This window comes from Littorina saxatilis, unplaced genomic scaffold, assembly GCF_037325665.1.
Source record: "Littorina saxatilis isolate snail1 unplaced genomic scaffold, US_GU_Lsax_2.0 scaffold_779, whole genome shotgun sequence".
Lineage (NCBI taxonomy): Eukaryota > Metazoa > Mollusca > Gastropoda > Littorinimorpha > Littorinidae > Littorina > Littorina saxatilis.
This window is the reverse complement of record NW_027127380.1, coordinates 1-64,833: the sequence shown is the minus strand read 5'-3', so window position 1 is coordinate 64,833 and position 64,833 is coordinate 1. Positions and strand designations below refer to the sequence as shown.

General features: G+C 43.4%; 3 protein-coding genes and 2 long non-coding RNA genes across 5 annotated transcripts; 2 read left to right on the top strand and 3 right to left on the bottom strand.

Moving 5' to 3' along the window:
• Window positions 1-262: 262 nt before the first annotated feature.
• On the bottom strand, window positions 263-6,846 carry LOC138955830 (uncharacterized; the record flags this gene model as incomplete). The annotated part of the gene is made up of 5 exons (XM_070327351.1): window positions 6,719-6,846; window positions 5,181-5,274; window positions 4,274-4,298; window positions 3,044-3,142; window positions 263-822 (listed from the first exon to the last, which is right to left on the bottom strand). Coding segments are annotated over exons 2-5 (693 nt in total), but the record flags the coding sequence as incomplete, so codon positions are not given.
• Window positions 6,847-28,133: 21,287 nt separating this feature from the next.
• Window positions 28,134-62,902, top strand: LOC138955832 (uncharacterized). Its single transcript, XM_070327353.1, has 6 exons — window positions 28,134-28,244; window positions 30,545-31,183; window positions 53,709-53,893; window positions 54,377-54,898; window positions 55,624-55,985; window positions 61,711-62,902. Exons 1-6 carry the CDS (start codon window positions 28,191-28,193, stop codon window positions 62,133-62,135), a joined length of 2,187 nt encoding a protein of 728 aa, XP_070183454.1. The 5' UTR covers window positions 28,134-28,190; the 3' UTR covers window positions 62,136-62,902.
• On the bottom strand, window positions 28,953-30,252 carry LOC138955831 (uncharacterized). Its single transcript, XM_070327352.1, is given in 3 exon segments — window positions 28,953-29,376; window positions 29,487-29,776; window positions 30,241-30,252. Coding segments are annotated over 3 exon segments (696 nt in total). The 3' UTR covers window positions 28,953-28,982.
• Window positions 56,493-59,156, top strand: LOC138955835 (uncharacterized). Its single transcript, XR_011452389.1, has 3 exons — window positions 56,493-56,705; window positions 57,192-57,459; window positions 58,180-59,156. It is a non-coding gene; the product is annotated as an uncharacterized lncRNA (long non-coding RNA).
• On the bottom strand, window positions 59,267-61,698 carry LOC138955836 (uncharacterized). The gene is made up of 3 exons (XR_011452390.1): window positions 61,015-61,698; window positions 60,501-60,652; window positions 59,267-59,979 (listed from the first exon to the last, which is right to left on the bottom strand). It is a non-coding gene; the product is annotated as an uncharacterized lncRNA (long non-coding RNA).
• Window positions 62,903-64,833: the final 1,931 nt, after the last annotated feature.

Sequence of the window (64,833 nt, the reverse complement as noted above, 5' to 3'; positions counted from 1 at the left end):
TGATAAGAAGACCCTTTAACATACAAGTAATAAACCATGCCAAACTGACCCCCCACATCGCACGCACACACACACATACACACACACACACACACACACACGCACACACACGCACACACACACACCACGTGCGTGCAGAGAAAGAGTGGGAGACAGAGAGACAGCCAGACAGCCAGAAAAAGAATAGAGACAGGGACGGAGACATGAAGAAAAGGGGTTGGGGGAAGGGAGCGTGGGGGTAGCAACATTCCATGCATCCCACCGTCTCTGACTTGTCTTGCAAAACGTAAGGAACCATCGTCCCTGCCGAGACAGCGTCCATTCCATCCTTCAGGCTTGTATAGGCCGCCTCGCTCAGGTCGCCTGGACCTGAGTAATAACTAGCTCTGTCTGTCTCGTCCTTTATCCTCCTCTCTATCTCCTCAGCGGTCAGGTCCTCAGCCTTCATCGTCAGCGGCAAGACGATGAAAGGATGGGGGCAGAAGTCCTTCATCATTCTCGAATGGTGCTGCAGAAGCTCAACGGCGTATCTGCGTACTTTCTCTTTGTCTGGATTACCGAGATCGGGCTTGAAGATGGTGATGAGGAATGCGGGTAACCCTGCTTCCATGAAGAAAACCTGGTGGGTGATGCTTGGTGGACGTGGTGTATTCACTGCCAGATTCAGATGCTCTGATAAGTTCTTGGACATCCAGAGTGTTCCTGACGATGGGCTTGTTTTGTGTCTTTGAATTAACCTCCACTCGCGTAAGACAGAAATGAACGCAGTTTGCTCCTCGGTGGAATTGATGGGTAGCTGATTGCGAAGTTCGTGCTTTTGTTCTGGTAAAATAAACATGCCTTGAATACTTAAAAGAACACACATTGAAAACCTTACCCTTTAAGAAAATATTAGGTTACAAACGACACATTATCATTTCTTGTGGTGATGCTGGCGGCTGTAATGGATGGTCTATATATCGACGTCGTCATGGAATTTTGGCTTAACTCGATTCCTGGCGATGTTGATGTTTTTGTGCCACGTAAAATATTCTCTATTAGAAATATTCGCTCAAATACGATTGAAAATACATCATTTAACATTCTGTCATCTTTATAACCAGCCCACGAACAAATATAAACACTAGTTCACAATAACAATAATCATTTTTAGCTTTCTCCTGAAAAAGTTGTCGAGTTTACATGGCGACGTCTATATCAGGCTTGTCAGAGTCCTGGAGTGTACGTGTCATTGCAATCTAATAATAAGGAGACATTGAGAATACTGCATGGCTTGCTGTGTCGTACCATATTTAGACGAGTTGGATTTTACTTATGGGGGATGCTTAAAACAAGTATCTTGACAGCGCGATGAGGCTGTGTAAACAACCGTTCTTCGCGTGCACAATATGTTTGTATCGATAGTCTCCAAGCGTTTACATGGGATCAGCGCTAGGGCGCATGCCAAACAATCAGCATCTCAACTCATTTATGTGCAGAGTGAGTTTCTCTTGCTGAATTAATGTTACACATTGACATAGAAGTCATGCAGTTATAGAATTAAATCCGCAAAATAATCCCCACATGTCACAGATTGCACCCAGACATGATTTAACATGATGAGTATATATATGGGTCCTGGTGGTCAGGTGTTCTTGAGCTGTGTACAAGCCTTGGTGGATGTGCGGTGACTTACAGGATGGTCTACAGTACAAACATGTCATCTGAAAAGCAAGCACACACAAAAACAAACAAGTCGCGTAAGGCGAAAATACAACATTTAGTCAAGTAGCTGTCGAACTCACAGAATGAAACTGAACACAATGCAACGCAGCAAGACCGCATACTCGTAGCATCGTCAGTCACCCGCTCACGGCAAAGACAGTGAAATTGACAAGAAGAGCTCAGAAGCAGTTGCGCTCAGAAGGATAGCACGCTCTTCTGTACCTCTCTTTGTTTTAACTTTCTCAGCGTGTTTTTAATCCAAACATATCATATCTATATGTTTTTGGAATCAGGAACCGACAAGGAATAAGATGAAAGTGTTTTTAAATTGATTTCGAAAATTTAATTTTCATATTAATTTTTATATATTTAATTTTCAGAGCGTGTTTTTAATCCAAACATAACATATTTATATGTTTTTGGGATCAGAAAATGATGGAAAATACGATGAATGTAAATTTGGATCGTTTTTAAAAAAAAATATTTTTTTTTACAATTTTCAAATTTTTAATGACCAAAGTCATTAATTATTTTTTAAACCACCAAGCTGAAATGCAATACCAAAGTCGGGGCTTCGTCGAACATTACCTGACAAAAATTTCAACCAATTTGGTTGAAAAATGAGGGCGTGACAGTGCCGCCTCAACTTTCACGAAAAGCCGGATATGACGTCATCAAAGACATTTATCAAAAAAATGAAAACACTGTATGAGGATATCATACCCAGGAACTCTCATGTCAAATTTCATAAAGATCGGTCCAGTAGTTTAGTCTGAATCGCTCTACACACACAGACAGACAGACACACACATACACACACACACACACACACACACGCACATACACCACGACCCTCGTCTCGATTCCCCCCTCTACGTTAAAACATTTAGTCAAAACTTGACTAAATGTAAAAGGCACTGTCCTGAACTGGGAAAAAGTGTATTTATTCACAAATCGATGTCGTCGTAGAATTTTGGCGTAACTCGATTCTTGGAGAATGTGATGTTTTTCGTGCTTTAGACAAAGTAAATCATTCTCCATGAGAAATATTGTCTTTAATACGATGGACACTACATGATTTAACATTCCTTTATCTTTATATCCCTACCAGGAACAAACATTAACACTATTTCATAATAAATATGATCATTTTTTTTCCTTCTCTTGAAACACTTTTTAAAACGAGTTACGCCAATACTACACGACGTCAAAATACACCACAAGCCACACCACAAGTTGCATGTCGGAGAGAGGAAGGGTATTATCTTTTTTAGGGGAAAACATGACAAACATCAAACTTCTATACAGTATGTGTAAACTTCGACGTAAAGGTGGTTACCTGGCAAACTTTCTTGGTCTGGAACGTGAAGCACCTTTCTTCTAGTGTATGTACTGCAGCCTCGGAAAAACGTTGCCACCAGTCCAAAGAATGCCATGTCTTGAAATCACACAAACAAGGAACATGTACAGCTCGTTGTTGAAGGTTAACAGATGCCAGGATTAGCAAGTGTAAAACAACTTTTTAAAGCTTCGAACGTCTGTTTAGTTTACAAGACATGACGTTCCAATCTATTATAACTTTTTTTATGTCATTTGTATTCTGATTTTACCACTATGAGCTTATGCCTGCAAAATAATCCATGTGACATTTTGATTTCATAACTGACTTGGATGTTTGAGAAAACTCACAAAAAGGCTGGTTTAAGAAATATTCAAAGTCAAGACTACACACTAGCGCTGAAAGTCCACAAAATGGGGCAATGGCCTTTGGCTAGTACTTCTCATAATGTACTAGCCGGAGAGCAAATTGTACTCGCCAAACCAACCATTTGTTTCAGCAACTTTACTCGCATTTGGCGAGTAGATTTACTCGCATTTGGCGAGTAGATTAACATTTCTACTCGCCATTTACAATTGTTTTACTCGCCACTTTCAGGCCTGCACACATTACCTGGAGGTGCCCCTCCCTCCACAGTGAACCACGTAAATATTTCACATAAATGCAGATATATAAGCAAATAAATATGCACTATATTTTGAACATGTCTGCAGTATAACATCACACACAAGTTAGCACAGCAATGATTCAAACTCTTTGAAATATGACGTTGATAGAAAATGTGTTAATGTAAAAGATTTCTAACAAAACTGAGAACTATGTCAGTTTGTAATACTCAGTAATGTCCTGGCCGTGCAAGGGGGTTGATCGTTCTCAATTCTCAGGTTATCAAAGTCAAGCAAAGTAGTGTACATTTGAATTTACTAGTTGTTTTATTTTGAATCTCTTTTTATTTTCTATTTGTACGCGCTGGTATTGGTATAAGCAATTAACTACAGTGTTTGATATTGCACGTGTTAATATAGTGTAACTTAGAGATTAAAAGCAGTCTCTCGCATAGAAAACTATTTATTTGGATTGTAAAATTCTGGTAAAAGTGTTATTTTAGATCTGTTTTTTTCTTCATATCGGCAAAGTATTTACCATTTTATTTTTGTTCTAGAGGTTCTTAGATAAGACAGTTTATAGTCATGATCAACCAATTATGTTTAAGAACAAAACAATACTTACATCCAACACAAGAATCCGGCCAACTCTGCAACCGCAAAGAGTGTTTTTCAATTAGTCAGTAAAAAAACGAAAACAAGAAAGGCAATCTTATCAAACGTTTAATAACATCACACAACGAAACAGTCACTAGACACTCTATCTATCGATCTGTCGAAGCGGACAAAAAAAGTCCCACAACAAACACAGAATAAAGACACCTAACGGCGGACGTTGATTCTCTTAAAGATGACAGGAAGCAACATGTCTTGTTCTTTTTGTCAACAATAAAACAACCACGCATTTGATAATGAAATCAGTTAATCAATCGTCATCATCATCGACAGCAGCTGCATCATCAAGGATGGATTTTTTTACGGCTACTTCTTCTTGTTCTTCTTTGTACAACGTAGATATGTATTACGAGCCACGGTCTCCATCTGTTTGTTTCTGTACACATAATTATGTCTGTCTGTCTGCCTACCTGACTGCCCACCTGTCTGTCTACCTGTCTGTCCCCCCTCTCTCTCTCTCTCTCTCTCTCTCTCTCTCTCTCTCTCTTCCCCTTCCACCCCTCTCTCTCTCCCCCTCTCTCTCTCTTCCGTTCGCTCTCTCTCTCTCTCCCTCTCTCTCTCCTCTCTCTCTCCCCTCTCTCTCGTTCTCTCTCTCTCTCTCTTTCCCCCTCTCTCTCTCTCCCACTCGCTCTTCTCTCTCTCTCCCTCTCTTTCCCTCTCTCTCTCTTTCTCTCTCTCTCTCTCTCTCCCTATCTCTCTCTCTCTCTCTCCTCCCCTCTCTCTCTCTATCTCTCTCTCTCTCTCTCTCTCTCTCTCTATCTCTCTATCTCTATCTCTCTCTCTCTCATTATCTCTCTCTCTCAAGCCCAAAATCATTTATAACCACAAATGACGAAATAAAAGGGTAAGATCCTCACCTTTGTCATTTTGAACCGAATTTAAAACAGACAGAGACGAAATGATGTGTGCTGTTTCAGTGAAACGGTACTTTTGTCTGCTTCTTGACTGTTGCTAAGGACAAAACAAAACACAATTTTTCAATCAACATGTGATAGCAATGCCAATATCAATGTACGTGTACAGTAATATATAATGCGTAATTTTCAAATCCTGAAGTAGCTTATTTTTCTTGACTAAAAAGATTCGAAACAATTAGACGGTCGATGCTCAAAACTAAAGAAATACAAAAGAATAAAAAGTTTATACAATCATAAAACGAAGACGAACCTCCATAATGATGTCAATCGTTGAGAAGTTCAAAAATACACACAAATATTTGCTTTCTGCAATCGTTGAAGTAGCAACCCCAAACAACCGAAGCTCATTACATTTAGTCAAGTTTTGACTACATGTTTTAACGTAGAGGGGGGAATCGAAACGAGGGTCGTGGTGTATGTGCGTGTGTGTGTGTGTCTGTGTGTCTGTGTGTCTGTGTGTGTGTGTGTGTAGAGCGATTCAGACTAAACTACTGGACCGATCTTTATGAAATTTGACATGAGAGTTCCTGGGTATGAAATCCCCGAACGTTTTTTTCATTTTTTTGATAAATGTCTTTGATGACGTCATATCCGGCTTTTCGTGAAAGTTGAGGCGGCACTGTCACGCCCTCATTTTTCAACCAAATTGGTTGAAATTTTGGTCAAGTACTCTTCGACAAAGCCCGGGGTTCGGTATTGCATTTCAGCTTGGTGGCTTAAAAATTAATTAATGACTTTGGTCATTAAAAATCTGAAAATTGTAAAAAAAAATAAAAATTTATAAAACGATCCAAATTTACGTTTATCTTATTCTCCATCATTTGCTGATTCCAAAAACATATAAATATGTTATATTCGGATTAAAAACAAGCTCTGCAAATTAAATATATAAAAATTATTATCAAATTTTTTTTTTCGAAATCAATTTAAAAACACTTTCATCTTATTCCTTGTCGGTTCCTGATTCCAAAAATATATAGATATGATATGTTTGGATTAAAAACACGCTCAGAAAGTTAAAACGAAGAGAGGTACAGAAAAGCGTGCTATGCAGCATAGCGTAACCACTACCCCGCTCGCGCGCTCTTCTTGTCAATTTCACTGCCTATGCCGTGAGCGGTGGACCACGAGTATACGGTCTTGCTGCGTTGCATTGCGTTCAGTTTCATTCTGTGAGTTCGACAGCTACTTGACTAAATATTGTATTTTCGCCTTACGCGACTTGTTTTTAATGTTTTCATCATCATCATATACATTTACATCTACTTCGTCCACTTTAAAAATCAATAGATCAAGACTGCAGTAGATATTTTGTTTTCTCATTGATCATGTTCCATAGACATGCAATGCCCTTTTTTTTTAAAGTCATACTATAACAACCAAATGTTCTCAATAACAATGTCTTTTAACAAAAAAACGTGGTTAATTGAAGATTAAAGACCACAATAACTTCAAACAAGGCAAAAAGCTGTACAAACCCAAGCTGGCAGAGTGTACGTGCTAGGGAAACATGTTGTTGACAAAAGCTTCCACTGACATACGAAATGTCCAGCCAAATAAAACCACCTTGAATATGTCTGCTGGGTCACAACAATAACCGTATAACTTAAACTGGGAAACAGTAATGCTTATACGTGAGTATATATACATGTATATTATATTTATATGTGTGTTTTGATTGTTCCTAAGCTCCATGCAAAGACTTGAGCAATGTTTGTATACACGTACACCTATTCAAGCAAAACGGTGGGACGGGTACAACCACTGGCAACGCCAGTGATATGAACCGAGTTCAAATAGGAGCCGTTTACATGTATTTATAAATCTGACTGACGGTTTGCATTGAGCGGTGCCCACTTTAACAAGTCCTCGACATAACCGTATAATACATGATAAAAGCGTTGAAGGGCGGTTCAAAGATTAGCACACAAAGCCTACCGAATACAAACAAACGATCGGCGGTTGCAGTGTGTGTGTGTGTGAGTGTGTGTGTGTGTGTGTGTGTGTGTGTGTGTGTGTGTGTGTGTGTGTGCGTGTGTGTGTATGTGTGTGTGTGCGTGTGTGTGCGTGTGTATGTGTGTGTGTGTGTGTGTGTGTGTATGTACGTATGTATGTGTATGTGTGTAAGTGAGTGTGTGTGTGTGTGTGTGTGTGTGTGAGTGTGTGTGTGTGTGTGTGTGTGTGTGTGTGTGTGTGTGTGTGTGTGTGTGTGTGTGTGTGTGTGTGTGTGCCAAACCCGTCTGCGTGAGTGGTTACGTACGTGTGTAAGCGTTGACATTGTATAATATTGTAGTGGTGTGTAATAGTACACCAATCAGGCCAAAAAGCAGACAACTGACTTATCGCTTCAATTGCTTTCAGGCACGTACACATGGTCTTGAACGGTACGAAAGCATTTGTTCTACGCTCAATTATTGTTATAAATACGGTAAGCTACCCCCCAAAAAGGACACAATGACACGTATAACTGACAAGCGGTTTGAAGAGAGCCCCATTTCTTCCTGTAAAGAGTATTACAATTACGGCTTGGCGCAAAGGACTTCGGCTTTCAAAGTTATTCTGTTAATTTGAACTGTTCCCGTTTTCCAAAGCGTACAGATGTCGCTCGTAAATTATTTCAGATTTGTATTCCATGCGTTATCACAAAATCCTTCACAAAACATGGACTTTTATGTTTTAATTTTAATTTTGATCAACAAAAATGTGTGTCTTTCTTTCAGAAACTGACGTTTTATCTTCAGACTCAACGAGACTAACCCAGCGGTAAAATACTGAAGCTACAGTATAATATCATCAAGATTCGCGCGTGCGCGTACAGACCGGCATACAGCCAGAAAACAATACTGGTTTGATCTGCATGGCCGTAATAAGTTGGTTAAGTTTTCCCCAATCTCACACACACACACACACACACATACACACACACACACACACACACACACACATACACACACGCACATGCACACACACACACACACACACACACACATATATACAAACACACACACACACACACACACACACACACACATATATACAAACACACACACACACACACACACACATATATACAATGATACACACACACAAACACACACACACACACACACACACACACACACACACATATATATACAAACACACACACACATACACACACACACACACACATATATATACAAACACACACACACACACACACACACACACACACTCACACACACACATATATACAAAAGCAAACACAAGCAAACACACACACACACACACACACACACACACACACACACACACACACACACACACACACACACACATACACTCACACACACACACACACACACACACACACACACACACATAATATGAAGGGAGAAAAAAACTCCAACAATTTAATACGTGCAGTAATCTGTGAAAATAGGCCAAGGATTCAATAGCCGGACTCTACAGTTTCTTCCTAATGAATCCGTTCTGCTGAATATTTTCCCGCCATGGCTATCCGTTAGCCAATTTTGCCGCGAGCATGCGTGGGTCTACTATGTGAAGCCACACACAGACCCGTTGTAAATACTGTTCCCGGTTGAAACGGAGACGTGTGACAACATGCCAAACCCCACGTCAACCTGTCCTCGCGCTGCCCCTGCTACACCTAAAAAAAAACTCTTGCATAGAACAGGGCCCGTATTCTTGAAAAATCTGCAAAATTGTGTCCGTCAAAGTCAAACTGTCGTGTAACTACCGCCCGGTATTTGTTTATATCACCCGGTAATTATTTATTTTTCCTGTGATTCCGGGAGAAGGACGGCAGCTACCAGTGTTTTATTTTTAGAATAGGAGATTCCCCATGCTTGATCTTCTCTGCGCATGCGTTACCGGCGTTTCCGCCGGCGTGTCAGTTTCAAAGTCAATAGCAACAACCAAACAAACTATATGAAATAAAAACAAGGGGGGAGGGGGGGGGGGGGTTAACCTCAGGTGCATGGTTGCTGCTACCATTATTTTTCTTGCCTTCTCTCTATTTTTTTAATTTTTTTGTTTTTCAAGCCGGGAGCATCCTTCTGTATTGGTCTTTAATTTTTTTCAATCAAATGTTTACATTTTTAATTTAACAAACTTTATCAATTAAGTAATATAATAACCAAAGATTTAAAAAACTAATTCCTGCCTAAAATTAATGTTAAAAATCAATTTTGATATTCCTTACAATGAACTCTCTTGCACATGAAGAAACAAAATCCAAAAACAAAGAGACTGCCAAGGTTGTTGGAACGTTTGTTATTGACAAAACAATACATTCACAAATATATCGACCCAACGGTCTTTTAAGTGCACTGACAAACAATTAATAACAAAAACTTATCTGGCTGATTTTTTCTTCCCCTGCCACGAAGCCGCAAGCGAATGAATCAAAATAGATACATATTTTATATCATTTTTATATCGCCCGGTAATTATTTATTTTTCCCTGGTATTCATGTGATGTAAAAAATGATATAAAATGAATGAAAAGTGCTGTGGTATGCACACCAGTTTGTGTACGAAAATAAACAAATGACAAAGAGTAAACAAAAACAATGGCCAGATGGTGGGTTGAACTCGACTCAATCGCGTATCAGACAAACGCGATAACCGTTCGGCCACGATATCACTTCACAAATTCTCGACACTGTAATGCATTAAAGAAGACGCGTGCACGCTTTCGCCACAAAGCCGGTATGATCGAGCATCGGTTGCAAATTTTCGCAAGCAATATCTGGTATTTGTCCGCAATGCATTGACACCATTGTGTAACCATGAGGGACATAAACCTACACACAAGATTTGAACAAGATGTATTCAGAGTTGACGCTTTGAATAACGTATGAAAAGAGTGACATGGACAGTTTTGGTGAAGTTACCTGACAGGTAGCGACTTTAGAGGAGAGGGAGGGGTCCTCTAACTTTACAGCTCGGTGACACCGGAGCACTATTGTCAGTCTTGCCATTACACGTAAAGGGCTGCACCTTTAACGTTCAGCACACGTCTGCTATTTACCTTTCAGGGCACAGCGTGTGAGTACTCGAACAGTGCTGTGGTATGCACATCAGTTTGTGTAACGAGCGGCATGAACAATCAGCACGTACAGGTAATATGTGTGAGTGTGTGTGTGTGTGTGTGTGTGTGTGTGTGTGTGTGTGTGTGTGTGAGTATGTATGTCTGTCTGTATGTGTGTGTGTGTGTGTGTGTGTGTGTGTGTGTATGTCTGTGTGTTTGTGTGTGTGTGTTTGCGTGTGTGTGTATGTGTGTGTGTATGTGTGTGTGCGTGCGTGCGTGCGTGAGTGCATGTGAGTGTGTGTGGGAGAGAGAGAGAGAGAGAGAGAGAGAGAGAGAGAGAGAGAGAGAGAGAGAGAGAGAGAGAGAGAGTGTATGTGTTGTGTGCGTGCGTGCGTGCGTGCGTGTGCGTGCGTGCGTGCGTGCGTGCGTGCGTGCGTGCGCGTGCGTGCGTGCGTGCGTGCGTGCGAGAGAGAGAGAGAGAGAGAGAGAGAGTGAGTGAGAGAGAGAGAGAGAGAGAGATATTGCACTCGTTCTTTTCTCTGTCACTACATATACACGCATGTTTCGTAAGCGTGCCTGTTTTTCCTAGGTTTACTATCTTTGCCTGCATAAGCAGGTGATATTTCTTCCTCCCTTCACCGTGTGTCTGTTTGACGGTTAATTCAATGATCATGTAATGTACGTGTAGACAGTTGACCTTCAAGGTCCAATGTTGTCTTCAGTGTTGCTATCGGGATCTTCTTCTTCTTATTCTGCGTTCGTGGGCTGACACTCCCACGTACACTCGTGCAAGACTCACGTTTTTAGCACGAATGGAATGTTACGTGTATGACCGTTTTTACCCCGCCATTAAAGCTGTGGTCTATTTATGACTTTCCGGGGCAACGAGGTTGAAAAATAGGGATACAATCATGTACAGAATTGTGTACAGCAAACGCTACCCGAAACCCCACCTATACGGCGTGTATGACCTTGAGAGCTTCAGTCACCGCTGCGAATGCATCTTTTCAACGTAATGTTGTGCTTTTACTTTCGTATACTAGCTGTACTTACGTGGCTATAGGACGAATTAGTTATGTTGTGTTCCGTAAAACGTTTGTCTCCGCCTCTTTTTTAATAGGGGGTGGGGGGGGGGGGGGGGGCGGCGAGGTAGCTGGATAAGCGTTTCGTTGGTAGTGACGGATTTTATTTCACCTTTGTGTAATTGGTTTTGCCCCAGATTTTGCTATTTTCACCAGCAGTATCTCCTTTGTAATGTGAGATTGTATGTGTATGTGCTTGTTTATTTTTATTTTTTTATTTTTTTATTTTGTGTTCTTTTTGCCGTCCTTTAATTAGTATTTGCAGTTCGGAAGAAAATGTAGGAGATTTTAGTTTTGATCAAATTATATTCGATAGAATGCTTTTGTGTGCCTGCTTTGTAATATGTGGCTGCAAACAGCATTTTTACCGTTGAGAGAGAAAAAGCCTTAGTTGCTGTGAAAATAGTTTTGATTTAGTAATGTATGCGGAGGCTGCATGTAAGTAAGAAATACATGAACGGTGTGAGAACTCAGTTAATGGACATTTCTCTCATGGCTTGTTGACAGACCAGCCTTTTTGTTGGTCCAAGGGGACCATATCGTCTTTTGTTTCATCTTTATCGACCAAGGCCGAAGGCCGCAGTTGATAAATATGAGACAAAAGGCGATATGCTCCCCGAGGACCAACAACAAAATGCTGGTCTGACGACAAGCCACCAAACATCGTTTTTGTCATCATTTTGGTTGTGCAACAAAATGCACAATAACCCACAGGGAGACGAATTTTTAGAATCCAACTCTGGGCCACAAAGCATCGTCACAGTAGCTCGAGATAACACGTCAACCTTGTATGTGACGTCAAACGTAGCTTGTTGACGCTTTTCTTCCAGTCTGAAAATGTACAGAGCTGCGATCATACTGTGAGTTCAGTAAGTTTTGAGCATATTTCTTTTCTTTTTAAGTGTTTATGACTTTTCGTTGTGGATTTTGCGATTACAGAGATAAGTTGCAAATTGACCATGAGTCGCCACGGTAATTATCAACATTGATTGGGTCTTTGAGAGTGAATGCTCACAATCGTTTTCATCGGAAACACAAATCCAAAGCCGCGATGGTTCCACACATCAAACAATCAGCCTGATTGGCTTTTACTTTGACAATCCATGTTTCACCTGAAAGCTCAAACCCATTCACCACCTCGATTTATTCCATGGGGAACATGAGATTTATTTCCCAGGTGTTTGTGAATGAAAACTCGTGAAAATGATGACAAAGTTAATTGTAATTCAATCAAGTTTGCGTTTTAATGAAACAGATCCTGTGATTGGTCAGAATGCCCAAACTCATCAAAAATTACCGGTCATTAATTGTCGATAACCACTCGCTAAAAAATCCATTAACAACCTGCTGGCGAGGCGCATTGATACAACCTCAACTAGTCTCGGTTAGCTTTGAGGGTCATTTTGCAAGTAGGAAATATGAAGGCCAACGAAATACCGAGACCATAAGGTATGCGAAGTGATGACGTCGAATACGTGACGTAAGTTGATGCATGAATTCTTCCGGAATACGTCAGTCAATTCCAAAGATCGCTTTTGTGATGAAAAGAATTTGTTTTAGAGTTTGCTGTCCAGAAACCCGTCAAGAAAGAAGGGAAAATGTGTGTGAAAGAAAACAAAACAGGAGCAGAGAGATACGATAGGAATACAGAGACATATTTCTTGGGACTTGACCCTTGCACCGCATGAAAGCAGGAAAGAGATCGTCGTCAGATTGAATTACAATAACATTAACATGCTTCCATTTGAAACTTCTCGGTCTTCATCGTGGATTGACGCCCTCCCAAAGTCTAATTGAAGCCCTCCGTCGCTTCGCTCCGTCGGGCTTCAATTAGCTTTGGTCGGGCGTCAATCCCCGATGAAGACCTCAAAGTTTCAAATGGAAGCATGTTAATGTGTAATTATCCGTATCAGGGCCGGACTACCGGGGGGGTTATGGGGGTTGCGCAACCCCCCCCCCCCCCCCTAGCCTGAACATGTACCTTACTTATTTAAAACATTTTTTATTATTGCTTATTTTATGCCGTTTCATGCAAGGAGCGACCATTTTCTTATCTCAGAAATGACCTACCCATCAGCTTCAGGGGGCTTTGCCCCCTGACCCCCACAAGGGGCTCTGCCCCTTGACCCCGCCCAGGGGCGGACGGGGTTTCTAGGGTTTCCGGACCCACCTTATAAATATAAAAATATAAAAATATAAAAATATTGAATGAGGTATGCATTTCTTTATTTTACATTGAGTTTTAATTTTGGGGTTAAGTAATCAGTGACAAAATCTGCTGCCTGAAACTGGTAATGATCATCCTCAGAATGCACCAGATTGCACCATTTTGCATCCTTTTTTTCAAAATTTTCCGGGGGGGCATGCCCCGGACCCCCCTAGCAAGCTAGGCGCTTTGCGCCGTCGGCTCGGCGCTTCGCGCCTTCACACCCATATCTTCACAATATACTTTTGAACCCCCCCCCCCACCCCATAAAATGAACTGATCCGCCCCTGCCGCCAGGGGGGATATCCCCCTGGACCACCTCTAGCAACCCCCCCCCCCCCCCCCTCCTCTTAGCCTAGTCCGGCCCTGCCATATCATGCATGGAATAGCTTTAGCTAGAAACGTATGTATCGAATGAACATTGGAATGTCCTTCTTTGAGCCATGTGACGTCAGAGTCCGACAACAACTCATTTAGGCGGCTAGCTGAGACTACAAAAGAGTGCATATTTGTGCGCATTAATTACGTCTTCCAAAATAACAGGAATTCTTACTAAAATCGATCGATACTCACACTCTGCTTAATTAAGAACGGAATGTGTTCTTACAAAATGCATGTTTGTATTATGCACAGTATATCAACGTATTTGTTGATTGTAATAGCCTACATGTATAATACATTTGGAACTATGTGTGTGCTTTTGATTTGAAGTCTTGTAATTCACGTGTGAGTTGCTGTCTAAACATGTCCCCGTTTATCTCTATCGTGGTCTGTCTGTTTATGTTTGTCTGTCTGTCTCTGTCTTTCTGTCTGTCTGTCTGTCTCTGTCTTTCTGTCTGTCTGTCTGTCTGTCTCTCTATCTCTGTCTGTCTCTCTGTCTGTCTGTCTCTCTCTCTCTCTCTCTCTCTCTCTCTCTCTCTCTCAATCTCTTGAGCTTTTGTCGCCAAGTACACATGCGGGACTGGCTGCTATGAGGAAGGTGTGTCTATGAGAGAAAACACGAGTCTTTTCCAACCGCGTTTGGAGAAAACAAGTTCCATAATGCAGTTGACAACACCTTTGAGTCGATGTGAACGAGACTACGCCCGGAGGTCGAGTCGACGAATCACTGAAAAGAGCCAACGGATTCGCTTCCTTTATTATACCAAAGCTTTTCTACTTTGCTTCAATGAATGGGCAACTCCAAGACATTCCAATGTATTGATTGCGAAAAAATTTGTAGTGTAGCTGTGTGTGTGTGCGCGTGTGTCGCGAGAGAAGCTCGATTCGACTTGATGTGAGCTACCTTGCCTTACGTTCTCATGGTGCCATTGCGTGGTTCAGTCTTTCTGTGCGACGCTTAGTTTTCGAGATAGGTGTGACTGACGAAGAACAGGACGTCACATTCTGAATAAGCACGACTATGTTGCAGGTGGAAGCCGCTGAGATTGCATTTCTTCGGGAGGTTTCCACAAACATAGATATTACACGATTTGCTCGAAACAGTTGAGAAGCAGACGATCTCTGAGATCACTGTTCGTCTCGTGATAACGTTATTTTGTATGATAACGATTCACTTGCAAACTAAAGTATACAATTTGGTGTGTCAGTGGTTAACGTAAATAGAAATGTGTAATACAGACAAAGCAAACAAATAAACGTGTTTTTCTCGAGAAAATGTTGCGTTGTGCCGGTGTTTGGGTGGCCACGTGATGTACATAAAGCAAAGTGCGGGACGGACTCTGCTCTGTGCTGTAACACTGGCAAATTCAAAACACGAGAAAAACGATTTCGTGTGTAGAGAGCATTGCAAGAAGTATATGAGCTTCAAACAGCCTCAAAAACACGTTGCTTAAGTGGTTTAAGTATTTCTGTCGTTCCTTTCTTGCCTCTCGATACAAATACTATCTAGGACTCGGAGTGTGTAACCTATATTTATAAATCATGTAGTATTCTGTTCATCCCACATGCTGTACTTGCGTGTCTTAGACGATACACCTCACGTCCTCACTTCATTGTAACAGTCTAGAACGGTCCGTTACGAAGAATTCACATCTCCGTCATGCTAGCAAGAGTTATCTCTCTAGGGCTTTCAGAATACTCTGCGAGTGTCTAGGTCTGAAGCTGCTCATACAGCTTGTCATAGACATTTAAAGACGTATGCTACCTACTCACAGTTCATTCTACAAGTCTAGGTCAGAAGCTGCTCATACAGCTTGTCATAGACATTTGAAGACATATTCTACCTACCCACAGTTCATTCTACAAGTCTAGGTCAGAAGCTACTCATTCGGCTTGTCATAGACATTTAAAGACGTGTGCTACCCACTCACAGTATATTCTACAAGTTTCTAGGCCAGAAGCTACTCATACAGCTTGTCATAGACATTTAAAGACGTATGCTACCTACTCACAGTTCATTCTACAAGTCTAGGTCAGAAGCTGCTCATACAGCTTGTCATAGACATTTAAAGACGTATGCTACCTACTCACAGTTCATTCTACAAGTCTAGGTCAGAAGCTACTCATACAGCTTGTCATAGACATTTAAAGACGTGTGCTACCTACTCACAGTTCATTCTAAAAGTCTAGGTCAGAAGCTGCTCATACAGCTTGTCACAGACATTTAAACACATATGCTACCTGGTATAGCCCGGTTTCTGGACAATCATAAATGCCTCTACACCACTCTATAAGTTTAGTATTTGTTTACAGGCTTGAATGTAATCTGAATAGTTGTCCGCTACAGTAGCTTACAAGGCACAAGCGCACACGCACTCGCACACGCAAAAACCTGATGTTAAATGGATCTTGACACTGCCAAGACTAATTATTATTAGTTTACAAAGCTTTTTACATCACAAAATCATTTCCGGGCTTCGACCAGTACTCTAGGCCGACAACACCGCAAGAAACTCTACAGTCCAAGACGCAGACACCTTTTGGCTCAAACAAAGCAGCTTAACAGGTAAGACGAATAGATATTCTACTGTACGTTACCCTACTGCCATCTTTCGGCTTTCAAGATGTTGGTATGGCTGTAAGTCCTTCAGACGACCGACAAGGGTGCACCAGTCCTCACGACATCGCAACTATTGCTTGACGTAGTCCTTGATCCTTCCAGTTCGTCTCGGCGGCTAACTGTAGAACCCTGCCAGCTCTCCATGCCATGGTCATGTACACCAAGCCGCAGTTGACTGGTTCAGTTCAGCCTCCGGCGATGAAACCCTCCAGTTGGAACACTGTAAAGTTTATAGTCCATAAATCAACTTGTCTTTAGTTTCTTTCACTCGCACAATAAAAATACTCACTCGTCCAACATATTAAGCTGCATGAGCCAATATAATTATTTACACGTTAATTCCTGTTTTCTAAAGCCAAGAAAACGTTACGTAAAACCCTCACATGTTTAAGCAGTGTAGCACAATAGCTTAGGCCTACACAATAACGTTAAACACAGAAACAGTCACTCTTCTCACATACGACAACATGACATGAAAATATAACCGGTTTCAAACATACCTCAAAAGAGTGTAAAGCCAACATTTAGTACAGTCGCCGGCCTGGCATGAATATGAAAATGGAAGATATCATGTAAGCTGATAGGGAAAGTTCGTCAGTCTTCATCCTTCTTCAGTCAGATACCTAAAACAGGAGCCCGTCTGCTAACGTGTTACGAAAAACATGAGTCGAGCTTGGCTCCTTGACGGCGACTGATTTTACAAAGTCGTTCTTGCTATGACATTGCCAGTGAGCTGTCGCCTGCATTACTTGCACGTGAAAAACCTTGTCAGTTACACAAAGGTTCAACTGCGGTCAACGCGACGGTATGCAGCCTATAGCCCTTTCCAATGTCTGACCATCGCTATAGTCTATTCTATTTACAACAATACACATTACCACAAATACGAGTAAACCGCTTCGTAACACCTACTCACAGTTCCTTCTACACGTCTAGGTCAGAAGCTACTCATACAGCTTGTCACAGACATTTAACGACATACGCTACAGACATTTAAAGTTCATTCTATATGTCTAGGTCAGAAGCTGCTCATACAGCTTGTCATTGACATTTAAAGACGTATGCTACCTACTCACAGTTCATTCTACAAGTCTAGGTCAGAAGCTGCTCATACAGCTTGTCATAGACATTTAAAGACGTATGCTACCTACTCACGGTATATTCTACACGTTTCTAGGTCTGAAGCTGCTCATACAGCTTGTCATAGACATTTAAAGACGTGTGCTACCTACTCACAGTTCATTCTACAAGTCTAGGTCAGAAGCTGCTCATACAGCTTGTCACAGACATTTAAACACATATGCTACCTACTCACAGTTCATTCTACACGTCTAGGTCAGAAGCTACTCATACAGCTTGTCATAGACATTTAAAGACGTGTGCTACCCACTCACAGTATATTCTACAAGTTTCTAGGTCAGAAGCTACTCATAAAGCTTGTCATAGACATTTAAAGACGTGTGCTACCCACTCACAGTATATTCTACAAGTTTTTAGTTCTGGAGCTGTTCATACATTCACAGTATCAGCATAATTCCATTATATAATTGACTTCTGAGCTGCGTGGCGTCTTTTTTCCTCCTTTTTTCATTGGGATGATCGATCTTCCTGCTCTTTTTGTGTTAAATTGGGACGATATGTGATCGCTGTGACCGCTATATAAACTTCCCCAGCGCGAGATACACGTCACAGGGAAATCTAAAACTTGAGCAGCGTGTGAACTCACCCGTGAAGCAAAGGCACTGCCTGCCACACAGATGGCCATTATGAGATAACGTTTCTCTCTGTACAGAACCTTCAAATCAACCCTAACATTATCCAACTATTTAAGTGATTTGAAACATATTAAAGCTAGAAATCGTCTGATTAGACTTAGATTGGGAGTATCTCCTCTGAAAGTGCATCGATTTCGCTTTAATTTAAATGCAACCTCCGCTGATTTATCTTGTCCATTTTGTTGTGGCAGTGTTGAAGATGAAGTCCACTTTGTTTTATTATGCCCTAAATATGCTGAGTTAAGAGAATATTATATTCCACGAAAATACACTAGAATCCCATCATTGTTTAAATTAACCATGCTGTTTTCAAACACTAGTAAACCGCTATTGCTACGTTTTTCTACATTTGTCATGAAGGCGCTTTCCATTCGTAATCCGTAATCGGTAAACGAAACAGGGCGATACTCCCTTACAAAGCATACACGCGCTCGTAAACATACACTCACAGACACCTACCATTCATATGACCACACGCAAACACAAACACCCATGTACCCGCACGTGTGTGAAAAGCACACCGGAATTATTGGAATAGGATTATATATAATGAGTAGGATGTTCTTGTTTTTGTTTACTATGTGCATTTGTATGCTGGTGCTTGAGATGTGCTCATCTCCATGAAAAGGGCCCAAGGCCTACTCATTAAAACATTCAGACTTCAGACTTCAGACTCCTCTCTTTATCTCTCTCTTTTTCACATTCTCTCTCTCTCTCTCTCTCTCTCTCTCTCTCTCTCTCTCTCTCTCTCTCTCTCTCTCTCTCTCTCTCTCTCTCTTAGTCTCTCTCTCTCTCTCTCTCTTAGTCTCTCTCTCTCTCTCTCTGTTACGAAGGTTTTTTTTACTGAAAGTGTCTGTGTGTAAATAACTATTCTATCAGAAATGCATGTCCTAACTCTGTTTACTAAGTCACTCCATTTCACACACACACAGCACTCAAACTAGGCACAAAGACTTAAACAAGTCATTGCCCTTTGCCCTCGTGCCAATATTCAAGTCATTCATACAAAATACATGTATGGCAATTCACACACAATCAACAGTCACTTAAATTCACTGAAATATAATAATAGGTTGAGTAGTTATGTGGAGGAATATATGTCCCTCGATGACGTCGTCACTTGTTACTCACAGTTTACTTGTTACTCACAGTTCACTTGTTACTCACAGTTCACTTGTTACTCACAGTTCAGCGGGTTCATTTACTTGATACATATCACACCAATGAGAATTACGACCATGGTGATATGGGGTGGGATTCCACCGGATCCAAGAATTCCTGCGCTAAGTTACAACCTTGTGCCGTTGCATCCGACGACCTTCTATGCAGTGGCGACAAGGAGGGGATGTTCATCTTCTTCCTTCTTTCCTGCAGTGGAGTACACCCTCGCTCCCACCGGGGTGCTGTGTATTCACAGCAATGATTCATCCAGGCATGAGTCACATACAGTCGACCTCAATGCTATTTGAGAAACACTCCCCAAATGTGGAGAACTGGGCAGACACACCCGTCTCCAGTGAGAGTTTATGATGTTCTGCTCGATACAACAAACATGGCTACTTACAGTTCCTCCAATTTAGTAATCCCCTCTCCCATTGGTCAATCCTAAAAGAGGTAACCAATGAAAATATAGTTTACAATAATCAGACCATAGCAATTCCATCAGGCCATACTATGCGGATTGAAAGTATGGTAAGCTAATCTGCACACATTTAATAAACTTTAATTTAGATTAAACTATGTACAAATCCATTTGTCACACTCTCTCTCTCTCTGTCTCTCTGTCTCTCTCTGTCTCTCTCTCTCTCTCTCTCTCTCTCTCTCTCTCTCTCTCTCTCTCTCTCTCTCTCTCTCTCTCTCTCTCTCTATCTCTTTCACGCCCCACCTTTTTCCCCATTGCTCTGTTATGTTTATCACCAAAACAAGTATTTGCTAAGTGACATGCACCTGTCCACCCCGCCCTGGCATCCCTTCTCCCCTGAACTGAACGACAGACCTATCTTATAATGGCCATGGTGTGTCTGTCTGCCTGCACGTTGCCTGCTTTCTGGGTGGTGCTAGTGACACTTGGCCTGCTTTCAGGGTGGTGCTAGTGACACTTGGCCTGCTTTCTGGGTGGTGCTAGTGACACTTGGCCTGCTTTCTGGGTGGTGCTAGTGACACTTGGCCTCACACGCTAGAGTTGCCTGCTTTCTGGGTGGTGCTGGTGACACTTGGCCACACACGCTAGAGTTGCCTGCTTTCTGGGTGGTGCTAGTGACACTTGGCCTCCCACGCTAGAGTTGCCTGCTTTCTGGGTGGTGCTTGTGACACTTGGCCTCACACGCTAGAGTTGCCTGCTTTCTGGGTGGTGCTAGTGACACTTGGCCTCACACGCTATAGTTGCCTGCTTTCTGGGCGGTGCTAGTGACACTTGCCCTCACACGCTAGAGTTGCCTGCTTTCTGGGTGGTGCTAGTGACACTTGCCCTCACACGCTAGAGTTGCCTGCTTTCTGGGTGGTGCTTGTGACACTTGGCCTCCCACGCTAGAGTTGCCTGCTTTCTGGGTGGTGCTAGTGACACTTGGCCTCACACGCTAGAGTTGCCTGCTTTCTGGGTGGGGATAGTGACACTTGGCCTCACACGCTAGAGTTGCCTGCTTTCTGGGTGGTGCTAGTGACACTTGGCCTCACACGCTAGAGTTGCCTGCTTTCTGGGCGATGCTAGTGACACTTGGCCTCACACGCTAAAGTTGCCTGCTTTCTGGGTGGTGCTAGTGACACTTGGCCTCACACGCTAGAGTTGCCTGCTTTCTGGGTGGTGCTAGTGACACTTGGCCTCACACGCTAGAGTTGCCTGCTTTCTGGGTGGGGCTGGTGACACTTGGCCTCACACGCTAGAGTTGCCTGCTTTCTGGGTGGTGCTAGTGACACTTGGCCTCACACGCTAGAGTTGCCTGCTTTCTGGGTGGTGCTAGTGTCACTTGGCCTCACACGCTAGAGTTGCCTGCTTTCTGGGTGGTGCTAGTGACACTTGGCCTGATACGCTAGAGTTGCCTGCTTTCTGGGTGGTGCTGGTGACACTTGGCCTCCCACGCTAGAGTTGCCTGCTTTCTGGGCGGTGCTGGTGACACTTGCCCTCACACGCTAGAGTTGCCTGCTTTCTGGGTGGTGCTTGTGACACTTGGCCTCACACGCTAGAGTTGCCTGCTTTCTGGGTGGTGCTTGTGACACTTGGCCTCACACGCTAGAGTTGCCTGCTTTCTGGGTGGTGCTAGTGACACTTGGCCTGACACGCTAGAGTTGCCTGCTTTCTGGGTGGTGCTAGTGACACTTAGCCTCACCCGCTAGAGTTGCCTGCTTTCTGGGTGGTGCTAGTGACACTTGGCCTCACACGCTAGAGTTGCCTGCTTTCTGGGTGGTGCTCGTGACACTTGGCCTCACACGCTAGAGTTGCCTGCTTTCTGGGTGGTGCTTGTGACACTTGGCCTCACACGCTAGAGTTGCCTGCTTTCTGGGTGGTGCTAGTGACACTTGGCCTCACACGCTAGAGTTGCCTGCTTTCTGGGTGGTGCTTGTGACACTTGGCCTCACACGCTAGAGTTGCCTGCTTTCTGGGTGGTGCTAGTGACACTTGGCCTCACACGCTAGAGTTGCCTGCTTTCTGGGTGGTGCTAGTGACACTTGACCTCACACGCTAGAGTTGCCTGCTTTCTGGGTGGTGCTGGTGACACTTGGCCACACACGCTAGAGTTGCCTGCTTTCTGGGTGGTGCTAGTGACACTTGGCCTCACACGCTAGAGTTGCCTGCTTTCTGGGTGGTGCTTGTGACACTTGGCCTCACACGCTAGAGTTGCCTGCTTTCTGGGTGGTGCTAGTGACACTTGGCCTCACACGCTAGAGTTGCCTGCTTTCTGGGTGGTGCTAGTGACACTTGGCCTCACACGCTAGAGTTGCCTGCTTTCTGGGTGGTGCTTGTGACACTTGGCCTCACACGCTAGAGTTGCCTGCTTTCTGGGTGGTGCTAGTGACACTTGGCCTCACACGCTAGAGTTGCCTGCTTTCTGGGTGGTGCTTGTGACACTTGGCCTCACACGCTAGAGTTGCCTGCTTTCTGGGTGGTGCTAGTGACACTTGGCCTCACACGCTAGAGTTGCCTGCTTTCTGGGTGGTGCTAGTGACACTTGGCCTCACACGCTAGAGTTGCCTGCTTTCTGGGTGGTGCTAGTGACACTTGACCTCACACGCTAGAGTTACCTGCTTTCTGGGTGGTGCTTGTGACACTTGGCCTCACACGCTAGAGTTGCCTGCTTTCTGGGTGGTGCTAGTGACACTTGGCCTCACACGCTAGAGTTGCCTGCTTTCTGGGAGGTGCTAGTGACACTTGGCCTCACACGCTAGAGTTGCCTGCTTTCTGGGTGGTGCTAGTGACACTTGGCCTCACACGCTAGAGTTGCCTGCTTTCTGGGTGGTGCTTGTGACACTTGGCCTCACACGCTAGAGTTGCCTGCTTTCTGGGTGGTGCTAGTGACACTTGGCCTCACACGCTAGAGTTGCCTGCTTTCTGGGTGGTGCTTGTGACACTTGGCCTCACACGCTAGAGTTGCCTGCTTTCTGGGTGGTGCTAGTGACACTTGGCCTCACACGCTAGAGTTGCCTGCTTTCTGGGTGGTGCTAGTGACACTTGACCTCACACGCTAGAGTTGCCTGCTTTCTGGGTGGTGCAAGTGACACTTGGCCTCACACGCTAGAGTTGCCTGCTTTCTGGGTGGTGCTAGTGACACTTGGCCTCACACGCTAGAGTTGCCTGCTTTCTGGGTGGTGCAAGTGACACTTGGCCTCACACGCTAGAGTTGCCTGCTTTCTGGGTGGTGCTAGTGACACTTGGCCTCACACGCTAGAGTTGCCTGCTTTCTGGGTGGTGCTAGTGACACTTGGCCTCACACACTAGAGTTGCCTGCTTTCTGGGTGGTTCTAGTGACACTTAGCCTCACCCGCTAGAGTTGCCTGCTTTCTGGGTGGTGCTAGTAACACTTGGCCTCACACGCTAGAGTTGCCTGCTTTCTGGGTGGTGCTAGTGACACTTAGCCTCACCCGCTAGAGTTGCCTGCTTTCTGGGTGGTGCTAGTGACACTTGGCCTCACACGCTAGAGTTGCCTGCTTTCTGGGTGGTGCTAGTGACACTTGGCCTCACACGCTAGAGTTGCCTGCTTTCTGGGTGGTGCTAGTGACACTTGGCCTCACACGCTAGAGTTGCCTGCTTTCTGGGTGGTGCTAGTGACACTTGGCTTCACACGCTAGAGTTGCCTGCTTTCTGGGTGGTGCTAGTGACACTTGGCCTCACACGCTAGCGTGGACAACAGCAGATCAGGTAGAGTTCTCACCCCCCACCCAACCCGTTTTGCAACCTCAAACCCAACCTCCACGACCTGGCATGAGTCGATCGTAACCCGGATGTTCATCAGACTGAGACGCTACCAGGCCCGGGGTGTATGTATCATATTGCACCGCGCTTAATGTAAGGGGTCTTACAGAATTAAAAAAATGTTCAAAACTCCACACAAAAAATTGGAATTGGGTGGGTGGGTTAGCCATCAATTTGGAATTTTATTTTTTTTTGGAAACTCAACAAAATATTATTTTGTAACATTTCCCGCGCCTGTAGTGAGTGACATTCCTTGGTACTCACCACGTGACGTCCATTTACGGTAGTGGCGAGTACAGTTCAATTGCTCTCTGTTATTAAAATAAGAAACCCGAGTTTAATAATGTTCACTACATGGTGTATGTGTGGCCGGTGGATTTGAACAACTTTTCCCGCATAGACGAATATCAAACCACTGAAAATGTCGACTTCAGAATTAGAGTGCATCTTTCAAACACCATCTTCTCGGTATGAATCCTTCGTCAATATGTACTGCCAACTTCACAAAAAGTCGTCGAGACAAGATCGGTTCAAAGCAGCACAGGCCGAGTGGACTGCACAAAGAAATCTGGCTCCAACGCCATTAGCAGATGACAGCCACTTCAAGACATACCTGGAGCTGAACCTGACAGCGGGCCCAGACACTGCCTGCACAACATCACTGGGAGTTGGTGGTGTGACTGGGGGTGTACTAGGTAGTATGCCCAATGGCCCAAAGTAGGAGGTGGGGGTTTACTAGGTAGTATGCCCTATGACCCACAGTAGGGGTGGGGGTTTACTAGGTAGTATGCCAATGGCCCAAAGTAGGGGGAGGGGGTTTACTAGGTAGTATGCCCTAAGGCCCAAATTAGGGGGTGGGGGTTTACTAGGTAGTATGCCCTGAGGCCCAAAGTAGGGGGTGGGGGTTTACTAGGTAGTATGCCCTATGGCCCAAAGTAGGGGGTGGGGGTTTACTAGGTAGTATGCCCTATGGCCCAAAGTAGGGGGTGGGGGTTTACTAGGTAGTATGACCTTTGACCCAAAGTAGAGGGTGGGGGTTTACTAGGTAGTATGCCCTATAACCCAAAGTAGGTGGTTGGGGTTTACTAGGCAGTATGCCCTATGGCCCAAAGTAGGTGATTGGGGTTTACTAGGTAGTATGCCCTATGGCCCAAAGTAGGGGGTGGGGGTTTACTAGGTAGTATGCCCTATGACCCAAAGTAGGGGGTGGGCGTTTACTAGGCAGTATGCCCTATGGCCAAAGTAGGGGGAGGGGGTTTACTAGGTAGTATGCCAATGGCCCAAAGTAGGGGGTGGGGGTTTACTAGGTAGTATGCCCTATGGCCCAAAGTAGGGGGTGGGGGTTTACTAGGTAGTATGCCCAATGGCCCAAAGTAGGGGGTGGGGGTTTACTCGATACTGAGCGTATACAAGGTAGTTTACGGTACATGTGTGCATGTTTATGAAACAGATAAATGATTTGCTTCCAAAAGGAACTTGAAATACCTACACACTCAAGGCGGGGAGATAGATCAGTCCCTAGCAAAGCTGGCTTGACACCAGTTTGTCACTATCGGCATTGGTACCAACCCCAAGTTCAGCAAGGGATGTATTTCCCCTAGTCAACTTCGACTCACATTGGTATCTCTCTCTCTCTCTCTCTCTCTCTCTCTCTCTCTCACTGACTGTCTCTCTCTCTCGCTCTCTCTCTCTCTCTCTCTCTCTCTCTCTCTCTCTCTCTCTCTCTCTCTCTCTCTCTCTCTCTCTCTCTCTCTCTCTCTCTCTCTCTCTCTCTCTCTCTCTCTCTCTCTCTCTCTCTCTCTCTCTCTCTCTCTCTCTCTCTCTCTCTCTCTCTCTCTCTCTCTCTCTCGCTCCCTCTCTTTTCCCCTCTCTCTCTCTCTCTCTCTCTCTCTCTCTCTCTCTCTCTCTCTCTCTCTCTCTCTCTCTCTCTCTCTCTCTCTCTCTCTCTCTCTCTCTCTCTCTCTCTCTCTCTCTCTCTCTCTCTCTCTCTCTCTCTCTCTCTCTCTCTCTCTCTCTCTCTCTCTCTCTCTCTCTCTCTCTCTCTCTCTCTCTCTCTCTCTCTCTCTCTCTCTCTCTCTCTCTCTCTCTCTCTCTCTCTCTCTCTCTCTCTCTCTCTCTCTCTCTCTCTCTCTCTCTCTCTCTCTCTCTCTCTCTCTCTCTCTCTCTCTCTCTCTCTCTCTCTCTCTCTCTCTCTCTCTCTCTCTCTCTCTCTCTCTCTCTCTCTCTCTCTCTCTCTCTCTCTCTCTCTCTCTCTCTCTCTCTCTCTCTCTCTCTCTCTCTCTCTCTCTCTCTCTCTCTCTCCCCCTTTCTCTCTCGGGTAACGCATGTAAAGGCAGTTCTGTGTGAAAATGGATTTTACCAAGTTTGGATGTTTGGATGTGGAAACGAGAGGGTGTTTTTTGCAGAACTGAAGGAGAGGCTCTGCAGTTCCTTCTGCCATGATTGGCGTAATCATTTGGACTCGAGTGAGCGCCTATCACTGTATGGAAATTATAAAGCCTGTTTTGAAAAAGAACGTTATGTGGGCATTTTATGGAAAGATGTGTACAGAAATGTCATCGCTCAATTTAGAATGGGCGTTTCACAGATAAATATCCACAGATATCGCTTCCAAAATTCAACAGAAAACAAGTGTTGTCCCTTTTGTGAAGATAAATTAGAGACCGAAATCCATTTTTTGTTTGAATGCCAAACATATTGTGAGCTAAGAATAAAGTATTTAGCACAGTTTTTAAGTGTTGGTGATCAGTTGGGCAGTATGACTGCAATGTTTAAAAAACAAGACACAGAAACAATTGTAGATTTAGCAAAGTTTTTGTTTTTTGCATTTCAGTTAAGACTGTCAATGTTAAATAGTAATGAGGATTAATTGTCGCTGAAGGTTTTGTTGTTGCTGTATTTATTGTTCGGTTGTATGTATATATTAGGCAGCATTGATGTGCAAGATTATAGATAGAGGAAAGCTTGGAACAAACCACTGTGTATTTTGCATACGTTTCAATATCATGTTTTCTATTTTTTCCTGTGATTCATGTGTACCCCCCCCCCCCCCATTGAAAGGGGCTGTAGGCCCATATTCAATTAAACTGTGTCAGTGTCAGTGTCAGTCAGTGTCAGTGTCTCTCTCTCTCTCTCTCTCTCTCAACTCAGACTTTTCTCTGTGTCTAAAAACCCCCGTGTGCATGATGCATGCGCACGACAACGATCCCCAATTCACAACGACGACTTAGAGCTTGGAAACATTGACATACACATGCAGACAAAAATAAAACAACACTGGGTAGTGCCGTACAATGTCACACACAATGTTACCAAGCCGTGTAACAGTATCACACACAATGTTACCAAGCCGTGTAACAGTATCACACACAATGTTACCAAGCCGTGTAACAGTATCACACACAATGTTACCAAGCCGTGTAACATTATCACACACAATGTTATCAAGCCGAGTAACAGTGTCACACACAATGTTACCAAGCCGAGTAACAGTATCACACACAATGTTACCAAGCCGTGTAACAGTATCACATACAATGTTACCAAGCCGTGTAACAGTATCACACACAATGTTACCAAGCCGTGTAACAGTATCACACACAATGTTACCAAGCCGTGTAACAGTATCACACACAATGTTACCAAGCCGTGTAACAGTATCACACACAATGTTACCAAGCCGTGTAACAGTATCACACACAATGTTACCAAGCCGTGTAACAGTATCACACACAATGTTACCAAGCCGTGTAACAGTATCAGATTACGTGATGTTTCATGTCACAAACAATGTTACCAAGCCGTGTAACAGTATCACACACAATGTTACCAAGCCGTGTAACAGTATCACACACAATGTTACCAAGCCGTGTAACAGTATCAGATTACGTGATGTTTCATGTCACAAACAATGTTACCAAGCCGTGTAACAGTATTACACACAATGTTACCAAGCCGTGTAACAATACAAGATTACGTGATTCTTCATGTTACATACAATGTTACCAAGCCGTGTAACAGTATCAGATTACGTGATGTTTCATGTCACACTCAATGTTACCAAGCCGTTGAACAGTATCAGATTACGTGATGTTTCATGTCACACGCAATGTTACCAAGCAATGTCTCAGTCTAGATGTACGTGGTGCTTCAGGCAACACACAATGTTACCAAGCCATGTCACAGTCTAGATGTACATGATGTTTCAGGTCACACATAATGTTACCAAGCCATGTCTCAGTCTAGAAGTACATGATGTTTCAGGTCACACATAATGTTACCAAGCCATGTCTCAGTCTAGATGTACATGATGTTTCAGGTCACACATAATGTTACCAAGCCATGTCTCAGTCTAGATGTACGTGATGTTTCAGGCAACACACAATGTTACCAAGCCATGTCACAGTCTAGATGTACATGATGTTTCAGGTCAGAGCCAAGCAGCACGATGGCAAGCTCTCAGGAACCAGAGGACCAAGGGTCAGGGTTGTCAAACAGTGAGGTAAGTGAAAAACACTAGGCCACTAAGTACACCGACATTACAAGCTTTAAATTGTTAATTTTCAGGGTAAATCATTATGTAGGCACGTTCAGACTCCGTATCAGGTTTTGTGAGGGTTTGATCATTGTCACATTGTACACGACCCGAACCATCAACAGCCTCGTTGCTTTACACGCTGACTGAAACTTTCCGTCACACCAATCTCTGACATTGTCACATTGTACACGACCCGAACCATCAACAGCCTCGTTGCTTTACACGCTGACTGAAACTTTCCGTCACACCAATCTCTGACACTGATGTCACACCAATCTCTTGTCGCTGATGCAACACCAATTTCTTGGCACTGATGTCACACCAATCTCTTGACACTGATGTCACACCAATCTCTTGACACTGATGTCACACCAATCTCTTGACACTGATGTCACACCAATTTCTTGACACTGATATGTCACACCAATTTCTTGACACTGATGTCACACCAATATATTAACACTGATGTCACACCAACTTCTTGACACTGATGTCACACCAATTTCTTGACACTGATGTCACACCAATCTCTTGACACTGATGCCACACTTACCTCTTGACACTGATGTCACACCAATCTCTTGCCACTGATGTCTCACCAATCTCCTGACACTGCTGTCACACTAATCTCTTGACACTGATGTCACACCAATTTCTTGACACTGATGTCACAACAAGCTCCTGACAGTAATATCAATGATGTCACACTAATCTCTTGACACAGATGTCACACCAATCCCTTGACACTGATGTCACACCAATCTCATGAAACTGATGTCACACCAATTGCATGACACTGATGTCACACCAATCTCTTGACACTGATGTCACACCAATCTCTAGACACTGATTTCACACCAATCTCATGACACTGATGTCACACCAATCTCCTGACACTGATGTCACATCAATCTTATGACACTGATGTCAAACCAATCTCATGACACTGATGTCACACCAATCTCTTGACACTGATGTCACACCAATCTCCTGACACTGGTGTCACAACAATCTCTAGACACTGATGTCACACCAATCTCTAGACACTGATTTCACACCAATCTCATGACACTGATGTCACACTAATCTTATGACACTGATGTCACACCAATATCATGACACTGATGTCACACCAATCTCATGACACTGATGTCACACCAATCTCACGACACTGATGTCACAACGATCTCATGACACTGATGTCACACCAATCGTATGACACTGATGTCACACCAATCGCATGACACTGATGTCACACCAATCTCATGACACTGATGTCACACCAATCTCATGACACTGATGTCACACCAATCTCATGACACTGATGTCACACCAATCTCTTGACACTGATGTCACACCAATCTCTTGACAATGATGGCACACCTATCTCCTGACACTGATGTCACACCAATCTCTTGACACTGATGCCATACCAATCTCTAGACATTGATGTCACACCAATCTCCTGACACTGATGTCACACCAATCTCTTGACACTGATGTCATACCAATCTGTAGACACTGATGTCTCACCAAATAAATAAAAATAAAATAAATAAATTCTCTAGACACTGATGTCTCACCAATATCTAGACACTGATGTCAGGCCAATCCCTTTACACTTGTGTGACGCCAATTGTTCAGTGTATATAGGGTGTGAAAGGTAGAGGCTCTGAGTACACTGTATGTCATCAGGGCTGATGTGTACCTACAGGTTATATATGGTGTGAAAGGTAGAGGCTCTGAGTACACTGTATGTCATCAGGGCTGATGTGTACCTACAGGTTATATATGGTGTGAAAGGTAGAGGCTCTGAGTACACTGTATGTCATCAGGGCTGATGTGTACCTACAGGTTATATAGGGTGTGAAAGGTAGAGGCTCTGAGTACACTGTATGTCATCAGGGCTGATGTGTACCTACAGGTTATATAGGGTGTGAAAGGTAGAGGCTCTGAGTACACTGTATGTCATCATGGCTGATGTGTACTTACAGGTTATATGGGGTGTGAAATGTAGAGGCTCTGAGTACACTGTATGTCATCATGGCTGATGTGTGCCCACAGGTTAAATATGGTGTGAAAAGTAGAGGCTCTGAGTACGATGTATGTCATCAGTAAGCAAAATTCCTGCCCCTGAAAAGGTCTCTGAGTGGCCTATTGTGCAAGTCGGTTATTTCCCCAATCCAACCACGCGGTTTTGTACCGCCCATGTGGGTGGCACCCAGTGTGGCTTCGTGCACTACAGTCCTGTTTTGTGTTTCCAGAGGGAGTTTCTTAACGCCTGGTTCCCCAACCTGCACAGTGACGTCTATATGATCCCCCCGCACCATGTTGACACGGTGCACGTCACAAAAAGATACACGCAAGGAGGTGACATGATCGACGTGCTGAAAACTCAACAACAAATCGACAGTGATAGCACCAAGCTTACAGAGGTCAGTGACGTCGTACACATAGACAGAGCGCTGAAGAAAGTCCACTGCTGCATGGATAAGATCAAGGACAAAGCGGCCAGGCAGAAAGACGTTTTGATAATAATGACTCAAGCCAAATGTGGCCTATACCGAAGCCTCTACACTGGGGCAGCCGCCAGGAGCATGGACAGCGACGAGACAGAACCTTTAGAGGACTTAGTTCTGGAGGAAGACTTTGTTGATCTGCTTGTCATTGATCGTAACCGGGGAGTACTGATGGGGGCAATCATACCTCAGACAGAAGAGGACCCTCATGCAGTTCAAGAAAAATTGCGGAAGGCAGCTGGTTACCTGCAGCAAGCTGGAGACGTTGTGAGGCGTTGTGTTCTGGGTGACTTGGACCTACCCCAGCCTGCCGTTCACCAGGCCATTCTCCTGCCAAACACGACCAGACGCTGTCTGCAGGAGGCGCTGCAAAGCATGGACGACGTAAGTATGCATTTCACAAACACACACACACACACACACACACACACACACACACACACACACACACACACGCACACACACACACGCACGCTCGCACGCACGCACGTACACACGCACGCACGCACGTGCGCGCACACACACACACACACACACACACACACACACACACACACACGCACACACATACAGGTCGTTCTCGGGAAAATGTAGCCATATGCGTGACAGCAATCAAAATTCTACAGAATATCAAAGAACAGCAACTTTGGGATGTGTATCCGTAAAATATAAGATAATGCAAGATTCTGTGTAACCCACCCAATGTTTAATGACGTTACTTGGAAGTGACGGGTTGTCGCATGAATCACCGAATGACCACTACCGTAGACTACCTTGTATACGCCCAGTATCGAGTAAACGCCCACCCCCTACTTTGGGCCGAAAGCTGTGCAAAGGGCATACTACCTCGTAAACGCCCACCCCCTACTTTGGGCCGAAAGCTGTGCAAAGGGCATACTACCTCGTAAACGCCCACCCCCTACTTTGGGCCGAAAGCTGTGCAAAGGGCATACTACCTCGTAAACGCCCACCCCCTACTTTGGGCCGAAAGCTGTGCAAAGGGCATACTACCTCGTAAACGCTCACTCCCCACTTCTGGACTAATGAAGTCACACACATTATTTTTGGATAATTTGTGTTTAGTGTTTGTAAACTTCCGCATGCGGTACAGAGAATTCACCCGAGTTTATGACAAGATGCTGTTATTATAAAGGCATATTGTTCATTAATACTCTTACTGCAGTGTTGCTGAGTAATAAAAAAGAACTGAGATTTTCAAAGCTCTTCTGAAGTTGAAAATAGTGTGATGGCTTGAATCAGTGCAAATGAACTGGCTGCCGTGTGTGCTTGTTTGTGGTGTTTATTTGGCGTTGACTAACGCAGGTTCTACGAAGCAGAACTTTAGTTATTTTTTTCAGTTTTCACTTGAGTTATGTCACAGCATTTGTTTTAGATTTCTTTCATGATTTGCTTTTAGGTTTCGTTCTGACGAGGCACTTGCATACAGACAAACTCGTGTTTGTCAAACTAAAAGAGACATAGACCGCGGATATTTTTCTACAGAAACAAGTCCCAATACCAATTGTATACCAAGCAACCAAACATTCAGATTTCTAACGAGAAACTGATCAGGCACAGGGTGCAGTACCTAGTAAAAGCCCACCTCCAACTGTTGGGCAAAAACGGTGCATAGAGGGGGTGGGCGTGTACAAGGTAGTTTACGGTATTCCTACACTATAAAACACCAGAACAATCACAATACTTACTCCACAAATTTTGAAAATCCTTGACACGTAGGGTTTCGATTTAGCTTTTGTGTACCCTTCGGGTAAAGTTCCTGATTGTGTTTATTGAAATTGCTTTAATTTAAATGTGTAATGTTAAACTTGTGGGGTCCTGATTTGTGGGGTCCGCTGGACCCAAAAAGCAACAATCAATCAGTCAATCATACTCCACAAACTACTTTTCAGTTGCTAAACATTACCTTCTTTTTTCTTTCTTTTTTTTTTTTTTTTTTTTCTCTCTTTTCTTTTTTTTTTCTTTTTTTTTCTCTTCTTCATTCTTTTTTCTTCTCTTTTTTTTTGAACCTCAGTTACAATATGACTCGCTATGAGTATGATACTGTGAGCGAAGCTGAACAGTTTAAACGTAAACAGATTGGGTTATAAATAATAATAATATCATTCTTTCGTTTAACATGGACAATCTTCGAAAATGTACAATATTTTCAATCAATTATAATTTAGCTATAATTCTCTCCGTCAACTGGCATTTGCACACTTTCTCTCTTTCTCTATCCTCTCTCTCCCCATCCTCTCTCTCCCTCCCCTCCCCTCTCTCCCTCTCTCTATCTTTAATCGTCCTCTCTCTCTCTCTCCCCCTCTCCCCTTCTCTGTCTCTCTCACCCTCCCTGCCACTCTCTCTCTCTCTCTTTCTGATACTGTGAGCGATGCTGAACAGTTTAAACATAAACCCTACCATTCTCTCTCTCTCTCTCTCTCTGAAACTGTGAGCGATGCTGAACAGTTTAAACATAAACAGATAGGGTTATAAATAGCAATAATATCATTCTTTCGTTTAACATGGAAAATCTTCGAAAATCTCTCTTTCTCCCTCTCTCTCTCCCACCCCTCCCTCCACTCTTTCTCTACCTCTCTCTCTCTCGCACCCTCCCCTTTCCCCCTCTCTCTCTCTCTTCCTCTCTCGATCTCTCTCGCTCTCTCTCCCTTTCTCTCTCCCTCTCTCTCTCTCCCTCCCTCACTCTCCCTCCCTCACTCTCTCTCTCTTTCTATTACCATGGTTGTGTTTAAATGAATTAATAATAATGATATATTTTGCTGTTCGTCATAATTGTTTTCATCATTGGTTCACCTTAGTTAATACATTGACATTTGCAACAAGTCATTTACAATAGCATGATAGTATTGGGTTTCTCAGTCAGAAAGCCGAATGGAGAGCTCTCTTTCAAATATACAATTTGGGTCAAAGCCTTCTCCGTATTTGTCTATACTTTAAGTTATTGAGACATCCCAGTGCACTAAGGGATTTATAGAGCAAATCGAGAAAATTCATTATTGAACGAAGCGCATAGCGCTGAGTTCAATAATTATTTTCGAGATTTGCTCTATAAATCCCTTAGTGTACTGGGATTGTTTCAATAACGATATTGTCAGTACCGCCATAGAAAAAAGAAGATTCCAAGCGCACATTTTGCAACGCGCATTTGAATAGGCATAACTGTGTGGTCAGGTCGTGTACAGTAAAGATCTACTTTTGTGTGGGGTGTCTCAAGTGTGTCGTGCTTTCGTCACACGCATTTTAATTTCTGTTGGTAAATTCCAGTGTAGCGTTAATCTGAACAGTGATGATCTTTCAGAGAGACCTCATTTGAACTCGGAGAAAGGGCTGTGCTCTTCATTATTTGCGATTCGAAACCTCCAGTCGAGCTTCGACGGATTGACTGTGCGGAGTGACTCCCCTTGAATTGACTCGAAGCCGCGGGACTCGACGGTTCGCACATTTTCAAAACAAATGTGGCATATTTTCGTGTTGTATCTTCATTCATCGGGGAGTCTGATACTAAATATGAACGGTAAGAATGCTCTGAACCCTACACGTATTATATCCCCATCGTTTTTTCGTTCACATTTGCCCAACATGTTAATTTGCTGAGCGGGGTTTATGTCGTCTGCTAGGGCAATCAAACCACTGCATGCAGTCTGCACTGACTGAGTCTGCACGCACGAGGCACGCTGGTAATAAGTCTTATAATGGTAAGAACGTTCTGAACCCTACACGTTTTCGATTACGATTGTTCTTGCCTTGAAATAATAATTCGGAAACTGAACTGATGCAGTCGTATTTCAGTGTTGTCAGTGCGGCTACGTATGACAGAGTCGATCGAGTCAGTCTTCCAAACTGGTACGTTATCGGAATAACACTTGTGTTTTCTGCTAGCGGGTTTGAATTTTATATTAACTCATCATTTGGTAATGTGGATGATAAGCTACATGCCACTAACACGATGAGAAGAATCTATGCAAGTCGGCGAGAATTAGATGAAACCCAGCGGCTTCTATTTTTAGATCAGTGGCAGCCGCACTGTGGCACAGGCACATGCAATCTGTCAGAAAAAAAAACACTTCTGCTTTAATTGAGAAGTAGGGAATTTATGGTCATTTGGTATTGTGGAGAATATAAGCTACATGTCAGTAATTAATTCTGAGGATGAGAGCACAGTCTTGCTTAGGTAAAGGGCGTAAGAATACGCTCTGTGGAAAAGTTAGCGCACTCCAAGAGTGCGCTAACAGTTTTAGCGCATCGCCATTAGCCAATCAACTGGTTCACATCAGTCATGTGACACCAGTACTTACTGACAATTATTGACATTTTTGCAACAAGCAGAATAAAGTTAATATTTCTTATAGTTTGGTCCTGTTGCTTGTTCGGTTGGAAACCAAATAAAACGTCAGTTTCTTTTAATTTTATCTGTGAACCTGTTTTTATATAAATTTGCTTTTCTACGTTCTTCCAAAAAAGTGATATTCTTGGGCATTTAAAGAAAAAATGTTCAATGAAATCAATATCTCAACACAGACTGCAGCGATTGTTTTCACGTTTTTTCATTTTGTGTAGTAAGATATTAGTGGGGTAGATATTATGCAATATCTTCCAGTGAAGTAGCCTTAGTCGCTCTTCCTTGGTGCAGTTGTTTGCTATCATCCAATGATTTCTTTCTATTTTATAGTTATATTTATTCATCCAAAAATGTATTGAGCAAGGAGTACTTGCTTTTTGTTTGGTAAGTAGTGATCTAAATTTTTTGGGAGTCCAGTTTTTAAGAGATTGAGGTTCTAGAGAGACAGTCGCTTCTTGAGTTTGGTTATTGTCAGCTCGCAATGATTGCGCAATGAGCGCGGTTCGCATTGCATTATAATCAAACAGCAGAGCAGGGTAGTCCCCGATTTTTTCTGCAATACGTGCGAGTGGTAATAATCCCTCGTCTGTCCATATATCTTGGACGTAATTTATGTATGCATTTGTCCATCTCTTGAAGAACAGAGGTCTATTTCTGTACATTATCTCTTTGCTATTCCAGAGACAGGTATATTTGAATTCAGTATTGGACAGGTATATATTTCTGAATTCAAGCCATTTAATTAGACATGATTTCCAGAATTTAGATTTGACTTTTTCGAGTCCTAAAAATGTTTTTGGATTGGCAGTAGCATTGAGGCAGCAAAGGTTTGTTCCAACTTCATTAAAGATGTAGGTTGGTATTAATTTCCATTTGGCAGATGTGTCTATTTTTAACTGAGTTATCCATGTCATCATAAAGGAGGCTTGCATATCTATTATGTTTATCATATTACAACCTCCATTCTCCCCTACGTTGCACATTACACATCTTTTTACCTTTTCAAAGGCTCGCGTATTTGTGTACTTCTTTTTCCATAAAAATCGAAATAAGATTGTATTTACTTTCTGTAGGATAGTGGCTGGAGCACTTAAAGCTTGCATTGGGTATACAAATTGTGAAATCAAGAAACTTTTTACAATACATAATTTGCCTGTGATACTAAGGTTTCTTTTAGACCATATGCTTATTATTCTTTCGATTTTTTCGATTTTTTCCGACCAATTCTCATTTATGTCTGATGCAGTGACATCATTTTTAAAGAGTATACCTAAAATCTTTAGTTGTTTTTTCCATTTTAAGTCACAGAGATGTTCTCTGCTGTCCTTTTGAGATCCTAGCCACATTGCTTCCGTTTTGTTTTTATTAATTTTTAGTTGTGATATTTTCGTGAAATCAGTGACAAGCTTCATTGCATTTTCCAGATCTTGTTTTCCTTGTAATAGCATGCTAATGTCGTCAGCGTACATTGCTAATTTTATCATGTCAATTGAGTTGTTAGTCTCTATCTGGGAGCGAGGTAATCGAAGTCCGTGTATGCTTGGATCGTTTCTAATCTTTATTGCAAGAATTTCCAGTCCGAGAATGAAGGCCATTGGCGAAAACGGGCAGCCTTGGCGAATTCCTGTCTCAATCGGGAATGGTTCGGAAATCCAGCCAAGGTAGTTAATACTACTTTCGGTCTCATTTGTGAGAACTTTAACCCAATGCGTAAAATTCTCGCCAAATCCGAATTTTCTGAAAGCCCATAGCATGAATTCCTTGGAGATAGAGTCAAATGCACGTGTATAATCTAGGGCCAATAAAATACCGGGTTTATTTTCCTTATTCATATGTTCAATTACGTCATCTATTAATCGGATAATATTACTAGCTTTTCTACCCTTAATGAATCCCACTTGATCCTCTGAGATCAAATCACTTATAACATTCGACATCCTAAGCGCAAGGCATTTTGCTAATAATTTATAGTCTGTATTTGTAAGGGAGATGGGTCTCCAGTTACACAAGTTATCTCTTGTGAGGTCTTTTCCTTTATGGATTAAGGTTATAATAGCTCTTTTTTGTGAGGGAGACATTTCTCCTACATGAAAGGAACTTTGAATCGAGCCTAATAGTAGCTCTCTTATTCTCGACCAAAAGAATTTAATAAAACTTGTAGTCACTCCGTCACATCCCGGTGAAGAACCATTTTTCATGCTTTTTAACGCTGTAAGAAAAAATGCGAGCCAACATGAAGATCATGGATAAACTGCAAACTGCAGAAGGTAACACAGTCACCGCCCAAAGCGATATCCTACAAGAACAAGTTAAATTCTACAAAAACGTTTTTAAGAAAACCGATGATTTCTCAGAGGCACAGGCTAATACTTTTTTAGGAGAAGCTGATATCCCACAACTGACACGAGAACAAACTGAAGCGTTAGAAAACCCAGTAACTGAACATAAACATTACCTTCTAAATGTAACCAGGTTCGTGGAACGATTTGGCAACAACATCGATTACTGATCAACCATTTGTGACCAGGTTCCAAAAAGATGGAAACTTTCATCGATGATAATTTGTTGTTATGATGGTAATGTGTTAGGGTCGGACTCACTGGACTCTCACTCAGTCACGGACACAAAGACCGTCATACATATTATGTAGACAACAAAGCCATGTGCTTATAGCTATATGAATCGCGTGATAGTCCCTATATTAATAATTAAAAGAAAGCGTGTTTAACCGCTATTTTTCATTTTTATTTTTCTATTCCACCAATCTCATCAACTTCCCTTTTTTTCCGCTGTCAAAACTAACACCTACTTTATGATTCCTTTTTGAAGGAAATTCACCACAAAACAAAATGGAGAATTTTCTTTCTCAGTGAAAGCAATGCTTCATCTTTACAAAATAACTTCAAGTATACACATGTGAATGCATGTCTGAACCACTAGTACTGTACTATGTGTGAGCGTGTCAAGTTACGCATGTACACCTGCCTAAATGTACACACACACACACACACACACACACACACACACACACACACACACACACACACACACACACACACACACACACACACACACACACACACACAAACGCGCGCACTCGGGAGTAACCGTCAAGCTTTCATAAGTTGTCCGTGTAAGCGCACATACACAGATGCATGCATAGGTTCACTAACAGACAGAGCGCACGTGTGTGTGAACAGTCAAGCTGCAGGCATTTCAACCTGCAGATTTTGTTTGTGTGTTTGTTTAACGCCCAGCCGACCACGAAGGGCCATATCAGGGCGGTAACCTGCAGATACCAAAACTACATAATGAGTTCTCCCTTCCAGGGGAATTCCCACCGCACTTACCCTTCTTGCGAGGGTGGAGGGAGGGGGGGGAGGGGAGACAGAGACTGTCCCAATGTTGTTGCTACCACAGTGCAGTCTGGGGCATACACGATGTGATAGTCTGAACAGTGCAGTCTGGGGCATACACGATGTGATAGTCTGAACAGTGCAGTCTGGGGCATACACGATGTGATAGTCTGAACAGTGCAGTCTGGGGCATACACGATGTGATAGTCTGAACAGTGCAGTCTGGGGCATACACGATTTGATAGTCTGAACAGTGCAGTCTGGGGCATACACGATTTGATAGTCTGAACAGTGCAGTCTGGGGCATACACGATGTGATAGTCTGAACAGTGCAGTCTGGGGCATACACGATGTGATAGTCTGAACAGTGCAGTCTGGGGCATACACGATTTGATAGTCTGAACAGTGCAGTCTGGGGCATACACGATGTGATAGTCTGAACAGTGCAGTCTGGGGCATACACGATTTGATAGTCTGAACAGTGCAGTCTGGGGCATACACGATTTGATAGTCTGAACAGTGCAGTCTGGGGCATACACGATTTGATAGTCTGAACAGTGCAGTCTGGGGCATACACGATGTGATAGTCTGAACAGTGCAGTCTGGGGCATACACGATGTGATAGTCTGAACAGTGCAGTCTGGGGCATACACGATGTGATAGTCTGAACAGTGCAGTCTGGGGCATACACGATGTGATAGTCTGAACAGTGCAGGCTGGGTCATACACGATTTGATAGTCTGAACAGTGCAGTCTGGGTCATACACGATTTGATAGTCTGAACAGTGCAGTCTGGGTCATACACGATTTGATAGTCTGAACAGTGCAGTCTGGGGCATACACGATTTGATAGTCTGAACAGTGCAGTCTGGGGCATACACGATGTGATAGTCTGAACAGTGCAGTCTGGGGCATACACGATTTGATAGTCTCAACAGTGCAGTCTGGGGCATACACGATGTGATAGTCTGAACAGTGCAGTCTGGGTCATACACGATTTGATAGTCTGAACAGTGCAGTCTTGGGCATACACAATGTGATAGTCTGAACAGTGCAGTCTGGGGCACACACGATGTAATAGTCTGAACAGTGCAGTCTGGGGCATACACGATGTGATAGTCTGAACAGTGCAGTCTGGGGCATACACGATGTGATAGTCTGAACAGTGCAGTCTGGGGCATACACGATGTGATAGTCTGAACAGTGCAGTCTGGGACATACACGATGTGATAGTCTGAACAGTGCAGTCTGGGGCATACACGATGTGATAGTCTGAACAGTGCAGTCTGGGGCATACACGATGTGATAGTCTGAACAGTGCAGTCTGGGGCATACACGATGTGATAGTCTGAACAGTGCAGTCTGGGACATACACGATGTGATAGTCTGAACAGTGCAGTCTGGGGCATACACGATGTGATAGTCTGAACAGTGCAGTCTGGGGCATACACGATTTGATAGTCTGAACAGTGCAGTCTGGGGCATACACGATGTGATAGTCTGAACAGTGCAGTCTGGGGCATACACGATGTGATAGTCTGAACAGTGCATGCAAAACATAACATACACAGGAAATGACGAGGTCAGGTCGGGCGGCCAGGGTCTTATTTATTTACCGTGTTTATATATCCAACGTTTTGCAAGCACAGGCTAGCTGTGGAGCACCACTTGACCGATTGCTCCTCTTCTTCTTCTACTTTTCATCTCAACGCTAGTTGTTGTTGTTGTTGTTGTTGTTGTTGTTGTTGTTGTTGTTGTTGTTGTTGTTGTTGTTGTTGTTGTGATGTGGTGCTGTTGTTGTGTTGTTGTTGTTGTTGTTGTTGTTGTTGTGGGTGCAAGACATTTGTTTTAGGACAGAGGAAGGAACTTCTCATTAAGCGATATCAAGAAAACAAAATTGAAAAAAAGATACACAGTTAGAGTCCGACAACAACAATATTAGGCTGGCGCTATTGGGAGTCGGCTCGGAATAGCGTAATGTGCACTATTGGGAGTCAGCTCGGAATAGCGTAATGTGCACTATTGGGAGTCGGCTCGGAATAGCGTAATGTGCACTATTGGGAGTCAGCTCGGAATAGCGTAATGTGCACTATTGGGAGTCGGCTCGGAATAGCGTAATGTGCACTATTGGGAGTCAGCTCGGAATAGCGTAATGTGCACTATTGGGAGTCAGCTCGGAATAGCGTAATGTGCACTATTGGGAGTCAGCTCGGAATAGCGTAATGTGCACTATTGGGAGTCAGCTCGGAATAGCGTAATGTGCACTATTGGGAGTCAGCTCGGAATAGCGTAATGTGCACTATTGGGAGTCAGCTCGGAATAGCGTAATGTGCACTATTGGGAGTCAGCTCGGAATAGCGTAATGTGCACTATTGGGAGTCAGCTCGGAATAGCGTAATGTGCACTATTGGGAGTCAGCTCGGAATAGCGTAATGTGCACTATTGGGAGTCAGCTCGGAATAGCGTAATGTGCACTATTGGGAGTCAGCTCGGAATAGCGTAATGTGCACTATTGGGAGTCGGCTCGGAATAGCGTAATGTGCACTATTGGGAGTCAGCTCGGAATAGCGTCTCACTCAACTCAATGCCCGTCACTCCAGTCAGGGTATGGGCCGCCAACAACAGCTCTCCAGAGTCCTCTGTCCTGGGCCATCTTTTCTATCTGACTCCAGGTGTAGCCCATTTTTCTGGTGTCGGCCTCCAACCCCCCGCGGGTTAGGGGGAGTCCCATATTGGTTGGGACTAGAAAGAATTTACCCGATGCTACCCAGCATGTCGTAAGAGGCGACTAACGGTTCTGTTTCTTCTCTTCTTTTGTCTTATTTCTGCCTTACCAGTCCTTTCACCTATATTTCCTTCCAAGAAAACTCTCCCTACTATTCCCTGCAGTTTTCCAATTCTTTTCTTGTTGTCTTATTTCTACCTGACTGGATCCATCACCTTTATTTCATTTACCAAAAGTCTTCTTTTCCACATCCTTATTTCTCTGCACCCCGCATGTCGTATGAGGCGACTAACGGATTCTGTTTCTCCTTTAACCCTTGTTAAGTGGTTCTTGTATAGAATATAGTCAATGTTTGTAAAGATTTTAGTCAAGCAGTATGTAAGAAATGTTTAGTCCTTTGTACTGGAAACTTGCATTCTCCCAGTAAGGTCATATATTGTACTACGTTGCAAGCCCCTGGAGCAATTTGATTAGTGCTTTTGTGAACAAGAAACAATTAACAAGTGGCTCTATCCCATCTCCCCCCTTTCCCCTATCCCATCTCCCCCTTAACCTCGTCGCGATATAACCTTCGTGGTTGAAAACGACGTTAAACACCAAATAAAGAAAGAAAGAAAAGTCGGCCTCCAGGTCGCGTCGCCAGGTGTTTCTTGGACGGCCTCTCTTTCGCTTGCCCTGGGGATTCCACCTCAGCGCTTGTCTGGTGATGTTGGTTGATGGTTTGCGGAATAGCGTAATGTGCACTATTGGGAGTCAGCTCGGAATAGCGTAATGTGCACTATTGGGAGTCAGCTCGGAATAGCGTAATGTGCACTATTGGGAGTCAGCTCGGAATAGCGTAATGTGCACTACTGGGAGTCAGCTCGGAATAGCGTAATGTGCACTATTGGGAGTCAGCTCGGAATAGCGTAATGTGCACTATTGGGAGTCAGCTCGGAATAGCGTAATGTGCACTATTGGGAGTCAGCTCGGAATAGCGTAATGTGCACTATTGGGAGTCAGCTCGGAATAGCGTAATGTGCACTATTGGGAGTCGGCTATGAAGGTTGCCTAACTGTACTGAGTAGGAAGGACGGAAATTTAAAGACTAGTGAACCCTCGGACTAAACCCTCGGACTAGTGAACCCTCGGACTAGTGAACCCTCGGACTAGTGAACCCTCGGACTAGTGAACCCTCGGACTAGTGAACCCCAGATCTGCCCCAATTGATCTGAGCAATACAATGTAGAAGTGACAATCTGAAAAAAATGTCTTCGCGTGAACGCTGCCATGTTGTCATCAGTTGGATGTTTTTTATCCAGAGCAGGGATTAACACACTTTTTCATCAAGCTTGTCTTACACTGTGCCGAATATCCTTGCGAATATGAACATGTTGTATTCGGCAAAAAAAGAGACGAGCGGACAGGAAAAAATATTGAAAATTCGAAGCCTTATCGATCATTGCAAATGCATACAAATCCATATACGAATGCCTTGCGGACGTATTACGAACGTTGCGAGTGGCCTTGCGAGTGTTGCGAGTGCTTGCAAACATTTTACGAATAAAGCGATTATGCAATTCGCATTGTTCGTAATACTGCTCTTACACTGTGCCGAATTTCCCTTGCGAATAGAATTCGCCAATAATTCGTAATGATCGGGACATGGTCGCAAGACATTCGTAAGTGTTTCTAACCATTCTCCCCCATTCGTCTCTTGTTGCGAATATTAGCAACATGCTTCTAATATTCGCAAGGAAGGCATATTCGTAAGCCATTCGTAATCATCGTAAAGGTATTCGTAGCGCTCGCAAGGCATTCGCAATGATGATCGGCACACATTCGCAAGCACTCGCAACCATTCGTAAGACATTCGCAAGAAATGTGTATGTGAAAAGGTTATATTAGGCCCCCCCAAAAAGACGAATGGACAGGAACAATATTGACCATTCGAAGCCTTACGAATCCTTGCGAATGTCTTACGAATGGTTGCGAGTACTTGCGAATGTTTACCGATCATTGCGAATGCATACGAATCCATATTCGCAAGGATATTCGACACAGTGTAAGACAGGCATAACGAATGTTTGTGAATGCCTTTCGAGCGTTACGAATACATTGCGATGTTTACGAATGTTCGCAATAATATTCGGCACAGCGTAAGACAGACATAACGAATGGTTGCGAATGTCTTGCGAGCGTTACGAATACATTGCGATGATTACAAATGTCTTGCGAATACTTACGAGTACGTCGGGAAAAAAGTTAAAAATATGACTTCCTTGTAAATATTAGGAACATGTTGCTATGTTCGAAACAAGATACGAATGGTAGTGAATGGTTAAGAACAATTACGAATGTCTTGCGACCATGTCCTGATCATTGCGAATTATTGAACAATTCTATTCGCAAGGGTAATTCGGCACAGTGTAAGAGTAGCATCAGCAGTTTGTTGTGAGTATCCGCAGACTGCTTTCCATTACCTGTCGTCTGTTTTAGCTTGAAGTAGGGGTCATTCAGTCAGCCAACAAGTGCTTGTTTTACTGACACGTTCTCACGCACGACATGTCGTAAATGCAAGTTCTAACTATTGTTTTTAATTGCAATGATATAAAAATGTCGATATTTGTAAATTTCTGCCATGTTCTAATGTTTTTTCTCCATTATTGGCATATGGATATGGCTAATGCGTGCATTACCTGTTACGACACACAAAGCGTTCTATATCCGAAAAGGGGGGCTACTCCAACATATTTTCAAAAGTGTTCTCCGTCCTCTGCTCATCTGTTGCATCACATTAAACACTTTCATCAAATGTTGGAACCACTCCTGCTTGGGGATGGAGCTACTTGTGTCTTGTTTTCTGGCAACAGAACAGACGCGGATTTTTCAGCGATTCTGTTAATCAATTTGTCTTTTTCCTTTTAAATGACCGCTTTTTACACCCCCGGTATAGGGGTGTTTACACCCCCGGTATAGTTACACCCCCGGTATAGGGGTGTGTATAGGTTTCACTCGATGTGTTTGTGGCGGTCTTTGTGTTCGCAAGTAGATCTCAAGAATGAACGGACCGATCGTCACCAAACTTGGTGAACAGGTTCTATACATTCCTGAGACGGTCCTTACAAAAAATGGGACCAGTCAAACACACGGTTAGGGAGTTATTGGTGGATTGATTCTACAAGGACTATATTACTGGTCAAAGGGAAATAACCTTCTCAGTTGGTGGCAGTGAGAATGGGTGCAGTGAGAATGGTTATTTCCCTTTGATTTATTTACGTCAGTATGATTTGTCAGCAGTCAGTGAGTTTGATGTGTGTGATGACTCGGACTGGAAGATGCGGCAAGATTCTCTCCTTGTTCCGATCGAAGTCGAATTGAGATACATCACTCAGTGACTTGATACATATTAGTGTGATGGCGTGTGTGTGGTTGGCGGGTGTCAGGTAAGACATCCATTTTTGTGCCGCTGTGGAAACAGGTTGCGAGTTCTTCACTACCTCCACTCAGTCTCTCGGGAGTGTGGGGCGATGGACTCTAATTTGCTAGCCTGGCGTGGTTTTGGACAGTTGTACTCAGGAACCACTTACAGGAATTACTGGCTTTGAAGATATAAACGTTCTTGGCTGCTCAGTGTAGTAAAGCCTTGGTTCGTGGTCTCGTTGAGTTTTGGTGATAGACTTGCGGTTTCGTTTTAACGAGGGGAAAAATAGCTCTGTGTAAGACTACAAGTCAAGTCAAGTCAAGTATTTTATTGTTTTGGGCCCAGAGGGCTTTGAAACAAAGATATAACTTTAACAAAAACGGTAACAAATCAGACAGTTAATATATGTATACAAATGGAGCGGACAAATACAACAATACTATACAATCAAAATAAATTGGCGATATACACTTCCATACATACAAACACAAATAAAATAAAAATAGGTTTAACAAAATCAGGTAAGAAATCAGGCAGATAATAAAATTATGTATACATTAAGTGGACAACTGAACGATAATATACAGCCGAAATAAATTGGCAATACCATTATGCCATGCATCTTTTGTAAAAACACAAAACAAAAGCATGTATTACATATATACATACCAATAAAGAAACTAGATATAACGCTAACATACTAAAATCATAACATGGGCTACAAATGTTGCTAGCTTCATTAGTTTTATCTTAGATTTACAATTCATTAACTGTTCATATTTTAAACAATTTGGGTGAGATCGGTAATAAGGACTAATTAATTTTCTTCTTTCAGACACTATACTTTCGTCGGTACAACTGAACAAATAGTGAAACTCATCACCTAATTCATTTTTATCGCACATGTCACACAATCTTTCATTTCTAGGAACATTAAAAAATCTGTGCTGATGTCTTGGCAACTTATGATTGCTTGTTCTAAATTTTGCTAGTTTAACTTGGAATGTCCTAGGCAACCAAAGCAAATACCTTTCCAGACACAAATCTTGTTTATATATTCTGTAATTAAAACATAAGCTGTTGGCATTCACGTCAGTGTTCCATTCCTGCAGGAATTGATCTCTTAGCCTTTGTTTTACAACGTTTTTAAAACCTGAGACGGCAAGACTCTAAGTTGTCCATAAATATGATAGACCCAACTTATTTAATATAGTATTGACATGCTACAACCAGGGCAATTTAACGTTTTGTACATGGTACATGGTACAACCTCAAATGTAGTTTTAACATCAAACAAGACATATTATTCGCACCATCGTTCATTTCTTTCATCAGTTTATACCAATAAACCAGTAACTGACATTGTACCTCAATTCTAATTGGATAACGACCAAGCTCTCCGTAAACCATACAGGTGGGTGTAGTTTTATATACATCAAGAAGCATTTTTAAAAATTGCAATTGAAACCTTGACAATATGTCTAATGAATCATATCCCCACACCTCACAACCATACAACAAAATTGGATGTACACACTTCTCAAAAAGATCCAATTGCACATCAATTGGTAAATTTAGTTTTCTACATTTTCGAATTAACGAGAACATTGCACGGTTACCAATCAAACATTGACGTTTCATGGCATTATGAAATTTGTTATTATAATTAAATAGTACACCTAAGTACACATAGTCCCAAACTACTTGGACAGGTACTCCATTCAAGACAAAATTTGGGATATTCCGTATTTTCCCCCGCGAAAAAACAACTATTTTTGTCTTTTCAATATTTATGCTTAGTCCCCAGTTCTTACAATAACGATCTAGTCCATCCAGGGCTTTTTGCATTTCTCCAGGTGTTTCGGCGAGTATAGCAGTATCATCAGCATATATTAACAGGAACAAATACATATAGTCATTAATGCGTTCAACATCTATTTCTTGGGCTCTTTTTAGGGGCAACTCTAGGCTGACATCATATTCAATCAAAAACTGCTTCAGGTCGTTTAAAAATAGTGAGAAAAGAATCGGTGATAAATTTTCGCCCTGAAGAAGCCCGATGTTTGAGGTGAACGTCTCGGAGAATACACTGTTCACCTTCACGCACAATTTTGCTTTATCATACATGTCCTTAATTACATTCAATACCTTACCATTAATATTCCGTTGCATCAGCTTCTGCCACAGGAGACTGCGTTGCACAGAATCAAAAGCTTTACGCAGATCAATGAAAGCACAATATAACTTTTTCTTTTGTTGTAAAAATATATCAATAAGACAATGTAGTGCAAAAATGTGGTCTACAGTAGAGTGGCCTTTTCGGAAACCAGCTTGTTCGTTGCCGATCACAGAATTGTCATCCAGAAATGCATGCAATCTTTTATTTATCACACTTGTAAAAAGTTTTCCAAAACAACTTAGTACACTGATTCCTCTATAATTATCAGGGTCGGCTGTTGAGCCTTTACCTTTAAAGATTGGGCTTATATACCCCACTGTCCAAGCTTTAGGCATTTTCCCAGTATGCAATATCAAGTTAAATACACGTGTTACAATAGTTAATAGCTTTGGTGAGGAATATTTCAAAAACTCGTTTATAATACCATCGTATCCGCAAGCTTTGTTATTCTTTAAATTGTTTACACATATCATCACCTCCTCCTTTGTAATATCAACATTCAATTGTTCATTCATAAGGCCTGTGTCATCAAGCACATCATCTTGCACATCAATCAAGTCGTGCTCAGATACATTACTAAGTTTTTCAAAATGTTTTACAAATACTTCACGGGATATATCATGCATCGCTTGTTTCTTCTGCTGGTCACATCCACTTATCAATTTCCAATAACTGCTGGGGTCAGAAGACTTCATTGTTCGAATGTTCTTATGTAGTTGCTTTAAATAACTATTATAACTTTTACTCAGTGTTCCCTTATAATCCTTAAATGCTTGGGCCTTATCTTGTATGATCTCTCTGTTATTTGGTTGGGCTTTCAATTTTCTCTTTATATTTCTTTATTTCCTTCTTGTCTGTTTACATTCTTTATCAAACCAAATTTTCTTAACTCCGCTATGTGCATTGTTACTGCTACACGTATTTATTTTTTTCTTCTGCTTATTTTTTCTAAGCATGTTCAATTTATTGGCAGCTTCGGATATAATTCCTTCTATTTGTTTCATTACATTATCGATCTGGTCCTGAGTTACATCCTCTACGCTACCAATTAGGGAAACTAATATCCCTTCCACTAATAATACTTTATTATCATCAATTTCATCTACAAAATTCTGATTTGCTCCTACTTTCCATATTGGTTTCAACACACTGCTAGTGTTATAATTGCTTTCAGTTTCATTCTCAATGTGTTCATTGTCCATTAGGATACCTGACAGGGCAAAAAATGTGTGTGTGCGTGCGAGTGAGTGCGTGTGTGAGTGTGTGTGCATCATGTGTGTGTGTCAGTGTGAGTGAGTGTGTATGTGTGCGCGCACGCGTGTGTTCTAGTTCAGAGCTTTAGTGTAATAAACATTATCGAGCCCTTTGAGATTTAGCCTACTGCAGATGCCTTGTAAAGGGCAGCGATTGAGGGGGGAAAATCTGCTCAGTGTTTGTGAACCGCACTACGTTTTGACTCGTGTTTTACAGTGCAATAACCCCTTCCCTGGAGGGCTTATCGCTACAGGGGAGCAGGTACGCACGTTCTTGAGCGCAGGAATCAACCCTTTGGCGTTCTGTGGTGTCTCGGTGGGCAGCGAAGTGAATAATAGTTTACACTGTTCTGTCATGTTGCGCTTCCTACCTCGACGTACCCTTTCGCAATGGACCCTGTGTTTACATTCTGACTTCTGACTTCTGACTTTTGACTTCTGACTTCGGGAGTGTTTTTCCTACCTCGGAGGAATTTCTTGTTTTAATCGTAGCCTAGCAGAGCGTTTTCTCCCTTCGCGATTTCACAAATAAAGCTCTGTGTTTCTGTTGTTCATTCTTGTTTCTGACATTGGTTCTGTGTAACTGGCGAAGTTCTGATCTGGCCTGTTGTCTAAGGGAAGAGCACTCCGAGTCGAACCACTCTTCGCTTTGTCTCAGCGCGTTTATTTTTATTCTTCTTTTCATGCAAACGCTTGCGGCAAGAAGACACTCACCTAGCGACTGAACAGCAATATCAACATCATCCTCAATAACACGCTCGGCCTCCTCTAATCTGTTCTGTATGTCCTGACTTGACAGTACGTTGAGAAACAAAGGAACCTTCTCATCATCTCAGATCAGTTTTTCAATCCATTCTTCTTTTTTTGTTTTGCCGTTTCACTGTATCGTTACAGTGAGCGTCACAGGTAGGTGATGGAGTCCTGATTTGGCCTATTATGGTCCGCTGGACCCGAAAAGCAATAGCTAACTAACTAACTAACAGGTAGGTGATCTGATCCAACACAATGACTGTTAACAGAAAGGTTCTGTATTACCTCTCTTGTGAAAAGGTCGTTTGATAGGATGAAGTAATCAACTGTACTGGAACCAGACTGTGATAAGTAGGTCTCTTGATCATCAAATCTGTACTCTTTTGCTCTATTCAGTATCGTGTTTCTTTTTGCGTACATCTCATGATCTGTCATGCAATGTTCAATGAGTTCTATCCCTGTACCTACATCGGACTGGATGTACACTGGTGAGTCTCTCGGCGGTATGAGTTCTATCCCTGTACCTACATCGGACTGGATGTACACTGGTGAGTCTCTCGGCGGTATGAGTTCTATCCCTGTATCTACATCGGACTGGGTGTACGCTGGTGAGTCTCTCGGCGGTATGAGTTCTATCCCTGTACCTACATCGGACTGGATGTACGCTGGTGAGTCTCTCGGCGGTATGAGTTCTATCCCTGTACCTACATCGGACTGGATGTACGCTGGTGAGTCTCTCGGCGGTATGAGTTCTATCCCTGTACCTACATCGGACTGGATGTACGCTGGTGAGTCTCTCGGCGGTATGAGTTCTATCCCTGTACCTACATCGGACTGGATGTACGCTGGTGAGTCTCTCGGCGGTATGAGTTCTATCCCTGTACCTACATCGGACTGGATGTACGCTGGTGAGTCTCTCGGCGGTATGTAGCAGAAAATAAACATAACAGTTTTGTCATCAGACATGAAGCCTTTTGCTGTTTCAAACACAATGAAATTATCATACCTGACTTCCACACATGAAAACTACGGGGCAAAACTGTTTCGTAACAGAACAACTTCACCTCCACTCCTTCTTCCCTGCTTTGATAACTTTTTTGCTGGAGCAATACATGACTGGAAGTCAGCATTCAGTAGGTTCAGTTCCAACGATTCATCGATATAAGTCTCTGTAAGACATATAAAATCAAAACTTGCCAAACAATTTTATAAAATCGTTGTCCGCTAACCTAGCTACCAAACCACAAACATTAAAATTCAAAATCTTTAGAAAACTATGTAATACTTCTCCCCTGGGCCGGCCGGCTCGTCATTCCCCTTCACTTTCAATGTTGGTGGATTCACGGGGATTCCCCCCGAAGCTCAGCAGTTGTTGTCGCATTCTCTGTGTCACCGTCCCTTCCGTGCGGTGAGCAAACTCGTCACTGCACGCTCTAGTGATAGCGTATGGAACGCCAGATACGCAATGTCCCAGCGGAATTCCGTCCGCGCGGACTTTTGAGCTTTTCTCGTCGTTGATTGGTCAGAAATTCCGCCTGAACTTTTAATTCCGCCCGGACTTTCGAGCTATACTGGTCTTTGATTGGTTAAAATGTCCGCGCGCAATTCCGCCCGGACTTTTATCGGGAACGCTCGTATGGGTTCGGCACTTTCCGCCCGGAGTTTTAGATCGAGAAATTTAAAAAAAGTTGAAACGGAAGAGAATCGGATCGAGGTTAAAATGTCCTCGCGCAATTCCGCCCAGACTTTTATCGCAAACGTTCGGCACTCGTTTTGCACGGACTTTTAGATAGAGACATCAAAACAGTGGGATTAGAAGAGAGTCGGATCAAAGAATCAACATTAATCGCGCGCGCGCGTGTGTGAGTGTGAACACAGCTATTTCATGGAAGCGGTTCTTGCAAACAGTACACACTTCAGAAAAGTGCTCATGAGTTGTTTCCCTTGATTCAAATAAAGGATTTTGACTGACTGAACACAGAGATTCTGACCTTTTGTGCATCGGTTTGATTTGTCCACTATCCTTTTTTTCTGTGAGCGTGTATCATAATCACACACACACACACACACACACACACACACACACACTTATAAACACACATAAGCACACACACACACACACACACACACACATACACACACACACACACATAAACACACACACACACACACACACACACACACACACAAACACTCACACACACACGCACATCTGAAACGCTGCCTCATCCCCCACCTCACCCTCTCCCCAATTTGGAAAAAGAAAGAAATATAATTTGTAACAGTATTTTCTGACGCCCGAGCAGATATTCTCGGAACAGTGTTGTTCTTTGTGACCTTGGTCTTAACGGAAACATCCAGCAGTCTGATGAGTAACGAATGGCGCATGAAATGAGTCATTTGTGTCGTTTTACACCTCTTTCCAGTTCTACTTTGAAAGGATGCCGCACATGTATAACAACAATCCTTCCTTTGCGCTCTTTTAAGTCAAAAAAGGTCTGACAAGGCCTTTTCGTCGAATGACAAATATACATACCCTTACTTGAAAAAAATGCCATACCAGCCAACAATAAACCAGAAAATACATCTCTGACAACAACAACAACAACAACTCAATTCATGTCTGCAACAACAACAACAACAACAACAACAACAACAACAACAACAACAACAACAAGACAATTCATGTCTGCAAAGGAAGCAGGACAGTTGCTGATTTCAGTACGTATCTAAAGAAGTAGATGTCCATATAGCGAGCAAAATTGCGTACAGATCTGTCTAAAATCTGCATTTTTCTGTTTAATTAACATTCTCCCTGTAAGAAAATGTCTTCTTCAAGCACCTATGAAAATGGGTCTTGGCAATGATCGCATTCACGTCTTGCACCATAAACAGCGCAACATCAATTGCTATTTGTAATCCTGCGTTTAGAAGAATTTGAGTGATCGCTCTTGATTTCAAAGCAATTACATATGAGTGTCCGGTAATTACATATGAATTGCGCGAGGACAATAAAAGTTCGGCCGGGATTTTTGACCAATCAACGACGAGAAAAGCTCAAAAGTCCGCGCGGAATTCCGCGGGGACATTGCGTATCTGGCGTTCCATAATAGCGTGCTGTGACACTGTCTGTTGCATGGATCCCGTGCTGACCGCTCGCTGTTGCACCGCACAGCTGTGGGGAATCCCCTCGCCTGGGGAACCACTCTCCTGGCTCGGGGTTGGCGTGTTGGGGGACTCCCCGTGGCCTGCGCTGTGGTTGGAGTTGGGATCGCTCTCGCCACAGGTAGAGCACTTCCCTGTGCCCCTCCCTGATCGCCTGGAGACGCTCTGCTGCAGTAATCGACGAGATCTTCATCCACAGTGATAGCTACGCTATCATTCATGGAAGGGGATGTATTGGCAGCCATGATGTTACCCCGCGATGTGTCGAAACCACCTCCCCGAATTCTGACTGACTGACTGACTATTAGGCTTTAACGTCCTCTTAGACCAGTTGGCCTACTATTGGGACAGGTATTGGTAATATGCTGAAGATATGGTGTGATACTTTGACTCGAACAAGCCAGCTGTGGCTGTCTTCTTCGACACACCAGCATTGGGTTTGTCTCGTCAAAGTATCGAAATACGATCATGATAATCAGAGACGAGAGCTGATGCATGCGTGTCTTCGTGTTTTTTAAGCCCTGAGACTTTCGCTGTGAACTTGGGATCTTTTTCGTGCGCATGTGTGCACACGGGGGTGTTCGGCCACCGAAGAGAGTCTGCATAAAGTTGACTCCAAAAAATAAATCTCCCGCCGAACGTGGGGTTCGAACTCACGCTGATAGCGACCAACTGGATACAAAGCCAGCGCGCTACCATCTGAGCTACTTCCCCGCCCCCCTCCACCCCCCCCCCCCCCCCCGAATTCCCTCGGGAATCGTGAAAGAGGAGGGAATATGTAGGCTCCCGGCCAGGCTGTGTCTGTCGTTGGCATTGGTGACGCTGTTGGACGGTGCTGGAGCTGTGTCTGCCTGCTGCTGCCCGCTGGAGCGGGTGTAGCGGGAGGCGTCGTGGTTGTGGTAGGAAGTGTGGAATTCTCCCTCCTTCGGCCTCCTCTGTGGCGGCGGTGGTCGTCCTCTGTGGCGATGGTGGTCGTCCTCTGTGGCGGCGGTGGTCGTCCTCTGTGGCGATGGTGGTCGTCCTCTGTGGCGATGGTGGTCGTCCTCTGTGGCGATGGAGTTCATGTTGCTGGGTTCGTCCCCTCGCAGAGCCTCATCTTGGTGGTGGTAACTCTCCGTGTTGTCGTCGTGGTCGTAGTTGACATCGTCACGGGGGTGATCACGGCGAGAGAGAGAGAGAGAGAGAGAGAGAGAGAGAGAGAGAGAGAGAGAGAGAGAGAGAGAGAGAGAGAGAGAGAGAGAGAGAGAGAGAGAGAGAGAGAGAGAGAGAGAGAGAGAGAGAGAAAACAAATGAAAGGATTTGAAATGAATACAGATTGTGTAAGTATAAAGAGAGACAGAGGAGGGGGGTTGGCGTGCGGATTCGATTACAATTTCATAATATACAGATAAACTGAGTTTACTATTTTCCACGTGCACTGTGTTTACCTTGCTGTCAAGCACAACACTCTCAAAACACCGAGTAACTTTGTTGACGTCAATATGCGGTACATGTATAAACGACGTCATTTGAGTTTTACGTGACGTGAGTCGCTCCGAACGGACACAGCGTTCTAAACATGTGCTGTGGCGCTTTTGTCCAGAACAAAGTCGTCTTTTAGGCCGAGAGGTCAGATGATTCCGTACGCAAGTATAGTTTAACTGTCGTATTATGCAGCGCTTGTTATATCATTCTTTGTGTTATCTTCCGTGTTGTTTGCAATCCGTGTGTGTTGACCTCAGTTGCAGAAGTTGGAGCAGTGTCTGGGCGTGAAGGCAGGGCAAAGGGTCGACAAGTGGTGTCTCTGTCATGATGATATGACAGACGACACCAGACGAGACACCTGGTGGAACACCTGCTGGAAGGGGGGAAAGGCAGGGGACCCCGCAATGAAGCGAGGCTCCACGTATGAAAAGCTTGTGGCGAGGTACTGTTGATTTGGTTACGTCGGTAAAGGAACCACACACAAACACACACACACACAAACGCATGAATACACAAGTACGTACAGTACAATGGAGTCTGCCTGTCTGTCTGTCTGTCTGTCTGTGTCTGTCTCTCTGTCTTTCTCTCGTTTGTAAATTCAAGTTATGTATGTGACGTTCTGGGTGCTAGCATGTCTGTTTTTTGTGGCCTTCTTATGTGTTTGTCTTTTCGATTTTCGTCGTGTGTGTGTGTGGGGTGGGTGGGTGGTGTGGTGGTGGTGTTGTGTGTGTGTGTGTGTGGGGGTGGTGGTGGTGGTGTGTGTGTGTGTGTGTGGGGGGGGGGGTGGTATGTGTGTGTAGGTGTAGGGGGTGGGGTGGGTGGTGGTGGTGGTGGTGTGTGTGTGTGTGTGTGTGTGTGTGTGTGTGTGTGTGTGTGTGTGTGTGTGCTCACAAGCTTACATAAAATGTGATATTAATCAATGCAGGTTCTCCGTACCACTGGCAACGGTACAGGTTTACCTTTGCCGCAAGCCGCGACTACAGCTGTGGAGCCAGGGCCATTTTGTTCAGGCTGTCGGGGAAGAACACGGCAGACCTATGTCTTGTCTTGCCCTTTTCCCGCAACAGTTTGAAGTCCTGGAGCACACGCCAAACCACGACGACGACGACATTAGGATCTTCAGGGGGGCGCCCGGGGTAGGGAAATCGATCATTTTAATTCTAAGGGGTTCCTACTGGATGAGGAAGCATCGCCGCACCGTCTTTGTTCTTCAGACGAGTGACGATGGTACAGCTGCCGCCTACCTGGTTAGACATCAGTTGAGCAAAACAGTCGGACAGGGCGCCGGCAGCGTGCAGCTCGTCAACATGGCGGGGGTACGGGACGTACGGGACAGTGGTCGATGGACAGAGGGAGGCGAGAAGAAAGTGCAGGCCTGGGTGGAGGAGCTGTGTCAACACGCACAGACTGAGGGGCGCGTGCACATCCTGGCCGATGAGGCCAACGGGTAAGAATGTCGCTGTACACTGAATCTAACACTGCCCCCTGTCACTCTTGCGTTGGTCGGTGTTGTCGTGTTTGTTAGAAGATAATCTGATCATTAGCAAAACGTGTTTCTTAATTATTCCCGTGTAATCAATACGTTACGACAGTTTATTAGAAATAGAATGTGCAGTCAACGACTGTCACTGTGTCGGGTACTGATCAGTGATGTCAACAATCTTTTCCATCAGGCGCCACCCTTTCTTTGTCTGCCATGCTGAACAGATCGCTAAATATTTTACCTGGAGTCTGATGACAGGTAAATCACATTTACCTCACTCAGTTTACGTCGTAAGAATTTTCACGTCACTCCGTTTACGTCTTATGCACTATCACGTCATTTTATATCTGTGTCTCTGCACTTTTGGTTTTATTTTGTTTCATGGAGAACACACGCCAGAGAATGGAGAGATACAGGCAGCACGATTTACCGTGTGACTTCCTTCTGCAGGGTTACTTCATCAAATCAGTATTCGGAAATTACAGGTATACACACTGACACACCTGTCTGTTTTGTTACAGTGACGTCATGGCAGAAATCTACAGGACGTTAAAACAACGGGGTATTGTATACACACTGACACACACCTGTCTGTTCTGTTACAGTGACGTCATCACAGTGATCTACAAGGCGTTAAAACAACGGGGTATTGTATACACACTGACACACACCTGTCTGTTCTGTTACAGTGACGTCATCACAATGATCTACAAGGCGTTGAAACAACGGCACATAACGGTCAGCCTGTGGGCGGCCGGCGTGTTGCTTGAACTACCTGCCGACATGGAGCGTTATGTGCACCACCTGACGCAGCCCCTGAGGTCGCCACCCAGTGTGGTGAGAGAGGTGGAGCAGGCTCGTGATATGAAGGGAGGAAAGGTCCCGGCATACACCGCGCCGCCTGTCGCCCCGCCCTCTGACGGGCCCCCCGTGATGAGAGTTGATCATCTCTACAGGCGGGGTGACAGACAGGGACATGAGGGTTACTCTCCATGGCGGTGTGAGAGATGCGGGCAGCTGGTGGCCGACTTACTCACCACGCTGCGTGTCGGTCAGTACACCTCTGTCTGTCTGTCTGTCTGTCTGTCTGTCTGCCTGCCTGTCTGCATGTCTGTCTGTCTGTCCGTCTGTATGTCTGTCTGTCTGCCTGTCTGCCTCTCTGTCTGTCTGTCTGACTGCCTGTCTGTCTGTCTGTCTGTCTGTCTGTCTGTCTGCCTGTCTGTCTGCCTGTCTGCCTGTCTGTCTGTCTGTCTGTTTGCCTGCCTGCCTGCCTCTCTGTTTGCCTGTCTGTCTGTCTGTCTGTCTGTCTGTCTGTCTGTCTGTCTGTCTGTCTTCATATTTGTCTACGTATCTGTCTCTCAGAAAACAAGAAGTGTGATTCGGGTGATTGTGCAACATTTTGATGACGTCATTTTATTGATACAATGAGCGAAATACAGCAAGTGAAGATAATTACGTCATCTTTCTGTGACCTCGTTAAGAAATAACGTCACCAGTCTGCCAGAGTAAGGTGCTTGACACTGAATAAAACAATGTTTGTATGTGCACAATACACCACTAAACAGTTCCGCGGCCATTGCGACAGTGCGCATGCGTAGCATTTTTTCGAGTAAACAACGCGTCGTGCTAGCTTCTCAGCAACTTGAAACATGTGCGATTTGAGCGAGATTTCCATCCAGAAGGTGCGACTGTGGAGCACTGAAGCATCGAAAACCTTGTCGTGTGTACGGAAAACGAGTGTGGAAGGTGCACACGAGGAACTTGTAGCTAGGTAAGTTTTATTTCTTTCGTTATTTACTCTTTGCAATGATGCGATGTGTTGTTCATTCCCAAGACCGGTCAGTTTCCGCCCTGTAAGTTGTAACACTAACAGTAACTTAGTAAGTGCTCTCTCTTCAGATACGCTTAACTTTTCAGTTGATTAAAGTCAAAAACTTGAATAAGTGCCGTTGATCTGTCCACGGAATCTAACTTATTATGAAGCATAACTATATTCCGATTCGTGATGCATAGGCTACATGTTGCGATAGTGTATGCAAAAGTTTTCCATTTTCAATCTGACGTGTGGGTAAGATAAGAAACAACAAACATGCATACTAAGTTGCCACTGCCAGTTTGTATAGCTGCTAAGCTTACCTCAGGCTGAGTCAGTGAGTATTTTGTAAGTTTACATACAAAATGGTGATGAGGGGGAAAAAAGAATGCCTTCCACAGGTGCGAAAAACTGTGATTTGATCTCAAGGCCTTTTTGTTTTAGAGCTTTTCCTGCTTTGGAACTTGGGAGATGGGATTCCTGTCGACCGTGAAGCAGAAAATGCAGAGAGGGTGCTTCTTCGGGAGTACAAGCAGAAGTTGTATGTGAAAGGGGTGCTTTATCCTGATCCATTCATCATCACAACTGGATTGAAAGGCAGCAAGATGGGCGATTCCTGTGGCCAAGCGTCTTCATCGCCGGCTGCCTGTGAGTGTGAGCTCGACCTCATGCATCGCCTCGTCAACGAGTTTTAAGGAGGAAAGGCTTACAGGTAGGAAACCTCTCTACTTTTTTAAATAAGTCATATTTGCACTTTACTTTTGAAAAAGAGAATGGTTCAAGTTGAATTGCAAGATGGCAGTGCAGCCTAACAACATTTTGGTTTCAGTGAACAGGGAATGTGTCAAAATCTGAAAAACCAGCATACTAGTATTAATACACACTAAAATTATGCCTGTCGCTGTCATATACATATAATTTTTGAAAAGTGCAGTGATACTGATAGTGATACAGTTAATCAGCAATGACTGAACCGACTTTCTAAATTCAGGGATGATCAAATCATCTGACTAATGGCCAGGGGCGAGTACAAAAAATCCGTTGTGCTAGTTAAAACCGCTTGGCAACTCGCCTGGTTGGCTAGTGAAAATTCTCGTCAAATGCAACACTTCTGGTTGTATACTCTAGTTTCAAAACGTTATATAAACAATGCAGTTATAGCAACTGTGGTTTGTACCCGGCAAGCAATTCTTTTTGGTGGACTGGACTTTCTTGAAATGACTCACCTGTCTGGCAAGTTAAGATTTTGAGATCTGGCCATCCCTGCAACTGTCTTAATTTTGCAATGCTCTTCATGCAAGTTGCACTCAAATTTGTGAGCAATTTGTTATGTACAACTTGGTAAATTGTCCTAAATGATGCTTTAGTAAAAGTTGTTGTCTCCTTTCTCTTTCTCATATTGATTATTTTCTTTTTTTCTCCCTTTTGGCAGTGTTTTGACCATATGCAACAGGCTGCAAGTCATTTTGGAGGAGGAAGCCCCTGATTGCATCTTTGTCAAAACCAGAAAGAGACTTCTACCTGTCTCCAAGAGTCAGCCATCACAACCACCTGTTACCCAGAGCCAGCCATCACAACCTCCTGTTCCCAAAGTAATCCAATTGCCCGTTTTGATACAGGCAGCAACAGGATGCACTTAGGAGGAGGAACTAGTAGAAGTAGGGAAAGCGGTATTAACAAAACAGCTTTTTCCTCTTAACTATGAAACCACACAGATAAACAAGGAGAGCAACCCTTCCACAAAGTAAACAATCCTGACGACTCTAATAATTTCAACAATTTGTCAACTCATGTAAAAGCTTTGCCAGATCCAGGCATTAAGCTCTACTCGTTACACATGTAATGGGCAGAGCAACATTGTTGAACAGCTGCTTCATTTCTGTAAGTTTTCAGCCTGAAAGGTAGTAGGGTGGGTCGCATCTAAAATATGAATGTTTGTCTTGTCAAAACCTATGTAAATTTTCCTACATTTTAAGACTCCCTCTTTTTCTGTAGTGGATTTTTTTTTTATCAGATTATTGTTTGGAGTTCTGAAAAGGAAGGCTCCTGTGTACACCATTATAGATATGACTTTTACTGTACTACATTTGTGTTTTTGGTATATATGTATATATAAATATATAAAACTAGATATCTTTCTTCCCATTATGTTCATTGCCAAGTGGATGAAGTCATCAGATTTGATCTGCTGCTAGTGATAACGTTTATCAACATAAGTAAAGTTTTTTGAGCTGACTGTATTGTGTGCATTTTGTTTGCAAGTGCTGATATGTTTGACTTTGTGCTGTAATGCTTTGTCTTGTCTCTCATTCTCCCTTTCAAAGTACGAGAACTCAGATTTTGTTCTGACACACTCATTGCATCATACAAACATCAATAGACACACACAGAAAGTGAGCCAAACAAACATTTTTCCTCAGAACATGTTATGGTATGCACAGGGGACATGAAAATTATGGAGAGAAGACTGTGCGCAGGAAGAAGAGAGAAACATTCAAACAAATGAAAACAGAACAGTAAATTGTTTAAGGTTGCTCTTGGCCACTCTGGTGACATGTACAGTACTTTATTCTACCTATATTAGCGAAACCGATAGGCTAGATCCTGAAGGTCTAATCCTCGTCTCTGTTGCATAAACAACATCTCATCTATACTATAACGTTTAGGGTCAATACTCATTGGTTGATCGCTAAAAATTCTTGTCTTTTTAGAATTTTTGACTTTTTCCTGCCATCTTCTTGTTGCAAAGGGTGACACTAAAACCATGAATTAATTGTAAGAGACTGGTCGTGGCTATACCAGTGCAATATGATATGTTCTGCGAGAAATCAGATTTCTGAATAACCATGGATTTTACCTGTCTGCGTTCTTTTTCTTAGCCATGTTTGCAATCTTTAGTTTGAACATCAGTCTATTGTTCTCCTTAGTCAGCTTAATCATTGCAATAAGATTGTGCATAACGGGTGTGCATTAAGTTGGCATCTGCTTATACAAAAAAAACTATCAACAAATAAGCAAAAACAAGAGCACCCAGAAATGTTTCTGTTGTGAATGGGTCTTGTTCAGGGCTAGAGTCACACTTTTCTGGCAATCAACTAGCTGCACCATTCCTCTCCCTTGATGATCCTTGGGCCTGGCACGTCTCAAACTGGAATTCCAGATCTCGCATTGCCCATTTTCTTCTGCCTAGCCTGTGCTCTGGTCGGGGTATGTCTATCAGCACTCTTGCTGTCTGAAACATTGCCAAACAGGGTTCATTCTGTCAGTATTTATGGTAGTATTACATCTTCATGCAGGGTTCTCCACATATGTTGTCCGTTTGGGTTCAATGCCCCCAACTTCAACTTATAAAGGTGGTCATTTGGACCCACTGTAGTCATTTTCAGTGCAATACAGAACTCCCCCTGTGAATTCCCCGGTACACTTGTTTTTGTTCCTTTGGCTTCTATGGAGAGCTCTCCTAATGTTGATCAAATCGCACTCTGGAAACAAACCACCCACATAAAACTTAGCTTGGCTTCCCACATTCATAAGCCTCATATATTGATATTGATTGATATTCATTCTTGTTCAGATTTCAAAACACACGAACAGACGAAAAGTCAATTAAATCACTCAAGCTGTAAGGCACAGACACATCATAGTGATACTAGGAACAGCATGTGTGAACAAATACATTCAACACCTTCCCATCTTCTTTACTGCGTACACACACAAAATATAACAAGAAAGTTATTTTAAAAAACAACTTACTCTGTGTTGAAATCCAGGGTATCCCAAGTTTTGTGTTGTGAAAGAGTTCTCTGCAGTTGGTGTGCCATCAAGAAAGTGTTGAGAACAAACCCTTGCAGGTGAAAAAAAAAGCTTGTGCTGGGTTCTTCTTGTGTGTTGGATGCAGATGCAAGCTGTTGAAAACAGACAGATGCATATCAGATTTAACAATTTATGGCTCTACAAAGCAATTTTGTATTGCTTTTTAATCACAGCCATGCTCTAACAACATGAAGTAAAACAAAAAAAACAAGAAACGGAAACACACTGACACAGAAAGTGAGCCACATTTTTTGATCTCATGCACGGCAGATTCAAACAAGTATTTCATGCAGTGCCGGTGTGCAGCTTTTGTAACGTTCAAAGCTGTATAAATGCAGGTCTAGCTAAACGGTTTTGTAATCATGCTATGGAATTTGCAGAAAAAAACAATAAATCGCATGAATGTCAGGCAATAAAATAAGTTGATCAAGAACTGTTACAGTGTTGCGCTTACCTGAACGGTGGTTGGCATGAACAGCACAGACTCGTGTGGAACCTGGTGAATTTTGCAAATTTTAGCTTTCCATTTTGAAGACGGTAGCTTCCGTTGTCACAATCAATCATCGGGCAGTGACATACCATTGTTAAAATCGATAATCGCTGAATTTACATCGACAAAACAACAAAATAAACACAAGTGTCTGACTCGTCAGTCGCAGAACATACGCAAAGCTGTGTTGCAGACGATTTGTTTCCTCGAAAAAATGACGCAGCCAATGAGAGGCGTCTGTGCGGTCACGTGATTTTCCTTCTTTGTTCCATGTAAACGTCGGAACTGTTTAGTGGTGTATTTGCAGGTGGTTGTCGCGCTGCTGGTGTAGATGTCGTCTCTGTTCACCGGTCGCTGACGTCGGTGATGGTGTGAGAGTCAGACATGGGTCGTCATTGATGTTTGTTTTGTGGTTGTAGCTGCTGCTGGTGGTGTCGTCGTCGTTGTTGTCGCTGCTGCTGGTGGTGAAGTTGTCGTTGATGTTGTTGCCAGAGATGTCACTGTTGTCGTCGTTGTTGTTGTTGCTGATTGTGTTGTCGTCGTTGTCGTTGTTGCTGGGGACGATGGTGTTGTCATTATTATTGTTGTTGTCGTTGCAGTTGGCGATGATGTATTGCACACAACGACGATGTGGTGTTGACGGTGTGTGTGATGTTTCAGGTTGCCATGACCACGCTCCCCACGGGCAGGGCGGCCTCACCTTCAATGACGTCTTTGTGCTGGGTCGCATGAACTGTGAAACAGACACAACGGATGGTAACGGCTTCTCACCAGCACCCTTCATCCGGGGCCTTGAGTCACGCGGCGTCCCCACCCGTAAGGTGGCTCGTCACGACACAGCGGCCGTTAGACAACTGGCGGAAATGACGTCTGCTCCCACAGGTGAAGAGAGAGCGGCAGGTAGGGGTCGAGACGAGGCGGTGACGGTGGCCCATCAGAAGACAGTGTGGGGCTTGGAGAGACCCGTCGTCGTCTACCTGGAGGCTGATAGTGTGTATGAGTATAATGCTGACGGTACAGGCCGCCTGAGATCCATGTCGCGGTCCACGGCCCAGGTGATCTGGGTGAAGCTTGTTAGGACATAGACAGCAACACTGAGTGACACCCACATCTCGTCACCGCCACCACCAACACCTGTCTCTCCTTTACCTCCCGGCGACCTCCAACAACAACAACAACAACAACAACAGCAACAACAACAACAACGTCTACAACATCTACAACATCTACGACAACACCTAAAACAGCAACGGACTTATTTTCTTCGTGACTTAAGACAGAACAGTACCTTGCCGTCACCCCCTGCCGCTCTCAGACAACGACGACAACATCATCATCGCCTCCACCACCATCACCGCTGACACCGACTCCAACAACAATAATAACTACAACAAAGACTTCAACAACTAAAAGCAAGAGTTTTATTGAGTCTGTTCAACTAGAACTTAGCACAACAGTCCTAGGAACCTGCCGCTCTCTGACAACGACGACAACAACATCATCCTCATCGTCACCTCCACCACCACATCAATGACAATCACCGACAAAACACCTTGCGTGAAATTTCGTCTTTTTAAAACACAGGGAAAATTCATTTAGAACATTGGTTTTCCTTCAAAGTCAAGAGATTGATGACGTCAAAACTGAACAAGGTCATCAACAAAATGACGTCACAACATTCCATTTCCTTGTTCAGTGGAGAATGTGCTGCTGGATCTGTGTGTATGGAAAGGGACGTAAACCTGTTTACATTAGAGAGAGAGAGAGAGAGAGAGAGAGAGAGAGAGAGAGAGAGAGAGAGAGAGAGAGAGAGAGAGAGAGAGAGAGAGAGAGAGAGAGAGAGAGAGAGAGACACTTCAGACAGACAGAGAGAGAGAGAGAGCGAGAGAGAGAGAGAGAGACAATGAGAGAGAGAGAGAGAGACAATGAGAGAGAGAGAGCGAGAGAGAGAGAGAGAGAGACAATGAGAGAGAGAGAGAGAGAGACAATGAGAGAGAGAGAGAGAGAGAGAGCGAGAGAGAGAGAGAGAGAGAGAGACAATGAGAGAGAGAGAGAGAGAGAGAGAGAGAGAGAGAGAGAGAGAGAGAGAGAGAGAGAGAGAGAGAGAGAGAACTAATACAATAAAATCAATATTTACGAGGTTTGTAATACATATATCAGCATTAACATTTGCTGCGTTTAGAACAACAAATCACAAACGATGTAACGGTTACAAGTAACGCATAATATCATAACGCATAATATAACAATCATTTGGTTTGAAACAAAAATACATGTATATCATTTTTGTTTCGTCAAAACAAAGAGAGAGCGAGCGAGAGAGAAAATGATATAAGAAGACATTGGTGTTCATCTCTCAATGTCTGCCACAGAGAAGTGTCGGTTGGCATTTTACAACAAAAGAAAACAAAGAACACATCGCAAACAGTGTGGACACTCTGCCACTCATACCAGAGGGGATTCAGACATCACAAACAGTGTGGACACTCTGCCACTCATACCAGAGGGGATTCAGACATCACAAACAGTGTGAACACTCTGCCACTCATACCAGAGGGGATTCAGACATCACAAACAGTGTGAACACTCTGCCACTCATACCAGAGGGGATTCAGACATCACAAACAGTGTGAACACTCTGCCACTCATACCAGAGGGGATTCAGACATCACAAACAGTGTGAACACTCTGCCACTCATACCAGAGGGGATTCAGACATCACAAACAGTGTGAACACTCTGCCACTCATACCAGAGGGGATTCAGACATCACAAACAGTGTGAACACTCTGCCACTCATACCAGAGGGGATTCAGACATCACAAACAGTGTGGACACTCTGCCACTCATACCAGAGGGGATTCAGCCTGAGAATATCACGTTCAGCTAACTATTGTATATATCCTGACAGAGCACCTGTAACGTGCAAACAACTATTGTTTAACTGACCATCATTTGTTTAATCTAACATGTAAATAACTTTGTCATTTATGTAAATTTGATGTTGAGCGATGTATTGACTGTTTCAAACATTTTCTGTCGTGTACAGTTTTCTTTGAGTGAAAACAGTAATACATTCTACGTTTGAATTTTAAAAATCTCGTTTGTTAAATTTTGATATGCATCTGTGTGTGTGTGTGTGTGTGTGTGTGTGTGTGTGTGTGTGTGTGTGTGTGTGTGTGTGTGTGTGTGTGTGTCGCTGTCTGTCTGTCTGTCTGTCGGTCTGTTATCAGTCAACCTCAAATTTAGTCAGGCCTGGCCAGCTGAAACCCGTACACATCACAACTATACATTTTTATGTTCAGAAAAGTAAAGAGAATACCACAAAGAAACCTTTTCGTCTGTTTTTGCAATTTCAATTTTCTGGCACAGGTTCGCTCAAGTGTATCAGACAGTCAATCTTTTATCTTCCAAGCTGAAATGCAATCCCATAGTATGGACTAGGTCAAATACTGTTTGACAAGAGTTTGAATACTTTGAAAACTACGGTACCCATAGAGTGGCTTCAATCTGTTACGGACAGATATACCGTCATCAAAGGAAAACGTGTCATAAAGATCTGTGCTGTAATTTTGAAAGCATCGCTGAGCAGGCACATACACACACACACAGACACAGACACAGACACACACACACACACACACTGACACCAGTACACACACACATATACACACACATACACACACACATACACACACACACACACACACACACACACACACACACACACACACACACACATAATGTGTTGTGTTGTGTGATGTGTGCAGAGTGTAGAGGGGGG

Coding starts and splice junctions, on each gene's coding strand:
- LOC138955832 (XM_070327353.1), top strand. CDS start 28,191: ATGGCAAGCTCTCAGGAACCAGAGGACCAAGGGTCAGGGTTGTCAAAC. Junction 31,184..53,708: donor CGCTGCAAAGCATGGACGAC/GTAAGTATGCAT, acceptor TGTTGACCTCAG/TTGCAGAAGTTGGAGCAGTG. Junction 53,894..54,376: donor TATGAAAAGCTTGTGGCGAG/GTACTGTTGATT, acceptor TAATCAATGCAG/GTTCTCCGTACCACTGGCAA.